The sequence below is a fragment of the Cuculus canorus genome, chromosome 2 (assembly GCF_017976375.1).
Source record: "Cuculus canorus isolate bCucCan1 chromosome 2, bCucCan1.pri, whole genome shotgun sequence".
Lineage (NCBI taxonomy): Eukaryota > Metazoa > Chordata > Aves > Cuculiformes > Cuculidae > Cuculus > Cuculus canorus.
In genome coordinates this window covers 83,720,901-83,792,989 of record NC_071402.1, presented here as the reverse complement: position 1 = coordinate 83,792,989, position 72,089 = coordinate 83,720,901, and positions in this window count along the sequence as shown.

Below are 72,089 nucleotides of genomic sequence, written 5' to 3'. Positions count from 1 at the left end.
AGTCTTTTTGCTTTGCACAGTATCTTTTGCTGTACCTTGAGTATTTGGTAATGTTATTACAACTAAAACAAATGAAAAGGATAAATAGTAACAGCAGTGTATACCTATAACAAAACCTGAAAACATCAGCTAATCTGAAACAGGACTGAAATTCCTATCTTTACCTAGTCAGGGTTAAAGGAATAGGATTCATATACATTCAGTCTCACTGGAAGACTCATGGTCATGCTGTGAACAACTGGGTCTGATTTAATTTATTTTGAATTGTTGTCTTTAACTCACTGAAGCTGTTCCTGTGAATGTAATCTCATTATTTTATGTTTTTCACTATAGACAATTTTGAGATAATTTACATGAAAGATGCTTTATGGAAATAAATTGACTTCAGTTTTGCATGTAAAAGTAGGGAAGAGCTTACCTTTCAACTGCCTCATGTTTTTTTCCAGTAAAATGCTATCACAGTGTCTTTTCAATGCTTTGATACTCCTTAGTATATGCTACGAAGAAAAAAAATAGGAAAACTATCAATTTATGCATAAGAAGTTCATGTTTCTTCTGTGATGTTTATTTTATAACATCTACTTTTTACTTTATTTCTACCCACAATTTTCCAGATGATAGTTATACACAGAATTGCGTATACAATGAACACCTGTTACAAAGGTATTGATAACTAACAGTAAGACATGTTAAGGTGGAGGGAATGTTAATCAAACTTATGTACAGTACATTAACTCCTTATAATGTTTGAAACTTAGCAGCACTATTTCAAACAATATTTTAAACTTACTAGCTTTATCTCTCATGCTTCTGCTGTTGTTTTCAGTTTTAGAGTACTGTTAAGGGGGAAGAGTATTGCCTTGTTTTGCAAAAGAACCGATGGCTGTCTGGAACTAATGATTTTCAGCCATGCCTTCTGCTTCAGTACCTTCTAGTTAATCATTAGTCCTTAAGCGCTGACCTGAAGCTTGGTCATTATTTTTTTAAGGAGTCACAAAGGATGTTAACAAAATCTAAGAAATACCTATGTTATCCATGGAAATTATGACCCCTGTAACAGATGGAGAATAATCCTTGACGGTCTACAATATTGCATATTTATGAATGAAAAAGAGCTAAGATGCCTGTTGGCATGAGACTTTACAGGCAATATCATTAAAAGCCTGTGAGAAAATATTTATTTCTGTGATACCTGCTGATGTAAATATTATGAGAGAGGGAAAAGAACAGTTATAAGAGAAATTTTTGTATCAAAAACCTTTTAGGGAAAGGTACAGATGAACAAAGGGGAAATACTAAAATCTGTGAAATTGGTGTCAGAAATAAAGGACTGCCAGTTTGTACAGACATTTAAATTCATCACCAACACCACAGCATTGACGAAATCTCCTTAGGCCAGTGATAGCCTTATTTGCTCCCTGCTGCATGACATCTGCCCTTAAATTTTCAAAGGGATACACAGAAATTTAGCTTTGTAACAGTCAAAAGAAACTTCTGCAGATCTGATGCCCATTTTTTTTAAAAATTACCTAGAAACTATTGAGTGTCTTTTGCAAGTGCTTCATATCAAAATTAAGAACATTGTTACTAAACCAATAACTTTATCTGTGAAACACATGTGGCCTATTATCATCTGTTATAATGTGCAGTTGAAGGAGTAAACATTATACCTGCTTCAGTTATGGGTCCAGGTTATAGCTCACAGGATAAAATGCTTACCTTGGACAACCATAACTGTTACCATTGAGAAATGACCTGCAGGATAGCAGTAGGGTGCATACATTGTTCCATATACCACAAAGCAGTCACCTCATATAGCTTTATTCTTTCTCCAGTAAAAAGATATTTTAGCATCAACATTATTGACTGCAGTAAGTTGAAGATAGGAAAGAATACACGTATATCCATGCATCCATACACTTCTTATATAACAGACTTAACGATACTGATTATGGGAACAGGCAATAAAAAGAGTGGCAGCAGACAAACCATTCTGGAAGAATGGGAGGATCCTGATGTTGGCATGTGCATGTCAGCCTTCTGTACAACAGAAATTAGTTCTGAGGCCAGTTCAGTAGAATTTAAGTGCCAAAGGATGAAGACGGATCTGTATCTACCTGCTTAGCTCCACATGCTTACCCAAAGTCTCCAGGTGACAAATCTTACCACTCTGGGCTCCACCACTTCTTGTTAGGAAAAGAGCTATACCCATGTCCCATGACTTGGGACAACTTGGCACCTAGGAGATGTTATTTCTTTCCATTGATGATAGATTCAGTAACTTGACTATCACAAACTCATTTGACTCAGTAAGGTGGAATTAGTTGGGTCACATCTTCAGACATCTAAACACAATTGAAAACCCAATATTCCTAACATGGTCTACAGTCACCTGTAAGTCAATTGTACGTGTTTATATCCTCAATAAAATTAATGGGCTTTGAATGTCACTGGTGGTCATTGCTATGAAAACTCTGCAGTATAAAAATCATCACAAGTATAAAACCAAAAGATAAGCTTAGCTACTCTTGATATAATCATCTTTAGGAAGCCATTCTCAGCACAGAGAGCAAGGTGTTTTGAACAAATGACAATGTATCATCCTGTATTTTCCCTCGTTCTTCTCCCCAATCTCTTTTCTCCATGGTGACTTGGTTCTTCCATGACAGTTTTTGAAATAGTATCACCACGCTTTTATTTGCCTTTGAAAAAAGAAGACAAGGAAGAGGAAAGGAAAGGTACAATGAACTTTCAAGTAATTTGATTTTCATTCCAAAAGTTCATACTACCAACTATAAGTGAATAACATAGTTTCAGATTCAATTGCATTTTTGTCACTTCACATTATGTTATTCTGGTCTGATGTAACATGATGTGATCAAAATAAACATGAATTAATCAGACATTTACATTTACTTTTTTTAATCTGACAGAGCTACCCTAACACTATATTAAAAGCAAAGCTACAGAAGCACGAAACCTAAAGCCACTTGACAGATTTTTTAAAATTCTGAATCATTATTTTAAAGTTTTATAAACTAAGTTTAAAATATTATTTTACCAAGTCAAAGCTGTTACTTGTTCATGTCTGTGCATATTTTCTCAGAAAAACTAATGAAAAAATAGATTAATTGCATTCACTGTCACATAAATTTTGAAATCAGAAGAGGATTAACAGTAACATTTTCTGCTCCTAACATTTTATGGTTGAGAGAAATAAAAGCCGAAGCTGTAGATTGAAAGAATTTGTTTTTTCTGCAATTAATACTTCAATATTATAACCACTATTTATTTTTCAAGAATTGTTCATGTTAAATCATATAACAAACCGAGGATGTATAACGGTAAGTTTAATACTATGAAAATGATGCGGTTACCATGAGAACTAAGTGTTATATTTGTCTACAAAAATGCGGATTAATCAATATTAATTATATTTGTGCCTACCTTTATATATCATTCAGTATTATGAAGGTATCCATGGAACATATTATTCTTTCATTTTTCACACCAGAAAAGAAGCTATGTGACAGAAAGAAAGGGAGACAAACCGCAGCCCAGGACCATTTTTCCTCTGAATAGAATATATTTGTCTTTAACTAGTTGGGCAAGAGATCATACTGCCTTCCCATGCACGGCACTTCTCAGGTTCAAGGCCTATTGCAACTCAAATTGACATATGTCTTCGACTGCCAATATACGAATCTTGTGGCTTTTAATTTTTTTCTCTTGAAACATTCCATGAGATATATATACACCTCCAGCCATAAATACACACATATGTATGTGTGTTTTCTCTGTGCTTTTAAACACGTGTAAGCACAGCAGTAATACATTTAACTGTGTGCTCACATAAAACAAATCAAAAGATGACATTTACACACTACTTAAATAAATCACAACAGTCCCTAATCAGCCAGCAAAAAGTCTAAGCACAACATGATTCCTGAAAGAGCCAGTTTCCTTGGAAAATAATTGGATACTCAATGATAATACAGACAGGCTGTCACTTCTATAAATTGATGAGAATCAATATGGCTGGTTTAGATGTAGGATGCATTTGTGCAACAAGAGTGTTGCCATTCAGATATCTGTGGCTTCAGTACCTGTACTCAAGTGAATATCTCCAAGCATCGAACCTAAGTTGTTGTTTTTTTTTTTTTTTACTTTTCTCTCTAAAATATTCATCTGCAATTCTGCTAAATTGAACTGTATGTAGAAACAAGTAATTACAAATTGCACTATAATTTAGTTTATATGTGGGAAATATAGACCTGAATAAAATTTTCTAATCAAAATATTACATTCTGAACAGGGAAAAATAAAGTGATTAGTTGTTGTGCAAATTATTGGCTTAAGAAGCCATCTGTAAATGAAGACAATTGGAAAAATATTGGAGAGTCTGAACAGCTGTAACACTAACTATCTTTTGCATTTCCTCACCATGTAGTCTCAACGTGACACTGAAGAATCTGCATAGTAACAGAGTAGTATGAATATGTAAATATGCCAAATATGCTTTAAGCTCCAGTCTGGCATGTTGATAAAACAGAAAGTTATTGCATGCTCTGAAACTAAGCATTAAGCTCTCCACATTTACTAACATTAATCCAAACTATTCCATGTACTGCAGCTTGAAAGATGTTCAATTAAAAATCATTCTGCCTGGTATAAATTACTATTATTATGTCGTAAAAGGAAACCTGGAGGTATCTGCTAACTGCTCACATGTGCACTGCCCTTACTCTCACCTCACCTCCCAGACAGTGAATTCAGAAAATTGCCTTTAGTTATTTAAAATTCTGTCATGAGCTGGTTTAAGAAAAACAATGAAGAACTGAGTACATGCATATTTTTTGAGAACTTCGTACTTTAGGCTCCTGAATAATAATTGCTGGCAACAGCTGTGTTTTGAACATTTGTTATAATTTCCAGGGTGGAAAAGTTTACTTACATACACACACACTTTATTACACTGATATTCATTGTTACAGTCCATTGATTTGTCTTAAACTGTACTAAGTCTCAATTCACAGAAATGCAACTCATTCCTGTATTGCTTTTGTCTCGTGTTTTAATAATACTCTTGAATTTGAACTGTGTAGATTAGCTATCCAAATAAATTCTGTGACTCTCAGGCAAGAAAGGACACATGTAAATATATAAATTATAACTTAATCACAAATGGAGTGGTTATTTAATTGCTAAAAATGTCATATTAACCGTATGGAAAGTTTAATTTTTATATTAGCACAGTTAAGGCAAATTTGAAAGCATTATTTTTGAAAAACTGTTGTAAATACAGATAAAACCAGGTAAGTGTCACTACATTTTATTTCCATAAAAAATTATTGTAACTCCCCTGCATATGCAAATTAGAAAGGTACTTAAACACATGTCTAAGGGATATACAGGCAATTCTACTAGCATCCACCTGTACTTAATAGCAAGCATATGCCAGCCAACCTTTTCTAAAGTATGACTTGACTCCTGGGAGTTCTGTGTAGCCAAAGAGAAAGAACATTAGGATGAACACAATTAAAAACTTGGCAGTATTTTCAATACCATAATTCTATTGATAGTTATAAATTCAAGCAGATTTTGCAAAAGTGTTCGAGGACAGCAGAGTCTTGTGTAGTCGATTGGATCTTTCATATTTTTGAGTGGCATCTGATAGTCTGATAGGATCTGTGAAGCCTTCAAGGATCTCCATTACCTTTCGCTGTCCCATGGCAGTTCATGTGGCTTTCCCAATACAGCTACAGAAATAACTGCTAGGGAAAGCCTGAACAAGGGTCTCTAGGCCCTAGTAACCTGGGTAACTGGCTAATACAGTGCTCATGTACATGTGGGGTTATCGAGACCTCAGGGGTGGCACTGCAGGAGAGCTGTAGCTGAGATCTCAGTGTGGTTTTGCAGAGAATCTCCTGATCATCTCTGTTTTAGTAGAAGATGCTACCTAGGAACACGGTTCCTGCACTCAGCTGGTTATGGGAGGGGTCACATTGAACCACACTGTTCATGGTAAACCCTCCCAATAAAGATAAACTGAGATTATCAACTCCTTAATGCCAACCATTGTGCCCTACAGATCCACTTTTTCTGCCACTATACTTTCTCATACAGGCATAGCCTATAAGCTTCTAAGAATCTGACAGCATTTAGAGATGCAGGCAGGCACCTTGATAGTTATTTTAATATTAATTTGTATGTGTCCTTAAATATAATAATTTTTTAAGAGATAAGTAATGCACTATATCTGTTTTGTAATCACTTTTTCAACTTGGCGTAAATTTTGTTAGAGTTTTGTAGACTGACTTCATACTAATTGAAATATGACTCACTAAAAAAATGAAGTTAACAAATTGGAAATCATGTAAGTTATCATTTTAATACAGAACTTGATATATCTGTATTATAAGTGAATGAACTTACTGAATTTATTTCCCTAACTGATTTCCTTCACCTTGATGTTTTTAGTGCTATCCATGCTAATCATAAAGCTTATTCTGTCCATAAAAGCTCACTGATACAAGTTCTTAAAAATTACGGTTCTAAAACCAAAAAGCCTCAGTTACCCAGAGGCCCTCCAGTTCTCCCCGTTAGAGATAGTAATTAACTTAATTTATATTTTAAGTCCTTCAAAGTCATTTAGCCATTTGCAAATATTATATTAAATGACTGAGAAAGAAAAGCAGAAGAAATTATTTCAAATTTTACAACATACCAAGATAGCAGACAAAACATCTAAATTTACAGGTATGGGCCTTGTTGTCAACTGGCATTATCTGGTTCACAAGATATTTGGAATGTTAAAGGACAACTGCACTGCCATTATTTTTTTTACTTCAATAAATATACATCACCTAACAGTCAGACAGAAGATCTAGGTCGTGAAAAATATTCATAGCCGGATCTTTTTTTGAGTATGATCCAATCAGAAAAGAGGAAAAGAAAATGACATAAGAAAAATCTTTCTTTATAAATACAAAAAAAGATCTCATTAGGCCATTCATCACCCAGTAGCAATATTCTTTAAATATTACCCTTCATTTCATTACTCAAACTTTACTTTTTTAATACAGGATTGTGTCCATTAATCTTAACCAATTAAAATAGTGTCAGGCAAATATGCTCAGTACACGCCAGATCACTTCTAACTTAATTACTGTGGGTAACATTTTGAAATATGACTAAGTTGCTTAGGAACCATTTGAATCGTGGCCTGTACTTTTAAGACTTTGGCAAATTTCATCCTTTTGTATGAACTCATTTTTGAGGTGAAGAACCAAAAGTCTGGATTTTTTCATACAAAAAGTGCACTAGCATCACAGAGGACCGCATTATGAGCATCTGTTACTAACTAAGGAGAATAGAATTGGAAATCAATAGACCAAGATAAATCCATAGAGAAGGAAGCCTAAACGAGAGATAAAAAAATTGACGTGATCCAAATTCTTAATCTCTTTTTGTTCCTTCAAAAAGAGATGCAAGGAACATATTGGAGATAACCAAAGTGGAAAGGAAAACTATATCTCTGTGACTACTACTCTCACCATCTCCTGCAACATCAGGATGTCATCTGGCAACACTTATCTGGCTTACAGACTCACTGAACAGACGCAGTCATAGACGGGAACACAGCTAGTATTGCCACCTCCAGCAGTGGTGCATTCATCCACCTTTCTTTTAATTTTTCTTTTTTTAATTTGTTGGCTTAATAAGTAGTCTTCACATTGTGCACAAAATTCTGTCATATATATATCCACTAAAGGAAGTGAGATTTTTTCATAAGTGTTAGTTGACTGCTAACCCCCTTGTTCTCCTTATACTTAGCTGATCGCATCTACTGCATTTTATATACCACAGATGGTAATTTTAATATCTTGATTATGACAAGATTAGACAGACTTCTGACTAGGAAAACTCTGTCTCATCTGGACCATTGGAGGCAACAGGCAGCATTAAGCTAGCATCTTGTACACAGTGGAAGACAGAGAAGTACTCACCATTATTAATAAGCACCAGGATCAGTAAAACAAACCTTATCAAATGAGTAGAAGGTAACTGACAGGAAATCTCACATAGAATCATAGAATAGTTAGGGTTGGAAGGGACCTTAAAGATCATCTTGTTCCAACCCCCCCGCCATGAACAGAGACATCCCACTAAATCAGGCTGCCCAAGGCCCCATCCAACCTGGGCTTGAACACCTCCCTGGGCAATCTGTGCCAGTGCCTCACCACTCTCACTGTGAAGAAATTCCTCCTTATGTCTAGTCTAAATCTACCCCTCTGCAGTTTATATCTGTTCCCCCTGGTCCTACAAGCCTTTACAAATAGCCCCTCTCCAGCTTTCCTGTAGGCCCCCTTCAGGTACTGGAAGGTTGCTATAAGATCTCCTCAGAGCCTTCTCTTCTCCAGGCTGAACAGGCCCAACTCTCTCAGCCTGTCCTCATAAGGAAGGTGCTCCAGCCCTCTGATCATCTTTGTAGTCCTCCTCTGGACCTGTTCCAACAGTTCCATATCTTTCTTACGTTGAGGATTCCAGAACTGGACACAGTATTCCAGATGAGGTCTCACAAAAGAGGAATAGAGGGGCAGAATCACTTCCCGTGATCTGCTGGCCAGGATACAGTTGGCCTTCTGGGCTGCGAGAGCACCAGCACCCTCAAATGTTTCTCTGCTCTCAATCACATCCCAATCACATCATCCCCCACTGTGTACTGAAAATGGGGATTGCCCTGACCCAGGTGTAGGACTTTACATTTGGCCTTGTTGAACCCCATGAGGTTCTCAGAGGCCCACTTCTCCAGTCTGTCCACGTCCCTCTGGATGACATCCCATCTTTCCAGTGTGGCAACTACACCACTCAGCTTGATGTCATCCGCAAACTTGCTGAGGGTGCATTCAGTCTTGCTGTCAATATCATTGATAAAGTTATTAAACAACACTGGTCCCAGCACAGATCCCTGAGGGGCACCCCTTGTCATGGATCTCCATCTGGACTTTAAGCCATTGACCACTATTCTTTGAAGTACATCCTTGGCTTCTTTGGAAAGGGTAACAAATACATGACAAATACACATTCATTGTTTATTTATTCACATAGCGTAACAATTTTGTATTTGAGTAATGTCTGATTGGATTTTTTGATTCAAGATATTGGAGCATGTGATACTTTTACCAAAATCTGAGAGCTTTCTGTAGCGAACTGCCATACTGAAAAATTGTCTAGTTCATGTAGTTTAAATCAAATCATTGATTTATTAGTGATATTATTAACTAATGAGTGAATTATACATCAGGATCAATATCAACATTGGAACAGTTAAAACATGATACTAGCCACTTACACAGTTAAAACAGCCTCTCACTCCTCACACACGGTGTTATGGCTACAGCTCTCCAAATAGTCACGAGTTAGCAGTTAATCCTCTGACCCATGAGTGCAGTTTCCCTGATTACATACTCCTGTGGGAGGTGTAGGTGCGGGTGCTTTGGGTTTGTGTGTACCCCTGCCAGTTCCTACAATCTACTAATCCGTCTGTTAGAAAACATCTCCCAAGTATTTTCACCACCCCTCACTCTCCCGTTAGGCTACTTGTTTTCAGACCTTTCTTACTGAGATCCATAAAGAGCCCTGCACCATCTCTCTCTCTCACCTCATCCCCCCATCCCAACACAGTTCAAAAGGACAGTTTAGCCAAGGAGCATTGAACTTCAACTCCATCTTGCATCTAAATCAAGGGATCAGGAGTCAATACTAGACTATCAGAAAAAAAAAGAATGAGAAAAGGAACAATAAAACCACCATTGACACTAACAAGGATGTTTATAAATACACATGACAAAGGGCACTGAAGGAGACTGTGTTAAATTTTTGGCATTGTAGATGAGAAGCTCTTTCCATTCAAACTGTGATATAGAAGGAAGCCCAAACCCACACTAACTAGGAGAGTGAACTTACATTGGGTATTCTTGGCTGCAGTGGGCCGGTGTACAGATAAGAACTTAAAATTAATGATGTCAAGATCAAAACAAGCAGAAGGGACAATCCTTTGTGTACTTCAAAGGGCAGAGAACTCACTGCAGGACTAAGACACCTTAGTCGCTATTTCCATTCCCTTGACTGTATTTCAGATTTTTTTTTTTAGAGAGGGCTAGAAAACTTGCTCTTTATGTCAAACTTTACTGAGAGGCAGAAAAGAGCATTCTGTCTTATTGTGTTTCCTATTGGATATAAAGTTCTTTCCTACTCTGCCTGTAGGCCTCCCCAGATGGTGATATAGTATTCTCCAGTGAAAACCTTTCTGAAAGAATGTCTTTTCTTTAGTCTATAACTTCAACATCTGAGAAGTGTGGACAGAATTTTGGAGATTCTAAAGCTTAAACTTTCTAGGAAATCTGTTCTTAACCAGGATAACAGGAAGGAGAAAGTGGACATTCATGAACATGTAATAAAGCTACAGAGAAAACTAAACTACACCTATAAAATTTGTATCTATTTATAATACACTGTATTTAATTGATCTAAGTATCTGTCTATCAATTTAATTACAATACAATAATTAATTTTGTTGGCACAATGTGTTACAGTAACTCTAGAGAAATTTAACCACAGCAGTGGACACAGGAGAACCAATGGATCTCATCTATCTGGACTTCTGTAAAGCCTTTGACATAGTCCTCCAAATGTAGATCTCTCTAAACTGGGAGAGATATAGATTTGATAGATGGACTGTTGGGTGGATAAGAAATTCGGTGGTTAGTCATATTCAGAGACTAGTGGTCGATGGCTCAAAGTCCAGATGGATATCTGTGACAAGTGTTGTCCCTCAGGGGTTCTTGCTGGGACCAGTGCTGTTTAATATCTTCATCAATGATATTGACAGTGAGATTGAGTGCACCCTCAGCAAGTCTGCAGATGACAGCAAGCTGAGTGGTGTAGTTGCCACACCAGAAGGATGTGATCCAGAGGGACGTGGACAGACTGGAGGAGTGGGCCTGTTAGAACTTCATGAGGTTCAACAAGGCCAAGTGCAAGGTCCGACACCTGGGTCAGGGCAATCCCCATTTTCAGTACAGGATGGGGGATGGTGTGGTTGAGAGTGGCCCTGCAGAGAAGGACTTGGGTATGCTGGTCAATGAGAAGCTCGACAAGAGCAGACAATGTGCACTCTCAGCCCAGAAGGCCAACTGTATCCTGGACTGCATCAAAAGAAGCGTGAACAGCAGGTCGAGGGAGGAGATTCTGCCCTTCTGTTCCTCTCTTGTGAGACCTCACCTGGAGGATTGTGTCCAGTTCTAGAATCCTCAGCATAAGAAGGATATGGAGCTGTTGGAATAGGTCCAGAGGAGGACTACAAGGGTGATCAGAGGGCTGGAGCACCTTGCATTCGAGGACAGGCTGAGAGGGTTGGGCTTGTTCAGCCTGAAGAAGCGAAGGCTCTGAGGAGACCTTGCAGCAACCTTCCAAAACCTGAAGGAGGCCATTCAAGGAAGCCAGGGAAGGACTACTCCTAAAGGCTTGTAGTGATAGGCCTAGAGGCAATGGGTATAAACCAGAGAGGGGCAGTTTTAGACTAGACATAAGGAGGAATTTCTTCACAGTGAGGGTGGTGAGGCACTGGCACAGGTTGCCCAGGGAAGTTGTGGATGCCCCATCCCTGGAAGTGTTCAGGGCCAGGTTGGATGGGGCCTTGGGCAACCTGATCCATGGCAGGGGGGTTGGAACAAGATGATCTTTAAGGTCCCTTCCAACCCAAACCATTCTATGATTCTATGAGTCTATTTTCTAGAGGAGAAAGTGACTTTCAAGTGAGAACAACCCAGTTGCAACACTTAAAATACTTCCACTTTCAAAATTTAGAAGTATGTGAAGGTGTGTACCTGCATTTGTACAGGTATTATAGCTAAGTTTTTAAAGAAACAAGTGTATTCCCTAAACAACAAGAGTTTTGCACATAAATGAAGACATATAGATCTCAATATATTTTCAAACCTTCCCAATAGTATGATTAATATTTGCAATAAAAAATTATTAGCTCGTGTGTTTTCATACTCAATGAATCATAATTATTAATAGCCAGTAAGAGAAGCAGTAAGAATGAGGTTGTTTGAATATAATTTGTGATTCTTGAGAATGATTCAAATCGATAAACAAATTAAATGTCAGTGATGAATTGAAACTGATGTCAATACATGTCTATAGGTGTTTTTTAATATTTCATTCATTTAGTACAAGATTCTATTTTTTTTCTGATTCATTATCCTAACATTTGACTTTAAAAGGTAACAGTCAGATGACACTGAATTAAAAATGAATGCTGTCAAAAAAAGGTCTTTGTGAGGTAGTTGTCTGAATAACTATGTAAAAATCTCAGATACCTTTTTGATGAGTACTGTAACTAAATAATTTAACATAGCCCTAATTCTTCAATCTACAAAGAGATATCAGTAAGAGAAAAATTAGACTGGTTGAAAAACAAGCTAACAGCAATATTGTTGCATTCCTAAAGGCATAATATGGCATTGATTAACCTTAAACATGCTAGCAAGCGGTAAAAGCCTCCATATCATTTAGAGAGCTCTTATAGGAATTCATTAATTTCTTTGAACTGAACAAGCATGTTTCTGCTATTCTGATGCTACACAGTATGTCAAGGACATTGAAGAATCATTAAGTATTATAAATAAAAATTTTGCTAATCAGAAGTTCATTCATCAACACCGAAAAATGTTGATAGTATTTTTTTTCTCTGATATATACAAAATAATTTTTAAAAGTTACCTAGGAATTGCATAATTAAAGAAACACTAAATACATACCAGGAAGAGTAATCAAATGTTTGGTATATTTATTTTCATATCTTTCATGGATGTCATTTAGATCATTCCCTTAGGACATATCTAGTTATTTGAACTCCAAGAATTACTTTGGAGGAGGAGAAAGAAGCACTTCTATTAGTGTTGCTAGCAGTAATCACAGGCAGAAATTACACTTCATATTAAAAAAAAAAATATTACTATTACATTATCCAAGAAAAAGTTACTATTGTATTATGTACCAATTTTTTTTTAACTACAGAAATTACTGATTAAATAGCATAAAAACAATAGCCTTTTTCTATATCTTAAAAACAATGATCTCTGAACACAAATACTTTTCGTGTTTAATTCTGTCCTTGGACCTGTTTAGCAGCTATAATACATACAAATGCTTTAACATATTATCTTTCTACTGGGTTTCTCCATGTTTGCAGTGCTCCCCTGCCATTTCACAGAAAGAAAACTATACCTTACAATACCTTAATATCATGCTACCATTACGTTATTGACTGCCAAATAAATTTTCACAGCCTATAATTAAATAGCCCTGCAGTGCAATTTGAATAGCTATTACAAGCTTAGTGGAGCTAGAACAAAGCTAACAACTAAAAATGCTGAATTAAACTACTTCAGTGTCCCATCTTTGGCTTTGGTTGGCCGTATATGCATGAGTATAACCGTAGCGTGGCCCTTTTCTTCTTATGAGTACAATCCAAAAGGATGAGTGCGTATTTCAGTATTCAGCCAACCTAAAACCTAGCATACACACATCAATAATGAACCAAAATTATGAGTAAAATTGACCTTGCATCTAAGTGTGTCCTCATAAGACTAACTTTTGTTTTGGAGTAAGATGCAGTAAAAAAAAATCCAAACAGTTTAACTGTTGAAATAGAACAAAATAGAATACGAAAAACCTGTTTCCATTAAAAGGGACCTATAACAATCACTTAGTCCAATTGCCTGACCAACAAAAATACAACATAATATGTAGCTCCTGCAAATTCATTTTGATTTTCTTTGAGGTTAGGACTTTACTGGACAACAGTCCTAAGTATGTGATTTTAGATATCACTCAACTAATATTTCGTGACCAAGAAATACTATTAAGTACTACTACATAATATTTACTTCTTTGCCTAAAATATTTTATACCTAAGGAATATGATCAATACATACATTATATATATTGTCTAAGCCCCAGTGCACTTACTTCTGTGCACCTGCTAGGGAGAAAAATGGTAAATGCAGTCTCATTGAAAACTGTACTGATTATACTCAGATGTTCCACATGGAATGAAATGAGTTAATAAGATGTCTTAAAATGACTCTGCATTTTGACTTTAATTTGGTATACTTTATAACACAAAAAATGCCAAATTAAAATTAAACATTAGCTGTTCAAGGTATTTTTAATTTCATTTTCATTTTCTGGAAAAATCTGAAATATTCAAGGTTAATTCCAAAACAAATTAAAAGTAAATGCCAAATATCAAGCTTCTTGTTAAATAGATTTTCCACACTAACTCTCTACAATAAATTAAAAGGAAAAATAACAGCAGACTCTAGAACTACTTACAGAAGTGCAGTGATCTGCACAAAGAGAGAATGCTTTCACCAGGAGCGTGTGTGAATAGGGGGTCTAAAATACTATAGATATAAAATTTTAATTGCACCTGAAAGTTATCAAAGGCATATTTATTTTAGCGAATAACAATTATGTTCAAATGCATAATTCACTCATCTAATTGCCTATCTTTCTCTTTAAACATGTATTTATTTAACATATTTCCACTATCTCAAGATATATATCTTTTGCTTATTGCCTTCTAGTATGATACCCTGGTTTTGGTGTAGACTCCTGAGGGGACAAGAAAGATGGCTTTGATGTCAGCTTCAGTGATTCCACAGTATCAAAGGCAAGTAAAATTAATGATAACAGTGAAAGAAATTGCAGTACACAGTCCTAGAGACCTGAATTTCACATTTTCTAAGCACATGCCTTACAGGATCGCCTCTCTGAATATCACTGCTAGTTAAAAAATAACTTCATAGTTTATTTCTTTTATGTAACGAGAAATATAACATTTTATGCTGGCTCCATTGCTAATAGGTAGCCTTTGAGGAACTGAGAACCTAATAGGAGATATTCACAGTTTGTGACTTACAATTTAACTAGATGAAATACTCATAAGAATAGAGCTTACTAAGATCTAAAGAATTTCAAAAAATTACCTAGTAAGTTAGCATCGTCATTTTAAGTTGCAAAACTCTTTCAACTTTTGCCCCAAAATTCAACTAAATGGAATCAAAGACTTTCAATGTAAGAAAACTCTGTGGATTTCCTATTTGGTATAAGCATAAAATGGTTTTACAGATGACATTACCATAAAACAAAAAACACAAAAATAAACCCCGCAAGACCACCTAAACTACACTGTAACCAAGTGAACTAAGTGAACAGGCTTTTGTGTAAAAGAATGAGTGAAGACAATTTAAAAAACTGCTAAAAGTTCTGGAAAGTGTCAATCAATACCTGTACTGATAAGAAAAAAAATAAAAACATGTTGGAAGTCATAAAGAAAACAGTAGTTAACACAAAGAAAGCTAAACTTTATGCAGTTCTGTGTTTATTGGAGTTTTCTAGTTTGAATGAGAAGTTTTGACTTGCGGCATATAGTCCAGCATGTGATACCCTGTGTAAAAGTGAGTAGCCTACATTGAATGTAGTTTAGAATTTATAACACTTATGAGCACAATTCAAAACAAAGACTTAGTTTAAAACACCACCAAAACCTGAAAATTAACAATAATGTTTATATGCCTGGACTAGTTCCTGACTTCCACAATAAAACAAATTCTTGGTACACTTTTCAGCGCACACTGACATATTATACACCTGTGATGTAGTTCTTCTCTATCCTTATTTGCTTCCAGCAAAAACTATTAGCAAGTATTCATTTCAGTTGCTACTTAAAAACAGTTGCCTGTGTTTTAATTGTGTGATGGACAGACATATGGGATAATGGCATTTCTAATTTAATGTCTTTTTCCTTGCTCTGTGAAAGAACTCTCCAAGTCTCCCTGAACACATTAGTATCAAGACAGCATGTTTGGCATTTACCTTGCTTGATAATGAACAATGAGGAAGAGCTCTCTGGGGGTTTTTTTTTGATCAAATCCTACAAAGTGAAATTTGAATAGAAAATAATGCAGTTGCAGAGCTTTCAAAGTGAAGTAAACAAAATCTGAAGAAAGGCTTGGAAATTGCCTCTGAAAGCATTTGAAGAAGAGTATTATCGTTGTCTTGAAAAGTCTAAGGAAGAAGACAGAAGCTTTTATACCTCGTTTCATTATAAATTCATCAAGACAGTGGTGTGTGTAATCTCTTAATTCATTTAACTCAAAATCCCACCCATTACAAAAGAGTAAAAAAAAAATCTAGATACGCTAACAACATTGTGACAGTAAATTCTGCAAGATATAAACTTTTAGTTCCTATAGAGATGCAGACACAGTGCTGCTGTTTCACAGCAAAAACAATTTCTCAGGTATACAGTACATAGAACAACAGAACTACAGAATAACTTATGTTGGAAAGTCTCCAGAGGTCATCCAGTCCAACCTCCTCCTGCAAATTCAAAGCGAGGTCTTTCAGAAGGCTCAGAAACAGGTCCACTTATACCTTGATCACCTCCAAGGCCAGAAATCTCACCACTTCTCTCAGTACCTGTTCCATTGATTGTCCCCATCATGGCACAGTAGAAAAGTTCTTGTATCTAATTTGAATTTCTTGTGTTCAAGCTTGTGGCCATTGTCACATGTCCATTCACTGTGCACATTCAAAAGACTTTGACTCCACCCTTTCTGTATCCTCTGATCAAGTAGTTACAGACAACAGTGATATCCTCCCTTCATCATATCTTCTTCTGTTGAACAGAGAACTTCTTTCAGCCACTCTATGTGTTCTGTGCTCCAGATTCCAGCCATCCTGAATGGTCTGTGCTACGCTCACTTCGATATGTCAATATCTTTCTTCTAGTGCAGAGTCCTAAACTGCATGCAACAGCCCATATTTATTCTCACAAGTGTCAAATAGAGGGGAAGGATTATTTCTCCGGACTCTCTGCCCGTAAGGCTTGTTAAAATAGCCTAAGATGTGACTGACCACCTTTGTTGCAAGGGCACACTGCTTTTGGCAGGTATGGAAGATGAGAAAATCTACTTACAAAATGGAAAATTTAGGGGCCTATTTTTTATGCCTTCTATACAAAAAACTCACTTGTAAGTTAATATTCCTCCTTAAAAAATCCTATGTAACAGAACCTTAAACAAGTAACAGTTAAACCAGATTAATCAAAAAAAATCAAATCACTAAGGATATATGAATGTCATTCTTTCTCCAGCTGGTGTCGAGGCAATCCTCAGAATGATGGCAACATAAATGAGGCCTAAGGATTTAAAAGAGATCACAAGGCCATGTCACGTTGAGGGTAACAGAGTCAATATTATTATTGTGCACTTGCTGAAGCTTTTCATACTGGAAATTAGTAAAGTTTTATCTGCTTTTTCAGTTCTAGTTTTCATAAATAGAAGAAGCAGCATGTCACACACTGTGCATAGGACAGAAGTCTTTGCAGTGAGGTTTCTGATGCCTAGCTACAAATATATAACGAATAAATATATTATATTTTGTTTAATCAGCCTTAAAATTTAAAAGGTAGGTGACCAAAACCAACAAATTTACAAACAATAATGGAAAAGGAGTGCTGTTGACCAGAATCCCCAAGTCAATTTGAAGACTAGATTACTTACAATGATTATGGTTTTGAATACCATTGAGTTTATACTCTGATCTAATTTTTTTGCTTCAGGTAACAAAAACACTTAAAAGTTTTACAAAGATTTTAACATCAGTTCTGCAAGAATAAGCTGTGATTTTTTTTCCTAGCATGGATGTAGTAAAAGCATTGCAGAATGATGAGAGCAGTACACCTGGACACAAAAGAATGATGTCTAAAACTTACCCACAATTGCAGAACACAATCACATTAAGTCAAGAACAGTAACAATAACAAAGTAATAATTTTATAACCAAGAGAGGAAGAGTGCACTTAACTTCTTTACAAATAATCCTGGATATTTCAATGTGAAGAGTCCTGTTCACGTGACTGGAGCTTGGATCCCCACTGAAGATGAATCCCAAAGACACAGGTCATGCTATTTCCAACACTTCATTGCATAATTTTGAAACTAACAGGTAATGATGTCCAAAAATATCAAAACATTAATCTTTTTTTATGCACTTTATGTACTGTCAGATTTACTTTAGCGCAAAAGTCATCAGCATTTCATATCAGTTGTTTTTCCAACTATAGTGATTTTTTTTTTAAACAAAGACTTTTCTAAGATTAAACCTATACGCATTCAGTGCTGTTAGAAGCCATTTCATGTTAAATGAACAGAGATTAACATTTTTCTCTAAAACTAAACTGATCCGTATAGACAAGTCTTAATGAGGTAAAGAACAATTTGTTGCAAATGTATCTGGGCTGCACTTGATCCACCATTCAATATGTAAACAAAGAAGATGAACAGTATTTCTAAAAAAAAAAACAAACCTGCTGCTCTGTGTATTTCTAGAGAGTAGTCATATGCAGTTAACTTGTTGAATGAATAGTTGGTTTGCAGGCTTTCTTGGCTAAATGGTTGTTGATTCTAAATAATGGAAAAAGAAAGCTAAACAGAACAAAATTGTCTCATTTCCAAATGTGTGGATCATCTATATTTTACCAGAATGGTTCATCTGTGTGGTCCTTCTACTAACTTAAATGAGAACTGTTTACCACTGTCTTATAGGTATCCCACTGAAAGAAGTAAATAGAAGCATTTGTCTGTAGTCTTAAATCTGCGTGCTGTTTTCTTGCTTTCTTTCATTTGTTCTTTCCTAAGGCAGAATGTAAAGTGTTTACAGAATTTTGAAAGTATCATCAGTCCCAGCCCAAATATTAAACCATGATTTACTAAAAGATAGAACAAAATTTAGGTTTATGATTGCTTTTAAGGCCTTACAACTTAAATGCAGATAAAGGGCGAAAATGAACAGGAAAAACATAACATGTACAAAAAGCTATAAATTTATTTGAATGGCTATTTTTTTTCTCTGATGCACTTTTAAAGTAAAGATACAGTTTGAATTAAAAGAAGTCAACATCCAATTGCAATATGTGAGCAGGAGTCACTTGACCAAAGAGATAGGATTGGATCCTATTTGCAGCAGGATACAAATAGTATTATGTATGGTCAAAGACAAAGATGTTTGAATGTGAGAATTTTGGAGAAATAGGTATAGGTTAGGGAGGTTTATGTTGAGCACTATCAGTTTGGTAGATATTCTGGAGATGTCACGGAACAAGCTAGTGTTTTCATGCAGAAACAGGACAAGTTAAGGTTAAGTACATTGACATGGAAGAGTGAAATGATATATGATTCTTTATTCCAACATATATCTTGTTGCACTGTTTACTGATGTTAGGCACTTGACCTTGTCACTCGAGGCAAAAAAGTCTCCCACAGTGCAAATAAGGTTTCTCTGTACAGAAATACCTTTAAAGGTCAGAGATATTCCTCTGTCTTCCATCCCCCCGCAGTCACAAGGTGGTATATATTGAAAGCATGATCCTACATGTCCTGAACATCATAACTGTGAGTGATCTTATTGGAAAGTAAATTACGTACAGTACAGGATATGACTCCCAATACAACTTTTGTGCTGTGCTTCACACCTTTCTCTCTCATCACCAATGTTTTATTCATTAAAATTTGCAGATAAATATGTGTTGTGTTACAGTGAAATTAAGAAAATAGTGTAAAGATAACACTGTTTATAGAAGTATAACAAGGTTTAAAAAAGGGACAGATATATCAATAATAATAATAATAATAATAATAATATAATCTTGATGCTTAAGATTTTTCATAAAAACTTCTACTAGCCACTTCTGTTATCAAAAGCCAAGGAATCCCCATCAGGGACTAAGATCTCGTTGTACTATGTAATTTATGACTGCAGTCCTACTCCACAAATTCATGTTTCAGTCTAAGGAAAAAAAAGCCCTTAGAGTAACTTTGAATTTATATATAATCTGACAAGAGTAATTTAATACTTTATATTAAGCATAAAGTTTATAGTAACTTAGTATTAAATCTTATGCAATATTTGCTATATAACGATGACAACACCTAATATCTTTATTATTTGAAGCCCTTATATAGGTATTTGGAGGTTTACAATGAAAAATGTTTGCACACTGTACATGCATAATATGATATTTACTCATGAAAGAATGCTACAGATAATACACTAATACAAAACAATGTCCACTCCGTGATAGCATGTTACCGTTATCTCCAACATTCTTTATTTATTAAGTGAAGGTTATTTTATTTAGCAAAGGAAGTCTACCGAGAAACAAGTGGAAAGCAAGAAACATTGCTCAAAATTCTCTACAAGGAATCTTAAGAAAGCCAGGGTGACTATGAATAAAGAGGTGCAAGTGTATATAGAAATTATAGTTTAAATTTTGTCTATTAAAGGGAGGTGACAGGACTGTGTTATGCTACCGGGTGAAATTTCAGGCTTTCACCGTATGATTTAACTTCTTAGAGATCCATATAAGAAAATGGAAGTACTTAGTGACAGAATATTGTTTTTTTACTGTCTTCTCTGCAGACACAGATCAAAGAAAGATGGATTGTTATTTATTGTATTGGACATCCTAATAAAAATTCTGAATATTTGCATTATTTAATCACCTTCTAAGTTCCACAGTTTTTTATCTATCAATTCTTATCTTCAAGTAAACAAAAATGCAAATAAACTTAAATAGAAAAATATAGATATGACATTAATAAATAAATTAATATATTAGAGAGCTATGTTGGTTAAACTACTCCAGTTTAAGTTTTGCAAGTATGCCCATATTCAGGGGCTTATATCACTGTAGTAAAATGCTGTCAGCCAGATTTTAAATCACTCAGGTTAGGAACAACTGGATTTTGCTCTTCTGGAAATTAAAAATATTGACATGTGAAAAGTTTTAATTTATCAAAATAAATATATATATAAACCATTTTTTCCCTGTACAACGGTAAAATTCAGCATTATTCTTTTTAAGAAACTGGTTAAAAAAGGGAGCATTAACAAGAAAAATAGATTTTTAAATTGTTTTGTCTCAGAATATTGGCTTTTTATATTTTCTGTTATGCTCATGTGAAGTAATAAGATATTGAGGAAAATATAGCCTGACAGAAAAGAATGAAAGAGTCACTATTAGGCTTTTTTTTATTTCCCAGAAGCCGCAACTTAGCAAGGTGTTTCAAGACAGAACAAAGTCAAAGTTCTTGATCTGGAGAAATTAAATTAATTTTTAATCTCTATATAAGGCACTGATCAAAGAAGAGAAAGACTGGAAGAAAAGGTTTTATGAAAGTGAGATGTTGAGTTAACACAGCAATGACATGGGCACATCTATTCATTATTTTGTATTCACTTGTTTTTATTGTCTCTTGTATTCCAGAGTGAGCTTTAAAGAAATTATGGGTTTTATTAAGAAAATACTCCAGTGGAAGTTTGTTTGACATTGTTCTCACCAAATATACTCTTAATCTCAAAGATTTTATCACAATTTTCAGTCTTGCAAAGTTCAGATCTCTGAAGACTATGCAAATTCTTACATTTAGTATAGACAAAAAGTGGACCTGTAAGTATTTATGCAGATCTTTGTAGTCCTTTAAGTAGACAATCAAAGTAAAATGCCATTAGGTTAGTTTGTAAATTTGATTATTTTGTGGGATGCAAAGTAATAGAAAGAAGATCTGTATTTGGAAATATTTCAATGGTATTTTAGGATAAGAGAGGATTTATTTACCAGTTATAGAATGTATAAATCCAGTAAATTATTAAGCTTAAAATGTTCTAAGTATGAACAGAGTCTTTGTCCGCTATAACACCACAATGTACTTGTATATAGTTTTCTAATGTGTTACATTATTTCTTCACGTCAGACCAATGCAATTTGGACTGTTGCCCATAGCAAAACTTCTCCTTGGGTTTGAATCTGAAAGGCTAAGGTCTCTAACCCTCAACAGAGGGTTTATCCACAACTTCTTCAAAGGTAAGAAACAACTGTCATCTTTCCCCACCTTTTATTCTGTGAGCAAAGACCACTATGTGATATCCATTAAACTTTTAGCATGGTATGTTAAATACTATATAACTCAGGTCAGTATATGCTGAAATGGTTGTCTTGCTAACAATATCGCTTTTTCTTCAGAGTAAATAAGAGGTTACAGAAATTTGACCTCATTTAAATTCAGATCTTATCTCACATTCTTTACTTTTTCAAACAAATTATGTTTTTAATAGTTGGAAAATTAGAAGGGAGGGAACAGGGAGATTTTTAATAGATTGGTCCCAATTATAGTTGGTTGCTTAAAAGGTGAGGACAAGCAAATATTATTTTCAGGCATATTAAATACTTTGTGGGTCTCAAAGTATTGAAGGGTAAAAATGCAGTAGAACAATAGTTTGGTGTAATGCTCTTATGATTTCTGACTCTACAGCTTTAGTTCAGTTATTGCTAAAATTTCATATTCATAATATAGGATTATAACAGGTGGCTGTAACAGAAGAAAAGGGCAAAAAACAACAAGAAGCAAACTTTTCACAGTAAGAAATAATCCCCTATGGACAGTTCCTTACCTATTCATTTAAAATTCATCTTTTATGACTTTTGAAACAAGAACCTTTCATACTCTTCTGTTATGACTTCTTTAATTAAATCAGTAGAGAACAACATGCTCTAGTAGCTGCTATGGCCATTAGTAAGAAAAGATGAAAAAAAGCAGGAAATGATGTGTGGAATGCTGAAAAGGAATGGAAGGCTTTATTCCAGTAGAAAACTAATTAATTAACAGAATAACATAATGATAAAAAGAGCAAAATAAAACTGTTGAGGGATACAAAGAGAATACTCTTTTTTATTCCCCCACCCCAAACATGATTGAGTTTCTGGCTGAGGAGGGTATGTAATCTCTCGTGTTTTAAATTGACAGATTGTTTCTAGAAGTGATTTGCTTTTAAACTTATTTCTTCATTTTGGTAAAATTCACATTTTTTCTGTGTCCATTTAACACTGGGAGGAATAAAATGTCATTTGCATTTTTCTCCTTTCTTAAGATCGGTGAGGATCCTCTTCAAGATTTTCAAGAAGAACATTCTCTTTCAAATCGTCTGCTGAAGTACATTGCTTATCTTCTGCAAGAAGTCAAAGTCTCTGACTGAAGTACTAAATATTTTTCCTAGGGAGGAGTATAGATTATCTTGACATTTGCCTATATTATGCTCTCCTACAGATGAACAAACTGTTATAATGTATTCCACGTTGTAAATGACAAGCTGACATATTCTTTTAGAAAGTACAAACACTTACTATCTAATAACTACTTAGGTATAGAACCATTTGTTTTAAAAATACTTATTGTTTCATGTAGTTAAAATCTTAGAAATTTCATTTAGAAAGAAATAACTTTTGAGATCCTCCTGACTTTGAAACAGTAAGAGGAAGAGATCCACTAAAACTTTTGCTTATTGAAGTCTATTGATAAAGAAGTAGGAAAGACAGCAATTAGAAATAAATTCTTTGTTTATTTGACATGTTGAGACTGACTCCTAGAACAGTGAGAAGTATTCATGCACATTCAGAGGAATTTTAACAACCTGAGTTTGCTTTTACTTTCCCCTTTAAAATATTACTCGTATTTTTTAATTTCCAGCCCAAGATTTTTGTTAAAGCTCGGTCTACGTTAAATCAGTAGGTGGCAAAGAAGCTTGCTGTGATTCCATTCTTTAATCACTCACAAAGGATAGTTCCAAATGTTGCAGAATGGGAGACAGGTACCATTACCAGTGACTGTTCATAGTTTCTGCAGTATCTGGGCACAATAGAGCTGAGCTAAACAAAGGTGAAGATGTTACACTATTTCTTTCTAGGTTAATTTGGTGACTAAAGGTCAAAACCTAAGGTCTTTTAAAAAGTGGTTACATTTCTGCAGTTACTATTACTGGGCTTCTGAAGCAGAACCTTAAAAATCCATTTCCACTAAAAAGTCACACATATACTATCATATCTTCAGGTCTCTCAGGGCTCAGCTGGATGGGATTCCATGGGAAGCCTCCATGGAGAATAAAGGAGCTAGTGAGTGCTGAGATTTTTTCAAGAACACTGTCCTGGGAGCACAAAACCAGTTAATTTTCTTTAGAAGTGGGGGAAATCAGCAGAGCAAGAGAACATCTTGTCTGAACTGTGAGCTTCTGAGTCTGCTCAAAACCAAACAACGAAGTGTATCAGAGATGGAAAAAGGCAACAAATACCCATTGAGAACTACAAGAACGTTGCCAGGATGTGTAGAGTTGCAGTTAAAAAAGCAGAAGCTCTGCTCAAATTGAAATTGGCTGAAGATGTCAAAAAATACAAAAATGAGTCCTTCAGGTATGTAAACAACAAGCTCAACTAGAAGGAAAATATTATGCCAGTGTTAAACAGGAGAGGTGAAACAGCCACCAACAACACTAAAAAGGCAGAGACTCTCAACACTTCACCTCTGTCTTTACTAGCCCTGGTGGGCCCCAGGCCTTAGGAACAAAAAGCCAGGTTGGTGAAAGCAGACCCACTGTCAGTGACAGAAGAGTTGGAATGCAAACTATTAAAGGAGTTTGACTCCTACACATCCATGGCCCCGACAACATCCACCTAAGGGTGTTAGGAGAGCTGGGTGACATTATTGCGAGGCTACTCTCCATAATCTTTAAAAAGTTGTGGGGATCGGGGACAACCGAAAAGACTGGAATAAAACTCCTATCTACATGAAGGGCTTAAAGGAGGATCGAGGACATTATTAGGGACCATTAGAGTTACTTCATTCCCTAAGTAAGTCATGGAGCAAATCCTTCCAGGGGTTATCACAAATCAAATGAAGCACAGCCAATGAAGCTGGGAAAGCCAGCATGGATTCACAAAGGGTAAATTGTTCTTGACAAACCTGATTGCATTCTATGAAAAAATAACCTGCTCGGTTTGTGTGCAGAGAGAGCCTGGCATTATCTACCTGGATTTCCCTGATGCTCTCAGTACAGTTTCCAGTAGCTTCCTTCTAGAGAAACTGATGTCTTATTGTCTAGAGCAGTGATCTGTGCAGTGGGTGGTGAACTGGTTGACAGGGCACACAAGTGGTAAATAGCTCCTTCTCAAACTGGTAATCATTCACAAATGGAGTCCCACAGAGATTAATATTGGGCCAAATGGTGTTTAATATCCACATAAATCATCTGGATGGTGGGGTCAAGAGCACCGTGATGAAGTTTACCGATGATATGAAATTGAGTGAGGAAGTGGACACTTTGGAAGGGACAGCTACCATACAGGAAGACCTGAGAGGTTGGGAGAGTGGGCTAACAGGAATATTGTGAAATTCAACAAGGATGAGTGTAAGGTCTTACACCTGAGAAAACATAATCCAGCAGCATAGCACAAACTGGAATCTGGCTGAGAAGAAGCTCTGTGGAAAGAAATCTGGAGGTCCTGTGGAACAACAATCTCAACACAAGTGAACAGTCTGCTACAGCAGCAAAGAAAGCCAACACCATGAACGGTTCCATCAACGAGGGCATCCACATCTTGAATACTGTGTTATTTTGGTCCTCACTACACAAAAAAGATGTGGACAGGCTGGACAGGGGCCAAAGAAGAGCCACAAAGACAATCAAAGGTCTCAGAAGCCTGTTATATAATGAAAAGGCTGAGAGAACTGGGTTTGTTCAGCTTTGAGAAAAGAGTATAAGAGGACACCTTATCACCATGTTCCAGTATTTAAAGGGTGGCTTCATCAGGGAAGTGGTGGATCCGCTGGCTTTGGGCATTTTTAAGATTCAGTTTGACAGAGCACTAGGCCATCCTGTCTAGACTATACTTTTGCCAAGAAACGTTGAATCAGATGATGCAAGAGGTGATTTCCAACCCAATATTCTGCTATTATTATTATACCTTAGAATCATAGAATCATAGAATAGTTACAGTTGGAAGGGACCTTAAAGACCATCTAGTTCCAACCCCCTTGTCATGCGCAGGAACATCCCACTGAATCAGGCTGCCCAAGGTCCCATCCAGCCTGGCCTTGAACACCTCCAGGGATGGGGGACACACAACTTCCCTGGGCAACCTGTGCCAGTGTCTCGCCACTCTCATGGTGAAGAAATTCTTCTTAATGTCTAGTCTAAATCTGCCCCTCTCCAGTTTACACCCTTTCCCCCTCGTCCTATCCCCACAATCCTTTATGAATAGTCACTCTCCAGCTTTCTTGGGGGCTCCTTTAAGGTACTGAAAGGTCACTATAAGATCTCCTCTGAGACTTCTCTTCTCCAGGCTGAACAAACCCAACCCTCTCAGCCTATCGTTTTAGGGAAGGTGCTCCAGCCCTCTGATCATGTTTGTAGCCCTCCTCTAGACCCATTCCAACAGCTCCATATCCTTCTTATGTTGAGGATTCCAGAACTGGACACAGTATTCCAGATGAGGAGTCACAAGAGAGGAACAGAGGGGCAGAATCACATCCCCCGACCTGCCGGACATGCTTCTTTTGATCCAGCCCATGATATGGTTGGCCTTCTGGGCTGAGAGTGCACACTGCCGGCTCATGTCGAGCTTCTCATTGACCAGCACCCCCAAGTCCTTCTCTGCAAGGCAACTCTCAATCACATCATCCCCCATCGTGTACTGAAAATGAGGATTTCCCTGACCCAGGTGTAGGACCTTGCACTCATGAGGTTCTAACAGGCCCACTTCTCCAGCCTGTCCATAACCCTTTGGATGACATCCCATCCTTCCGGCATGGTAACTACACCACTCAGCTTGATGTCATCTTCTGTTCTTCTCCGTATTGGTTTTGAGATGCCTGGTTATAAGACAAATGTAGCTAGACTGCATGTGGACACTTGAGAGCATCTCAAGAATACACTGATATCAATTGCTTATTTCAGCTCATTCTTCCATGCTTCATGGTCTACAGTGTCCTCTCACTCTTTCTTTCCCTTAGCCATTACTGTTATCTTTTTCACTCATCTTCTCATTGATCTCCAGTTCTCTCCTCTAGTTTCCATTCTGTATATATCATACCAACCATTAGTTCTTGCTTGCCAAATCACAAAATAAAAAGCAAACAAGCCAAGCTATGAGGTAGAACGCCAACCTTGTCAGAACAAGGAATAGATCAGAAAGTGAGCATTTTACAAGCCTAAGTGTAATTTATGATTCAGATCCATGCTGTTGAACCTAAAGTTGCTCTATGATTTGACTGCCTCTGCACTGAGATATAAGCATAGCCCTTGCTCCTTTGTTTCTTTACCTCATCTGTGACTTTCAATGACAGAAAATCCTAATAGATTATGGGCTGTGATAATCAAAATCTAGTTTCAGTCTGAAAAAAAAAATAGATTTTCAACCAAATATTGATGAAAGACTCCTGACAAACCCAGTTTAGTTTCCTGTAGTCTGCTATTGCATGGTCTTTTCTGCAAATCAAAGTGTAATTGTGACAAACACCGCAAGTATCATGATGTCAAAGTATTCACATAAAAAAGGAGACACTGAATACAAATTTCTCTTTGACGTTACATGACATAATGTATGATAAATGTCTTTCTTGTCTGAAATTGTTAAAGGAAACAATTGTTAGACTGAGAATTCCAATTTATAAAAAAACTATAGTATTAAAATCCCTTCTTATTTACATAAAAATTTTGTCAAAAAAAGTTAAGAAAAAACAAGAAAATGAAAATTTTTCATTTGACATATTATTGCATGTAGGAATTTACCAAAAGCAGAACTATTTCAATGATAAAAAAAAATCTTAAAGCCAAGGATGGAAATTTTATTAATTTTGCCTCTTTGGACATTATTACTATCCTTCAGTTTCTTGGCTGCAGGAAATAATACATGAAAATGGAAAAACTGCATTTTATGACACAAACAGAACACATGAAGTAAGTCATATGTCCAAAACTTTTAGACTCAGTATGTTTTCTATCTCCTAAGTATCTTTCACATTCAAACTATTGCAATTTCATTATTCATGTGGAATTGATACTGGCATTCTATGGCTTTTATTTTTTTCTTGCTTTGGTTTGTGAGTAGTGTTTTGTGTTGGTTTGGTTTTTGTTTGATTTTCCCTCCTTTATGAGTAACTTTCACATTCAAACTCTTGCAATCAAATGTAAGCCCATGGTACGTAAAAAATAAAGCTCTGTATTCCCTATATAAAATCCCTCTGGAGTACAAGATTGTGGGAGAACTGGTGTTTGATGTTTTTCTCTTTTATCTCTGATTGTAGATACGGTAATTCTGGCCATATGCTGTCTGCTTTTAATTGGGTCTTTGTATGAAATTCTGTAGTGTTTGATGCAAGTTTTCAAAGCTACAATGTAAGGTTGTGAGGTGACAAAAAAGGTCATAAGAAAACCCTAGAGTATTGTCAATGTCTTGGACAGCAATGTAAGGAAGTGCCTAATTCTTTAGCTGAGATTCTAAGATTACAGAAACATAAAACTATATCTATGACCGAGGTGACAAAATCCCCCTTGCTTATAATGAGAATAGGGATCAGATCTGTTACAAACTAGTTTTTCTGTATGTTATGTTGTAGCCTTTGCTTTTAGTGATCAAAGTGATTGACTTCATTATGTTTTTTTGGGGGGCAGGAGGGTTTGTTTGCTATTTTTTGTAATTAAGTTCTGTCTTACTGTTATTACACACTTTCTATTTCACTATACTGTAGAATTTATTTACTCTACTGGTCATGGACTGATTTTTTCTTTTAACCCAAACTTATTTTAATATTTCTTTCCTATACCTTCCATTCCTGGCTCCTAGGCAGGATGCTGCAGATAAAGCAGGTTTTGGAATTTCTTGCTATAAGGCCTGAAATATTATAATGAATGAATGAATGAATGAATGAATGAATAAATAAATAAATAAATAAATAAAATTGACATATACGACTGTAGTGTTTTGGGCATCACATCAAAATTAAAGACATAAAATGGAACTAAAATATGATAACTGAATAAAAACTGTATGTATTACATGGGAGAACTATTTTATGGTTTTATGCAGAAGCTATGAGAAGTTGTGTACTAATTCATCTGCTTTGGTAGAGCACAGCAACCATCTGTTTCCCAACACAGGAAGACTCACTGCCTGCCAGCTTGGAGCCTGGGCAAAAAAAATCTCACCTCAGCCCGTGCACTGACAGTTGTCCTGGATAATATCCAGTTTATTGTATTGCAAAGCCCTGAGTTGTTTTTCTGTGCCTAAAATTCAAATGTTTTACCTAGCCTCTTTGAAATAGTGGTGAAAGAAGTACAATCACAGACATTCACGCACAGCTTATGGAAGTGAGTTGTACAGGAGATGTAGGCATCACAGGACCTAAAAGAACAAATTTTAACTAGCTCTCTGAGTTTGTGTCTTTGTGCTGGTGTACAGGGGCCTTTAGGACTGTAATGGCTGATATGAAACTTTAGATAGGTTTGGAAGTGTTGAGGAAAACATCCCAGAATCTGCTCCTTGGTCAGAGGCAACCAAAATAAACCCTTTTTTATCCAGGACAATTGTACAGGTGTAATTCTTGTTCAGTTGGTCTGGACAGTGGGCCACCTCTTCTACAGTTAATGAGAGTGTCTGCGTAAGTGGCAGTTTGTGAAAATCCGGCTGTCAGATAAGAATTAATGGAGCCCATCTCTGTGTGCACTACGATATGTACACAAAACGATGAAACACCCTCCTTCTGGGCTTTCCAAAGGATCTGGGGAAGGCAAGCATATCTATTCTTGACCGATTTGAGGCTGAAAATAAGATTAAGGCTTAGAAATGCTGGGAAAAGGGATCAGGAGAAAACAACTATTTTGTATCTTTAAAAATATGTTCATTCTGAATGCCACTGCAGGAGTAATTTAATACATCAGTCATTTTAAATAGTTGGCAATTGATTACTTGGCTTAATGCAACTCCACTGTATGCAGTAAGAAAATGCTTACTTTATTAAATCATCTAAGTTGTCACCATGAAAGAACGTGTTAATTTCTTAGCAAATTCATTGATATTGAACGTTGCTATCCCCAGATACATTCCTCAATGCTTGAGCATCTTTTCACCCATTTGTTTTTACTGCTTTCCCTGATAATTGATTTCATATATAACACCAGAACAGATACAGGCCCTTGAACCAAAGTGCAGTGCAAGTATGACAGGATCCAAAAGCCAGAAAAAAGCTATTAGTTTATACAAACCACTGTAGAATAACATCTTTCTTTTGCTTTCCTATTTATCATGGCAGCACATGACTCAGGGAACTCCTTAAAATAACTTTATTTTTAAGAATTTACGCGGAATATCGGTGTGTCAGACCAACATACATAACACGGGTTCTAGCTCTGCTGCCTGGCCATAGCACAGACATATCAATGATGCCTCAAAACAAATAAATTCACAAATACACATATATAATACATATATATGTACATGTGGGTAAACCTATCATTCTGAGTACAATAACCCCTTCCCCAGAGAGTCACAGTTCCCCCGTGTTTCAGTAAACTGAACAGGTTCATGGTCATGACTGGTCCTGTCATGGGCATGAGTGGGCAGCGGCCAGGTGAGGTTGTGATGACTGAGTGGTTGAGGTGGCAGACTGGAGATGACAAGACGTATCCAGGCATGGTCACAGCAGCAACACAATTTAGGCAGATACTAAGAGTAAGAATTTTGGATCAAATTTAATCCAAGCATTGTCTTTTAATTTAATGATAAATCAAGACTGTGAGCCTGCGCTTTACACACTATGTTTTTCACTCTTTTATAAACCAAGAGCAGTGCAAAGAGTGTTAAGACAGACTGCTCTTGTACTCTCTACAACACAGCCAGCAAAGTCATTGACCTTGTCCTGAAATTCATGCTGGGATTTAAATATATCAACTCTTTGTAAATGCATAAAGAGCTACTGAAATGTACAATTATTGGGAACCTGGTCTTTATCACCAACATGTTGCCTATAGGATACTAACGTCTCACTATTTTTAATGCAGAAGGGACTGGAGATCTTTTTTTTTTTTTTTCTCCTTGGGACATTTGTGATAATATTTTGCCAGTAAGCTGAAAGCAAAACTTTCAGTCACTTTGGCCAGAGTGGTCTATAATCCAAATGAAAACATGGACCTATTAAGAAAAATTAATATCAGTATCCCTAGAAATGCAGTCATGTAGGAACTCAAAGAAGAATTTAGAATTTTGTTCCCTGCTACTACAAATGCTCAAGTAGGAAAGTCCTGGGATAAATCGCAGAAGATATGGATTCAGTTCCCATATATAACCCAATCTGCACCACGGATTTTATCAAAACATGACAGAAAGAAATCTATAGGATCCCCAAGTCTTTTCTTCTGTCAACAGATTGCTACAGACATAAGGCCATTTTTTAATGTATTCAACTTCTTTTAAAATTGTTTAGGTTTTTTTGGTAATGACAGGGACTACCTCTTATTAAAATCTTGTACTAGCAATCACCAAGTGGAAAACAGATTTCATTGTATCAATTTGTACTAATTCAAATAAAATCACTCTGCTTTACTGATAGAACTATTTTTTCTTTAGGAGACTGGATTATTTTCTTCTTCTTCTGAGGGCAAAGCTTTTATTTCTACCTTTAAAACAAACAAGAAAACAAGATAAAAAAACAACCAAACAAAAGCCTTCTAAATTTCTCTGTGGATTCTCATTTTACAGGCAAGAAATGTACACTTCCAGTTCCTTATTTTCAGTGGAAAACTCCTGTAAATTAAAAATCAGAACAGTAACAATCTGTGCTTGATGGCCTAAGGTCATGCCAGATCCCCACGTCATTCTTTTCCCTAAGAATTTCACAACTCTGATGTGGGTAACATCTCAAAAATCTAAGAAAAAATGTATAACAGTGTGCAAGCTGACATTTTTTGCTAATAATGTATCTATAAGACAGTTAATTTTCAAACAATGTGAGGTTATAAATGTTCACGCTTTGTATTACCATTTTACTTCTACTTCCATAAAATATATCCCCTCAATACTTTTGAGTCATAGCAGAATATGGCTAAACAAACAAATTTGTCAACATTGATCAAAGCTGACATTCAGGTTACCCTTCAGAGGCCTTCTATGCCATTTTTTCTCACCCTGCTGTTTTCAAGGCTTCTCATGTGTTTTCATGATTGGTGATAAGCCTTTTTGATGTGCATTTTAGATCCAGCTTTTGATTCATTAAGTATGGGAATTTCCAGATCTGAACCTTGTCAAATTAATTTTTCAGATTAATTTTCATCAATAGGCAATTGCCTACTCAAGTGCAATATGGATAATTCTTCCTCCGAATATTTTAACAACATTGCTTAGACACGGCTCCAACTTCAAATTTTCCTGTTAATCAATGAATATTCATGAAAACATTTTCCTTTTAGTAAACTTTGAGATAATCTTCAGTTAAATAGTAGGAATGATTTTTGAAGTACTGTAACTAGACAACAAAGCTGTGAATGACATTTGGTAAATTCTTCAGTCTTGACAAATGAGGATCTATATCTCTCAGTGTGGCGCAGAATATTTAAAGTTAGTTCAGTCACACTGTGTGCAGTTTTATATATTGCATGGAGAAAGGATGTGTAGACAGCACATTAAGAGAGCCTATCATTACAAAAAAAATTCTTGGCCATAACCTTTATATTTAAAGGATTAAACAAGAAAGACACTAACACATATTTGTGCTTTCTACGTGCAGGCATTACAGATTGGCAACTGAAGTATTTTAACAAAGAAAATTGAAAAGACAAGAAAAACATGTAGTTTAGAACTATTATGAACAACATAAAATTAGTGTTGTACAGTTAGAAATCAATCTTAAATCTAGTGCAAGTATACACAATTAGAATAACCATAGCATGTGTGTTTTTACTGGGAGAAATTTCAAAGCAAAACTTCATAACAGAATAGACTAAAAAATGTGCAAGGTAAAATATCTTAAATATTAAAAATAAATTCCTAGCCCTGAAAACTTACTTATTCCACCAGATGAATATGTTAGCATCTACTTGCCAGGCTAATTACAGTAATAAATAAATTATATCATTGCATATTACATCTTCTAGTTCCTCTCCCTCTTACTCTCCCCAACCCAAGGTGTGTGAGGAGAGTGCTCTTGCTGCAATAACACTAGCAAGTATACACAATAAATGCAACTCAAATATCAGAGGTTTTTTAAAAAAAAAACCAAGAATGCGTACACGGAAATAACTACAAAGCCGTTTATAACTAGTTGTGAATTTTGTTATTTACATTTTATAAGTAGGCAGCCTAGCAATAAGATGACTCTTTTTTTTTTTGTTTTTTTCCAAAATGCTGAACATCCACATCTCCCACTGAGTTTGTCTTGCAGGTTTGCTTGTTCAGCATTCTAAACAATAAAGCCCAAAGGTCATTTGGTAGAACATCTGGACAGCTGTTATATAGCAATTAATTTAATTGGCACGAGAAAGCAGCAATAGGAATATTCCCACCAAATGCAAAACAAATAAAAAAAAAAAACCTTAAAAAGTTGTTTAGGTGGTTTAGCACTAAGCCAAAAACAAATAAAATCCTCCTTCATGCAAGAAAGCATATATGTCTTTCAGTACAAGTGTGTGAACTGTAGGAACTGCTGCGCTGGGGATACAGAAAACCTAGAATTCACTCATGCATCCTTTAGGTTCAACACTTTGGTATTGGTACTGTAATTTCTTTCAGAAAATTTTGAAGAACCTTACTTATTTCTTAAGAGCTAGTATGAATTCAATCATGTTTGCTTTCCGAACTGATCTAAAGACTGAAAATGCCAGACCAATAGTACTAATGCAATTAGAGTCTGGGGAAGAAATGCTTCCTAGTTCTCATGAAGTTTTGCTGGATTTATGCATGTTACTGAGTGTGAAACTTGGCTCAATGAAACTTAATTTGCTTAGATTCCAGTTCTATACATGTAGAACGCATGTGTGAAAAACTAGATGGTTTATGAAAGTCAGTGTATGTATTTAAAGGAAATATGTAATGGATTTGCAGGGTAGATGAACATTTGGTAGTGAAATGTCAATAAGGTGGAAAATATGGCTTTGGGACATGGTAACATAATTACAATGCTAATCAAGGACAATGCAAGACTCTCCAGTAAAGTTGACAAGCTTGAGAATTAATCCAGGATTAAGTATTTCAAGATTAATGTTGTCCCAGTGAGGAAAAGCCTAGGAATTTAGTAATCTTTCTGGCAGCACTTCAGAAAGATGAAGTAAAATATTATTTACTACCAGAATGATACTGGACTGCTTCACCATATTAGTGTCCACCAGTTTCTTCATGGCTACTCCCAAAACTGGACCAGTTTTCACAGAACACTTTCTTAAGGAACATAACAATAAGGAAAAGAAAATCCAATTTATTTTTATTCATGCAGATACTGGTACATTTATTCCTGTTCCTGTCTTACATGATTGTAAAATACATCCTCCATTCAAATACATGTATGACTAGCCATACTAGTCATAGTTTGTAGACCCACATTCAGATCCTGGAAACTGAAAGAGCAGTTTAGGAAATAAAACTCCACTTCTCAGCTATTTAATGCTTTCATTTAGATACGTTATCAGGTTGCACAAACAAAAGCACAAGGGACTTATATGTATTGTCACCTGTGCGTAACTAACTGGGAAAGGCTAATTACACTTTTTATTCACCATTATCATTCCATTTCTAAAATCCAGCTAAATCATAGCAACGATAAATATAAACATGCTTATGATTTGAATTTTAAACCTCAGATAAAAGCCAGTTCAGCATAATTATTTTTCTCCACACTGAAAAGCATAGATTGATGGCAACATTCCCAGATGAACACAATCTTTTATTGCTTAAAAATTTTGCTGTGAAAGACAATTTTATCATTTCATCTTATTACTAGTTACAAGGAAACTGAAGTTGACAAATGGCATGAATCTTAAAAAATGAAAGACTGTTTCTAGCCTTTACTGTTAGCTTCACAATAGATAGCACCTGTATCACAGGAAGACTGAACAGATCTCCTCTGATTTTCAGCTAGGAAAAGCATGGCTAATTTATACTTCAACAACTTGTGTTGCTGAGAAATTACATGATTGCATTCTACTGGAGAGACATAAGTTGTCACTTTTTTATGCTATAAAGGCCTTAATTGGCATGGCGTGCCGGCTTTGTGTAAAGTCTATTCCTTTTGCCTAGTGAAAACAGGCAAACATCAACCACAGCAATTTTTTTAGGATTCTGAAAATACGTAGGAAGAAGGGGAATATGAACAATATAAAGTTGATATTTGATTTCTGAAATGCTGGTATAAGTCAAAATAGGAGACAGCACCTGTTCCACTAAGATTAAATTAATTTCTCTTCTATTGCATATAATGCTTTACTTAATGTCAGGAAAATGGCTTAAACTACCTTTTTGTTCACATTTAAAGGCATAACATTAGGACTTCAATAAAGATGGAATATGAGGTAAGGAGGTGTAAATAAAAAAGGTCTGTTGATAGATAGGAAGAGAGATGTGGGTAGTTATCATGCTTCAGAGTCTGGGGTCAGAATAAACCAATGTCCCTAAATTTCTTAAACTGTCCATTGAGACTGTATTTTTAATTTGCAGGAAGGAGATAAATGGCTTTAATATGTAACTCATACTCCAAGATGGAATTTCTCCATGTCAGTAACATATTTTTTTTCATAAAAGTCTATCAGAGCCTCTAGAATGACATGTCATTATTTATGAATCCAGCACCAAGAGTCCAAGAACTTCTTCTGGCACCAGATGCTTTGATGAAATCCCCAATACTTGAAATTTTCAAAACATGCTGCATTAGAATCTTAAGTATCTAAAAACAGGAAATGGAAAAATTATCCTTGACCAGTTATAATAAGAACTAGCCCTTCAGCGATCAACTACAAAGAATGAGATGTGTCAGAAAAAAACAGCATAGCTAGGTATTATAGTAGTAGATGAAGTAGAACTAGAGATATCCAAGATGGATGAAATGATGTGAGGGGTACACCTGAGTCAGAACACCGATTTCACCTCACCATAAAGCATAGAAGAGATTTAAAGGATTTTAAGAAAGATAATTCAGTTATTTTGCAGATATGGAGGGTCAGAATGAAGAGAGTATCTCATCCATTCCTGCAAAGTGGTTTAGGAAAAAGAAGGAAAATATTTATTGAAAAGCAGTTTTATGTCACCAAATGCAGGTATAAACACTGGTCACAAACCTATAGATGGATTTCAGTGTCTTGATATCACATAAAAGGTGAGAGGCTAGGCAGAGATAGGTCATAAGGACTTAAAATATGAAAGCAATTCATCTATGCTGGGTGCAGCAGGGAAGAGGAAGTCAGTGGAGAGAAATAAAGAGAGGATTAGCAATAGCTAATCCTAGCTATGAAGGTTTGTATGGATTATGCAGATTATAGTCTGTGCAGTGGTAATGGATTTGTTACAGAGTGGCACTCAAATGTGTATATTTCCTGTAGATTGTGTATTTAAAACTGTCAAGCTGTTTTTTAAGTTACAGGTCATCAAAAAATGCTTTGACATAAAGCAGCTGCATAGTGAAGGTTACATGCAAATTCCTGTTATATGCTAAAATGTTTATTCTTTCTTTATCCTGTGTATCAAAAATATTTTCAAATTGTCACCAAGCAAAAATGAAAAATTTGTATATGCTTTGAAGGCCAGTGATCATAATATTAAGTTGCACATATTTAAAATAATCATTTTCTGTTATATTATTTATAACATTTCACACCTTTCTGAGTCACTTCATCTTAAAAAAAGACAAACTTTCAACCAAAGAAATCTTGACACAAGATTTATGCTTCACTTTCAGTCATACAAAACTGAAAACTAAAAAACAAACAACATCCATGTACACATATATATATAAACACAGTGAATCATGTTTTATAAATTATACTCAGCCACAAGAAAAAAATATGTTCAGAGAGTCAGTGCAGAGCACTTGCTGGGAGCTTGCAGACATTCACATATCTGTAGGAAACAGGCGAAAGTGTGATTCCTTTTGAATAAAGGGGTTGTCCTTGCCAGCTGGGAGAGCTAGGATGCACAAAGCCGTGAGTCACTCTCTATAGGGAGCGGTTGGGATGTCTGACATTCTGGCATTTAAACTGTTAAGGTCAGAAAAATTCAGAAACTTACTTGGAAACTTATGTTTGCCCTAACATAGATGTTTGTAGGGGAGCTGGTGACCCTGGAGAGATTCTAGCAGAGTATGGCTTAGAGTTATTACACTCTATAAAAATGAACGTCTCTCTTGCTTTTAAAGGTCAAAAAAATCAGAATGGTATTATCTCCAAGTTCATCCTCTGTGAATACTGTTTCATGCACTCAGATCTTTCCTTTTACAAAAAGCAGACTAATCTTCTGAATAAAATGGCTATTTATGAGGATGTCTCAACTGTGTCTTCTAATAAACTCCAGAAAATAAATGACTGCCGATAAGATTTTTCTTTCAGTATATAACACTATTTTTCCTCAGCTTCAAGAGTAATTGTGTGAAATCTAGTCTTTCTTTTAAAAAATATCTTCTCTGCAGAAATTATGTCAATTATCTACTGAAATACTCTTGAGCTTCAAGAGTGTCTGAACTTACATGCTCAACTGGGCTTATCATTTATTGTATAGTATGTCTCAAATGTGCAATGTTTCTGGTGGAGTTTAATGTTTACTGAACACCACAGAATAGGATTCTGCACTGGGAAACTATTCAGTAAAATATTAGTTAAGTAGTTAGGGCATTCCAGGGAATATTGTCAGTATTCTAGTAGAAATTATCATCAAGGTCAAGTAATGAACAGGCTTTGAATCCTGCAGTGAAAAGTTACGGATAAATGTAAAATTAGGACTTCAAACTGAGATGTTCTTGACATTACCCTGAGATTTAACTCATCAAAGACACAAGCTTTCTATCAATGCACAAACAAAATAGTGCCAACTGAAATAAAACAGATTAATATTATTAAGAAATTTTTGCTTAAACAAATAGTTCTTGCCTTAGTATTCACTTTTAAGTGGGCATCCAAAATGATCCTGTGGTAAAACTGCTTGTATTCCTCTAATGGGATGTTCGTAAGTAGTTGTGTTGGAAATGTAACTAAAGGCATTCTAGAGGTGTTATTTGCTTGGCCGCATCTCAATTTGCTCTTTTCTAAACCATTACTTTTGTGCTTTTCTGTGTGCATACACACAGACAATGCCTATTTAATTTAAGTTTCTTCATTGTTTCTTGATAGCTGCTTAGAATAATGCAACACAATTTTCTTTATCCTTTAAAATCAGTTCTTACAGATAATTCAATACTTTTGTTGTTTATCATTCAATTTGCACAGGTTCTGACACAAAATAGAGCAATATCTGCAAATGACCTGCTTTACAGAGGTAAGACAATTTACGCTGCTGACCTGCAGTAGTAAACTATTGTCCAGTTAATTTAATTTCCCAACAGCTTGACTTTTTTTTTGCCTAGAGATAGAAGGCAGGCAGTTATCAAGTTGCTGTATAATCTTGCCTTTTTAGATGTTCCCCAGTTATAACAGATTTGTGACTCTCATCTGTAGCTTTCCTCATTCTTATAGATTTTTACCTTGACAACAGAAACATTTACAACTGTCTTTAACTATAATAATTTCTAGAAAAATAATTATTTCTTCACTGTTTGAACCACTGATCCAGTGTCTGTACAGTGTCTGTTTCCTTTTCTTCCTCTCATCTGTCCAGACTCCTAGCTTAGAAAGGAACTTCTGAAAGCTATAATCTCAACTTTTCATCTAGAGTAATAATATTGTTAAAAGCCTAAACACTTCAACAATTATATTAGTGCCATCAATTTCTTAAGAACACATTTTTTGTAGTCAAAATAATGTCTAATCAGCTGAAATCTCACTGGCTTTCAGTACATTGAGTTACCAACATTACAGAGAAACATTCCTGTCTCAATAAAATACATAGTAAACAATTTTGTAATAGATATCCAGCTTATTTACATAGTGATGCTTTCAGATTTAATAAATTTGCCAAACTTTTGCATTTGAGGAATGGAAAAAGGACAGGGTAGACATAAAGTGATGGTTTTATTTTCTATTATTACAAATTAAAATGATGGGTTTTGCAGCTAACTTTGCTTCTTTGGATTAATTTACAAATTATGGAAAATGCTGCCAATACGAAAAATTCAGTGTATGAGAGGTAATTCCACTGTGGACTTCTTTAAGTGAAAGCCTTTCACACAATCCAAATACTTCAAAAGCTTGCTTTCTGTTAAGAGTGGTGAAAAACAGTGTATCAAAATATAATTTGAAATATGCAATAACAATTACTTATTAATCATTATAGCTTTATTTTAAGTGGCAATAGAGTTGGAATACTCAAAGTGCAAAATATTTTCTGGGCTTTCTTGGCAAAGTAGATTAATGGCAAAATTAGAAAAAAAGCATGTATTTCAACTGTACTTTAAAGCCAACTCCAGACTGCTCATAGACATAGATCCTATTTCCTGTTCATTGCTTTAATTTTCTGTCATTAAAATGTAATTCTTTAAATCAGAATATTCTAGAGTGAAGTATGTAAGGAAATATCATTTTTCATGATATTTAAAATATCATGAAAATCGTGTGGGTTATGATTCTTACATATTTTTGGTATTTTTGAGAATGTTGTTTTAGCTCCCAACTTCAGGTGTTACTATGAGAGGACACAAGAAATTATAGGCTACATTTGTATGTCTTCTTCTCATGGACCTTTATACCTGTAACAGTCAGGATGTCATGACGAGATGAATCACTTCATGTCTTTGGCCCAATGTAAAAGAAAAACTATAAAATATTTTGCTTAAAAAAATACATTTTTATTTTATGCTTGCCTCTAACCTTATGAAATAGATTCTTTTTAATCAAATAGAGTGTTTTTTTCAAACGTTTTTTTAAATTCAATCTCCTATATTTAGTATATTTTTCTGCAAAATATTTTATTTGCTCTTTATGCTCAACCTTACTGCTTGCTTTAGCAGTAATTGTAACACTAAGCATCAGAAAATTAAATAGCACTCACTGCAGCCTGACATGATCCAAAGTCCTACAATGCTTTCTTGTCCAGCATGAGGAAATGACTTGGACAGCTTGGATGACATCCTGATGATCAGATAAATGCTGATTTAAACTCACTGCATTGAAAACTACACTATCATTCCTCCGTGCACACAATCACAAACATATAACACTGTAATTGTTTATTCATTTACTTAGATTAGGTTAATTGCAATTTCAGCTAATTAGTTATTTTCATCTGAATTCAAAAGATGGTAAATTAAAAGCTCTGTACTCCAGAGTTTTCACTCAATAAACCACACTACCTCCTTCAACCTGATTCCCATTTTTTTGGTGCATCAGGGAGAGACTCTGCACACTGGGAAACAATCCAAGCCAGCTTCTTCTCCTTTAGCTAGGGGACTAAATGAATCTAGCTCCATTGAGGTACTTAAAGATAAACTAGCCTGATATTTCATGAAACTGAATAGAAGAAAAAAACCCACAGCATAAAGAGAGATTTTTACCATGGCTTAGAAGAAACCATGGGATCAACCACATTACAAATTAACACAAATTATAAATTATAAATAGAAATTTATATAAATATAAATGATTAAATAATTTATAAAAATGATTTTACTAATATTATCAATGAACAATTTCATATTTAAAACTTTTGGCCTATGTCCCTGTCAGCTGCAGGCTTCTAAACAAAAATAAAAGTTATTGAATAAAAAGTTAAATGGTTCTAAGTCTTAAAATACAAAAGCAAGTGGAAGAAATTCTTGTGATGTGCAGCACCATCACTAACAATTACCACATCAGAATAATTTGTTAGGGATTTTTGCATTCTTGGGAACATAACTGGTCTCCTTCAAAGTAATAATTTATTATTATATTTACTATTTTTATGCAACTAGGTTTTTTTATGTTACTGTGTAACTAGTTGCTGTTTAGTGGTAGCATTCAGAAAAATAACATGAAAGATTCCTGTGTGGCAAGTTTAGTAGCAAGTACATCAGAACCTCAGATCCTATGTACTGGCAAATTTCTTTGGCATTGGATCTTGTACCAGAGTTATTCATGCTACTACTGTAACGCAGAGCATTAATCCTTCTTTAAGATACTACATTATATGCTTGTATCACTGTCAGGATGACTGCACTTATTTTTCACCAACAGGAGAAAAGACTGAAAATTATCTTCTTAGTTAGAATATCAGGAAAACACACACAGTAAGTAAATTTCAGTGTATCATTGCCTTATATTTGATTTTGTACCATCAAAGATTAATTAACTTATAGCTAAGGTAAAAAGCACACATTAGGTGACACAAAACAATAGAAAGTGTACAAATCTTTAATGATAGCCATGTGAGTCATCCACTTCACACATCTTGTAATTGTCTCTGTCTTTTAAAAGTAATCTCTTCATAAGAGGTGGGAAGAGTGATAATGTGATGTTCTAAAAATTCTGTGGCTTTTTTCTTCTTTATGCTTGAACACTGAGACTTAAAGAAAAATCCTTCACTAAATGTTTGCATATTGTCGCTGCAGTGTGTTTATAGTTATATTTATTTGTACTTATACATGCACACACATATATATACAAATCTGAGGGATACAGTTAGTTCCTATGGAGATTATATGTGTGTTCTAGGGTCTGAGAAGTGGAAAGTGTCTTATTCTACTACTACTACTACATACACAGTTCAAATACTAGATTATTGATGTTATTGTGCTGTCCATTTGTCTTCTTGCCAACAGTCTTTGCTGCATAACACTCTAAAGTGTTAAGCGCATTGGCCAGTATCACTGGGACTGGAAAGAAGTCTCATATTTCATGAAAATGAGCCACTAGATGAAAGAGGAAGACATAAATTACTGCTGCCAGTGAGGAAAAGGCAGGAGGAACTCAGACTTTCAATATTCTGTCAGGAAGCAACTAGACACATTTTCTTTCTTGACTACAGGGTTTCATAAGGAGAAGTAGCTTACATACTCTTTCTACTGGAATACAGTAGGCAAAGCTTCAGGGAAAGGAACACATCCGGAAAATGAGTTCATTAGTTCCAATGTCCCAAACATCTGGTCACATTTGACTTTCCTACTTTGAAGAACTTTCTGTAGCTGAACTCCTGTAACAAGTGCAGAATAGATTGTGCTCAAATCATATGACTTTATTCTAAATTACAGTGCTGTGTTCCTCAGAGCAAACTCTAAAAACCTTTGTTTTCATTGATCTTTTAGGTCACAGCACAGCATGGTTGCAGTATACATAGGGTCAAGGACAGTATAGTGGCATAGCACATAAAATTTCCTTTTATCATTGGATATAAAAGGTAAGAAAGCAGTATTTTTAAGTTTAATTCAAAGGTGATCTCTATGAACAAATAATCTATTTTGTAAAAAAAGACTGCTGTATGAACTGGCTTAGCCCTTCACGGTTTAAAAAGCCCTGGGTACAGAACATAGTAGCAAACAGCAACAGAAGTAATAGAAACCTCAACAAGTTATAAAGATTACTCCTCCTGCTATGAACTGAAGATAAGAATACCGGCCTGACAAAATGTGCTAGACAAGGCACTGATGGAGGTGTCTGAAACCTTTTAAAAAAACCACGGTAGTTTCAGGTCTGCTGCTGATTCACTTTCTTGTGTTCTCAGATGGTTATCTATCAGTTCCTGAAACAGATTACCAAAGTGATCAGCTATACAGCAAGTGTCTGCCCTTCATAGGACGTAAATTCTAAAAGAAGCAAAACCCAAGCTGCAAGTGGTTGTAGGCCCTTCTCCTACAATCTTAGTTCCAGTCTCCCTAAAATCCTTTTTTCCTAGTGCTAGTTCCCGTATCTCCTGGCTTTTCAAATCAATAAGCTGGCTCAAGCATTTAATAATGTGATTTTAAGGAATAACCATACCTTTTACTGCTCTGAGAACTTAGCTAAATAATATGTCTGATCTATAATCACAGAATCACCAAATAGTAGCATTGGAAGGGACCTCTGGCGATCATCCCCAAACCCCCTGCCAAAGCAGGTCCACCTACAACAGGTTGCACAGGAATGTGTCCAGACAGGTTTAGAATATCTCCAAAGAAGAAAATGCTACAACCTTCCTGGTCAGCCTGCTTCAGTGCTCCACCACCCTCAAAGTAAAGAAATTTTTCCTCATGGTCAAGTGGAACTTCCTATGTTCCAGTTTGTGCCCATTGCCTTTTGTCCTGCACTGAGCACCACTGAAAAGAGTCTAGGTTCATCCTCTTGACATCCACAATTTAGATATTTATAAGCATTGATGAGGTTCCCAGTGAGTCTTTTTTTCTCCAGGTTAAAAAAACCCAGGTCTCTCAGAGTTCCCTCATAAGAGAGATGACGCTGCTTCCTGATCATCTTTGTAGCCCTCTGCCCGACTCTTTCCAGTAGTTCTCTGTCTTTCGCTCCCTGATCATCTTTGTAGCCCTCTGCCAGACTCTTTCCAGTAGTTTTCTGTCTTTCTTGAGTTAGGGGGACCAGAATTGAACACAATACTCGCTAAGGCGGAAAGGGCAGGGGATAACCCCCCTCAATCTGCTGGCTGCACTCTTCTTAATGCACCCCTAGGACACCCTTGGCCTTGTTGGCTACAAGGGCACATTGCTGGCTCGTGGTTAACTTGCCCACCAGGTCCTTCTCTACAGAGCTGCTTTCTAGGAGGTCAACCCCTAAGCATGGTGCATGGGGTTATTTCTCCCTGAATGTAGAACCCTATGCTTGCCTTTGTTGAGCTTCATTAGGTTCCTCTCCATTCAAGTCTCTAGTCTGTCCACGTCTCACTGGATGGCAGCATAGCCGTCTGTTGTATTAGCCACTCCTCCCAGTTTATATTATCATCAAGCTTTTTGAGAGCACACTCTTTCTCTTCATCTAGATCACTGATGAATTTATTGAACAAGACTGGATCCAGTATTGACTTCTAGGGAACACCTCCTTCTGTATGCTCAGAGTAGTTAACCTTAAGACAACTTTATTATTCAAAAAAAAACCCAAAACTTCTTTAAGAACTCTTCTTTAAGAACTTTTCTTCTTTTGAATATATTTTCTGTTTTGATTTTAGTCTGATTTTCCTGAAATGATTTAGTGCTTTTATTATTTACAAATCAGGGGTTTTACTGAATCTGCTCCAAATGCAACTGATCTCTCTTTCTTCTGGTAGAACAAATACTTCTGTGATATTTGGCTGGATCCAAAACAGAAATTAAAAGAATGTAAAGGGCAGTGGAATTAATACTGACCTAAGGAGATAAGTATATTTTTAATTACCATGTGTATCTCATTAATGTATTGCATATTGGGCAATGCCAGTATCCTACAAGACAATCATTAAGGGAAGAATTAAGAAATTATTTTTTTCCTATTTATTAAATAAAAAATATTGATGTAAATATAAAAACTTTTCCTTATTTTAAGGAAAAGTACAATATCCTATTTATTTATTCATTCATTCAAAAAGACATTTTTAGCACTTCAAGACTGTTTTATTGATTTCCTTTCCATAGTGAGGAAAGGATATTCTACAAGAAAAGATTTGACACATGCCTACTTCTTGGACTGAAGTAAAGCAACTGCTTCTTATTGACTGTAATTTTTTATAACAGCATGAAAGAGGAGACTTAAAGGGATTGAGATTTCTAATCTGGATATCCCAGATTTTACCAGTATGTTCAGATTTTTCTAGAGATAAAGAGCAAGTCATGAGGCCCCCAGGCAAGCAATGTACTTATTTTAATACTTTATGCCTTCTTATGGGTGAAGGAACCCTAAAGCTGGGTGAAAAACATGAAACATGAAGCACATTGTCAAAAAAGTATTTATTCTGAGATTTAAATTGTTTGAATTCAGAAATATTTACAAACTGTTAACCTGTAAACTTTAATACAAGAAAACTATTCTTGTTTAAGTAGTAATGAAATTGAATTTACTATTAAGATTTGAAATGTTTCTCTGAAAGTCAAAAAGCAGGAATTGCCCTGAAAACACTTATTTATAGTAAAAAAAAAAAAAAAAAAAAAAAACAATAAGATTAAAGTTGCTGAAAACAGTTCTCAATGTTTATCATTGCTGTTTGTGTAGGGTCTGGCAGCTTTGGTGACTGGACACTTCAGAGAGAAATGCCCAGGTGCATTTATCTAGATATCTCAAATTCAACATCATGTTTCATTTTTCACCTATCTAGTCTCATTCAGTCAGTCAAAAATTGAACACATAATGATCAGGATCTTGCTGTTTGTTTGTCTGTTCCTCCTGATGCCAAGCAATCTGCATGGTGGGACAGAAGAAACTCTCATATGACAGTCCTGTGATACGTATGTGCTGTATTACTTTATGTTATTTATTTATTTTTCTGTATCAGTTCTCATCTTCAGTTCAATTAATAGGAAAAGTGTAATATCTTTGTTGTAGTCACCTTTTAAAGTTGCTTCAAGTGTGGGAACATGTATCCATAAAATAAAAATTCTCAAATTGAATTCCAAGATGATTTAAATGTAATTCTGAACTGTAGCTACATGAAAGTAAAGAAAGCTGAAAATTATCTAAGTGGTTCAAAGATAATGAGACAAAGATTTGAGTTGTTACATATGATTTGGTGGTTTTGAATCACCCAAAACTTGGGAACATTGAGGTTGAGGAATATGGTTAAGGTCTGCTTACATTTAGACTTAATTTAAAATTAGTTTATGAACAGAGATGAACAGCTGCTGATAGATTCTCCCACCAGGAAACATCACAGAGCAACTGACCGTATTGTTTTGTTTCTAAAAATTCCTTTGTCTTTCCACTCTTACAACAAGGATATCTAATTGAGCTACTGTTTGAAAACGGACTGTCACTGAAGAAGTATTCTTTGTGCAGATACGAAATTACAAAAATCACTTTTTTTTTTTTTTTTTTCTATTCAAGCTCATTTGAAATTGTGATATCAATGAGATGTATTTTCTCTGCAGCTCTGCTGTGGTCATGATCCAGGTTGTCAGATTTTAGGAAATCTCGGTCTGCAGCTAATTTCCTTTATTGACAAACTAAGTTTGAGACTCCTTACAAACATAGGAGGACTCTAACAGTGTTAATATTCTGTTCCAGGAAACAACATATGAGAGAAGATAAGAATTATCATATTGGGATGAGTCAATCACCTGCTAAAGCACAAGCCTGCATCCAAGAATGTGTATTCGCATATATTTTACATGAAAGTAGAAAAACATTATGCTTAACCAAATGGCATGAGGAAGGAAATATGTTCTTAAAGGTAAACAGACATCCTAGGAACCTTCTGTGGTTGTTTCAAATATCTGAGAAATAGTTTTTAAATGGGAATGATATTTTTGAAAGTTACAAAGTTTTGCTTAAAATAGTAAGACTCCAATTGAGGATAAAGTATATGATAATCAATCTCATAAACTGTAGACTAACACTTGTCAATTTAGTATGTTATTAACAGAAATATTTCATAATCACTATCACTTCATCCTAGGGGAAAAAAAAAAATAAAGAGTGAACTAAAGGAGAAATTATTGAAAAAAAAATGATGTTTTGAAAATATACATTTCTCCCCTACCTAAAAAACATGGGTTTTGTTGTGAATTTTGAGTAAGGTAGAATCGACTGGTTCATTTTAAATAGATTTTCTGTGATTTTTATTGACATTTTTATTACAAAAAATCTGTAAATCTGCTATTGTGTATATTTTCTAAGGTTTATGAACTTTAATGTTTTAATGTATTAATGTTTTACCCTCCTCATTCTTTATTTTTTTCAGAAGTTGGAAATATTTTCACCCAATCATTACAAAATCTTTTAGAGAAAAACCAAACCAAACCATAACCAGGAGCCAAGCAGTCAAACAAAACCAATCAAACAAAATATTTAAAGGACACTCACCCACTAATCACTACATGTAAATTAAACGCGGACATTATTCCACAGCATGTGGAAAAAAAATGAAGTTGTAAATACGTATCTTGATTAATAAGAGATAGGGCCCTTAATTGTTACACACTTTTATAAGGCCCTTTATGTCCTTTCCTTTAGTCATAAAAATCTAGCTTTCCTACATTCCTTACTCACACACATGCTATTGCAGGATTTTTATAGAGTTAACTGTCAGGTTAGTGAGAAAAAGTGGCTATATTCTTTAGAAAATCTGAGTAGCTGTATATCCAAACCTTGGTATGTACACAGAGAAAATTAATCTTATTTTATTTGACTTGGGAGTCATAGAAATACAGAACAGAAAGTGATCATGAGAGGTTGTGGTCTACATAGTCTGGTCTGATGCAGGTCCATTTATACTAGCAAATATAATTACATGTTTTTCTGACTTGTTAAAAAATTTCAGGTGATGAAGATATTATAGGTTTCCTAAGCATTCCATCAGAGTGTATAATTATCATTACCATTAGACTTCTTTTCCTACTGCCTAGACTAAATCTACATTGTTCCATTTCAAATCCATTATTCTCACCCTATTCACAGTAAGCACGGAGAATAGGTAACATCCTTTTGCTTTATAGATATCTTTTATGTATTTGAAGATTCAAGATCTTCATTCCACCTTCTCCTTTACATAGGCTACATTACTACTTATATTCCCTATGTTTTCTAGATGTCTGGATAATCTCATTGTTTTCCTCTGGACTCCTTAAAATTCATCAACGTATTTCAAATATTTACTGGCTAACCTCTTACCACAGCCCCGTGTGCGAAGGGAATGCATAAAGACATGATTTTCACCGTGGAAATGTGGTTTATTGCAAGAAGAAATCATAATTGTAAATTTTACAGTAGTACAAACTAATTAGATTGATTTATACTTCCTTAACTCTTGTTTTTCCTTTCTTTTCCTCATTTTCCAGTTTCTTATTTTTCCACATTCACAATGTGAACATCTTCTCCTTCTTAGTAGAAGACAACAGAAGGTAAGCTGAAGCCTCTGGGTGGGAGGTAGCTGCTTGTAATACTTCACAGAATAAGGAAGTAAAGTAAAATTACAGCATTAAGTAGCTGAAGGAAGGATGGGAAGAAAGAATTTTAGGGGTATGAATTGTTTCTCCCTTGATGCCAGGACCAAAACACAGTCTGAGTTAGGTCCCTCCTCATGTATCACTAGTTCCATGTTCATCCTTGCAATTGTTGCAGTTGTAAACCTATCTGTCTAACTCACTTGTCCATCAATTTCCCATCTTTATGATTTTGATGAAGTCCTCCCTTCTCAGCTCAGCTCTTTTCCTGTCTCCTGGCTTCTCCTAGGAGATACTACTGTTAACTCCTTTAAGGGAGTTGGTCCTCTGCCTACCCTAATTTGACAGGGAAATCTATCGTGGGTGTCACCATATCCAGCTTTTTCATGAGTGAAAACAGCTGAAAATACTTGTTCATTCCCTCCTCTCTACTATTACATCAAGTAAATCCCAATTTAATTGTGTTGTATTCATTTAGTTGTTTAGCTGGTTTCACTCCTGCAGAGGGCAGCATAGAGAAAGAAAGAGGTGAGGGGGTCTGGAATGTAATGGGTCTTTTTTTGCTGTGGTAACTATGTTCTGTGCGCCTCTTTGGGTAATTTATCTAGAAAAGCTTAGAAATATACAAAACTGTTTCATTTGCTAACTAGACAAAGTGAATAGCTGCTGATAAAGCTATATTGAGTGACTTATCTAATTTTAAAGCAAGCTATCTAATAGGACTTGCATATTCCTCGTCTGGTAGCTGAGATAATCTGACTTCTGAATGAGGGTGAGAAGCTTGTGCTTATGAGTTAAGAAACATTTGTTTAGTTAAAGAGTGATCGACAGAGGGTCAAGAGATAGACCTGATGTTATTTAGATCATCTGTTGTTTTCCAGCGTAAGCCAAAGAGGTCTCTTCAAGATCATCCCAAGGTCTGAGATACTAAAGCAATAAGGACTCCAGATTTGCTAGCAAATAAACATGAAATAGTAACTCTTCTTTGAGTCTGGAGAATTCTGGAAGCACTCAATAATTATAACAGCTACCTTTCATATGACTTCTCTGACAGAAGTTATTACAATATGTAGTTGTCCGTCCATGCGCAGAAAATACAAATGTACAAAACTCATACAGAAACCTTACAGTTTAATATAACCAAGAGGAAAAGACAGCGAGAGCTTTGCAGTGTCCAGCAGTTTTGATGCTTCAATATTTATTTGTTTCAGGTTACTCAGAAGGATTCCCAGCACTGGCTCAAGACCTCTTTGCAAGACTGACAAAATTAAATTTTGCAGCTCTGTGGGTGAGAAGCTGAGAAGGGCTGGAACAGGAACACAGAACCACAGGGGAGCCGCAGTGAGCTGAGCTGCTTGCTCTTGCTCTTACTGCCTGGCAGATGGGAGGTTGTGAGCAACAACTGCTCCCACACCAGCAGCCGCCACTGCTGCCTGCCTGCTTTCCAAAACTCTGGCATAGATAAATCATAAAATGGGGTCATGGACACCATTCATATATCCCCTTTGCCTGTGCCAACAGTCACTTTTTTCTGTGCTTTTTTTGTTACATATTTGTCTCCTACATAGAATTGTAACTGTAATGTGTGAATGCTCTTAAAAAGAACCATTTATGGAACATGCTGTCATGAAGAACAGTATCAGTTGTGTTCTTTTATATGGTTAATACAAAACTGCTGCTACTGCTAATAGCTTTTTATTATTCCTTTCAGTTTGTGTCAGCTCTGTATTCTGTCTTTGAAGCTGAATGAAGAAGAAATGAATAAAAATATTTAGTTCCACATGTTTCCTGGAAAAAATCTAGAATGAAGGAATATTTTGTCTTTTGTTTCAGCAAGAAGCTAAATTTAAATGCAATGCCCCCCTACAAAAGCCTATACAAGTTCATATACATTGGGCATTTTAGTGCTCTAAGGGTGTGTTCTTGAGGAAGTTCTGATTAGAAATCACATTGATTTTCATAAGACTTTCTTATATTTGTATCTTATATCCCTCTTAGTTGTCTTTTAAATTTACTATTTACTTCAATCCTTTGTAGCACCAGAGATGTTCATGAAATTTTAGAATACTATATCAGTGCCAATGATATTAAATGTCCCCAAAGACTTTTCTAATATGTAAGTGCATAGCCATGACACTGAGAGTTGGTACCTCTTCTAGCATTCCTTAGCAGAGAATAGATCTTCCTGGAGTCTGGTCTACTGCTGTTTGCTTTACCATCTTCTTCTCTAACCATGTTTAACTAAGCTGTTTGACTGATGGTCATGGTATTTTGAATATGATTTCAGTGTAGGCAATATCTGTTAAATGTGATTTTCATTAATAAGATTTCAAAACTGTCACCAGAAGGTTTTCTTCATCAGAAACCCAACTGTTTCTGCATTCTGGTTCCTAATTGCACATATTGTTAGAAAACCATTTCATATGAATAGACTGCTTTTGCTAGTTACAGGGCAAACATCTATTGTTTTCAAAGACTTTTTAAAAAATCTCATGAACTATTCTTTAATCCATCAATGACAGTTTAATATTGATTTTTTTTTTATTGCACAGCCACTTCCATTTATAAGTAAATTTGTTTCTATATATATGATGTACCTATTGGACTCATTTTTTTTTCCTAGAAATTAGACTTGGAATGGTGAAGGGTAAAAAAGCTAAAATAAAATCCTTCAGTAATGCCTATTCAAGACTGATGCACTTAGTCAAATCTTTAAAGCCAGACACAATATTCAAAGGATTATAGAGTTAGTCAAACAAGAACATGTTTCTCCCATGTTTTAGTCAGCTATAAAAAGCAACGCGTAGCAGAATGTAAAATTACTGCTTTTCAAAGTAGGACCCAGTAGAAATAACATGGGCAGTCACAATAGGAGGTTAATGTTTTGAAATGACCCAGTCTCATTCAGCAGTACTGGGCTATTTTCTGTTTGCTTCTAAATGTTCACTTTCACTGCAGATTGTATATTTAAGTAAACTGGAAAATGAATATGTGCACTGGAAACAAGAAAGTGAAAGAGTTTGAGTTAGGCAATAAAAATCTGTAAAAAAATACTTCAAAATGTATGTTTTACATATATCACAGAAACCTAGTGGAGGATACAAAATTAGTATTTGAAGATCCTATGTGTCTAAATTCAGTGTTTCTTCTATTTTTTGTTTTGTTTTGTTTTGTTTTCTAATAGATTTTGTTTGTTTCTTTGTTCCCCACTCCCCTGGCCACTCCTCCTCCCCCAAGCAACTGCATCCTGCATATATATTTGCTATTCTAGTTATTGAATAGTGAACTAGTATTCTCCATCTCAAAGAGATTTTCATTTACTGCCTTTCCTTTTATTCTGTCATTTCTTCTGTTTTCTGTGACCTCATTATAAGCCAGAACTAACAGTGACATCTTTATGCTGTGTCTAGAAGAGTGGAACAGTCCCTTTGAAACTAATTTTGATTTTGTTCTTTATTTCCTCTATGCAGTATAGATAAAATATCAATGCAGTAATCATTATTTGGAGAAATATGGTTAAATTCTAGGTGATAAAACTTTGCCCATAATTTCCTGGGAGAATAAAGCTGCCATCCTTTTGGCTTTTTTAAGTTTGTCTCCCTTGTCATATGCAGACTACCTTTTAGGGCTTACCCATGGCTTTAGATGCAAAACTCCTACCACAAAGTTCTGAAAGCCTGTGAGAAGCATGATCCAGAATTTCATAGAATTGCTAAGCTGGGAAAGACCTTTGAGATCATCAAGCCCAACCATACCTGTCCACTACTAAGTCATATCCCTAAGCACTTAATTTATCCATCTTTTAAATACTTCCAGGGATGATGACTCAACCACCTCCCTGGGCAGCCTCTGGCAGTGCCCAATAACCCTTTCAGTGAAGAAATTTTTCCTAATGTCCAATCTTAACCTCCTCTGGTATAACTTAAGGTCCTTCCCTCTCATCCTATTGCCTATCACCTGGGAGAAGAGACCAACATCCACTTCTCTACAGCCTCCTTTCAGGTAATTGTTGACTGTGATAAGGTCTCCTCTCAGCTTCCTCTTCTCCAGGCTAATTAACTTCAGCTCTCTCAGCTGCTCCTTATAAGACTTGTTCTTCAGCCCTTTCACCAGCTTTGTTGATCTTCTCTGGACATGCTTCAGGATCTCAGTATCTTTCTTGTAATAAAGGGCCCAAAACAGAACACAGTATTCAAGGTGTAGCCTCAACAAAGCCGCGTATAGGGTAAGAATGACTTTTGTGGTTCTGCTGGCCACACCGTTTCTGATACAAGCCAAGATACTGTTGTTCTTTTAGTCTACCTGGGCACACTGCTGGCTAATGTTCAGCCATCTGTCAACCACGCGTCCCCAAGTCCTTCTCTGCCAGGCAGCTTTCCAGCCACTCCTCCCCAAGCCTGTAGCACTGCACAGGGTTGTGGTGTCCCAAGTGCAGCACTTGGCATTTGGCCTTGTTAAACTTCATCCTGCTGGCCTCAGCCCACCGATCCAGCCTGCTCAAATCCCTACCTTCAAGCAGGTCAACACTTCCTCACAGCTTAGTGTCATCTGCAAGCTTACTAAGGGTTCATTCACTATCCTCATTCAGATAATTGATAAAGATATTGAACAGATCTGGGCCCAGCACTGAGCCCTGGGGAACACCACTTGTGACTGGCCTCTAACTAGATTTAACTCCGTTTACCATGACTCCTGAGGTCCGGCCAATAAAGTGACAGTCCTGAAATGATATAGGTGATCCATAGGCGATTCGTATTGCATTGCTATATGTACTGTATAACCTGTAACTTTTCGCATTGCTATTATCAGTAGAATTGTGCTGTATAGTTTTTAATACGTAAGTGTGACAAAGTATTTTATTATCAGTGTGATTTTGGTGTGCTATTCTTGGTTCAAGAAAGCATGAGAAAGAGAGGCAGTAAGCCGCTGACACCAGAGATTCTACATTTTTGATGTGATGTCAGTTGTTTGTTCAATGGTATAAAAGCTAAGCCCTTCTCAGCAATGGTGGGGTGACATCAGCCATGGGTGGGTGCATTGTGTGGGCTTTCCAATTGCCTCTCCAAATCCTTGCTGCAAGAAAAAAAGGCCTCACCCCTGCGACTGCGGATCTGGATGACCATAAGAAAAGAATTGATGATGTATCTTTCTTAATCACTATACTTATTCTCTTATGGTAATGCATTGCCTTTACAAGTTGTTGTTGTTAACTGGTTGTTGATCACTACTAATCCTTCGTTTTCTTTTTTTGCTGTAATAACCTGAGAAAAACTTGATTTCACAGAGTATTTAGAGTTTGGGCTTTTATGATAAAATTTGCTGTAAGTTCTCTTTGTGGTAAAACAGCCAGCCAGCCAGTTTTTTACGCAGCAGAGGGTATGACTGTCCAGGACAGCAGTAGCCAGTTTCTCAAGCAGGTTACTGTGAGAAATGGTGTCAAAATCTTTACTAAAGTCCAGGTACACTACATCCACAGCCTTTCCCTCATCCATTAAGCAGGTAACCTTGTCTTAGAAGGAAATCAGGTTAGTTTGGCAGGACCTGACTTTCACAAACCCATGTTGACTGGGCCTGACCATTTGTTGCTGAAAAAGAATATTACTGTATCGTTACATTTGTATATATTATTTTGTAGACAAAATTCAGAAAAAAAAAGAAGGGGATCAGTTACTGGAAATCCAGGAACATTAAAGTGAGTTGAAGAAATGTATTGCAATACAAAATGATTACTGTTAAAATGAAAACAAATTTTAGTGATTTTGTAAGACCAAAGAGGAAGAATTAACTTCCAAACTGTAATGCTTACATAAGAAATTTCAAAACAACTAAGAAAAGATCAAATGAATTATAAAAATAACTCAAAGCTGAATTTTACTTGCTGGAATATGCATTTTCTTTTCTTAATGGTCTCCTAATACATAGGTAATTTATTCTGTCTCTTACAGTATAAATAGTGGTTTATAGTGTATTACTTTCCACAAAGGATATTTCAGCAGAGAAGTTTCAGCTTTACAGATCTCACTTTGACCTATATACACTTTGGGTTTTGGTTGATAAGACCTTTAGCAGCAGCTAATACATACATTCTGCTGCTACTTATCCAAGTTACATAAGACATGAATGTAAGAGATTGACTTATTCTTATAAGTTAGGGTATCTTGACCATATGCGTGCTTTCTATTTCAGTTTTGAAAAAAAGATGGTATAACTCAATGAAGACAATGGAACTTCTTTTTTCTTGTGGAACTAGCAAAAAATTAATATGTCTGAGGATGATCTAATGTTTGGTATAGGAAATCCATTATGCTGCTGAAAAGTAAATCTATGTATTTATGTATACACATGTAAATCAATATTTTAATGTAACTTTACCTTCCAATCAGCTCTCAGAATTTGATAGCTAATGATTATTCCCATAATTATAAGCATACACTTATACTGAACTGTCAGGAAAAATCTTATATTCTCTTTTTTTTTTCAACTATAGTTTTGCCTATCATGTGAGATAAGGCAAAATTAAAAGTAGACTATTTGTTACAGAGTGATGATTTCAACAAGGCAACTGTGAAAGTCAAAGAACTTCAGAGCAATTAGAAAATGTGTCTCCTGAGACTAACGGACAGTCACTTCTGATTGATTTTAAAGGGAGTGATTGCTACCTCTTTCTGCATATCTTGGTGACAGGGAGCTAAGCAGATCAAACAGGTGGAGCAACCTTCCATCATGTTAATCTCCCTGTTCCTTGCAGCCGTCTGGGATCTGAAATTTGCCAGTTCTGTATTCTGCACTTTGTCTTCCTGATTCTGAAACTAAGCAAGCTGCTTATAAAAATCAGTTAAGATAACTCCTTTATTGTAACATCAACTTCTTTAGCAAGATCAGGTCAGAACATTTACAGTGTCTAGACTAAACTGGTAGCTCTTAAAATGTATTACTGTTTTCCTTTCTCCATCTTACTTCCTTTTTTCCCTGTATTTTAAAAAAATGAAATTATAAATTTTCATCTTGTGAAACTTAAGTATAAAATCAACTAACCAAGACAATTTCACTTACGCAATAGTCATGAGTTTGTGAAGAGAAAGACAAGCTAAAAGCAAGAACCTTGAACAGATGGAGCTTTATAAAAATTAGCGAGCAATTGGCATGCCTGTATTTTGCCAGAAGCTCGCTGCAAGTAAGAAAACATCAAAAACAGAAGCCGTAATTTCTTTAATTTTGTTTTTCTTTTTTTGTTCTCCTTTGCATAAAATGTTTTTTTTTTTTTTTTTTTTTTTTTGTGGTAAAGTGTTTATGAGACTAAAAGGAAAGGAATACAAGAAAACATGCATTGGAAGTCTTAACTAAAGTTTCAAGCGATGTAACAGCTTTCTTACATTTCTCTGTAAGCTTAATAAAAGTTTTCTTTTATATCAGGATATTATAGAATTAAACCACTACTATGCTAACAAAAAACTTAGGCCATGCTTGTAATTTTATTTGTAAGGAACAAAAAAATTATCAACAACAATTTCAAAAAATTTTGCTCTATTTCCTGCTTCACTTGTCTGAAAATTAAATATTCACACACAAGAAAGTAATTCTAATACTCAGACAATTTATCTAGGTAGGAGAGCAAAATCGGGAAAATTTTCTTCAGATGAATTTCCTCTTATTATGAAGACAATGGTTTCCTATTTCTTAGAAAAAAAGTGGAGAAAATCACTGTCTGCAGCCTTCCAAGCTTCCCAGGGTACACAGTTCTGAGATGTCAGCAGACCTTGCACTTCAACTTTGTGCCCCAGTTCTCTCTAACTGTGCAAGTTTGGCATTTGCCAAAGGTGAAGTGCTTCCGCTGACTTCCCATTGCTGTAGGGCTCTATCATTAACACATAAAATGGTAAAAATTGTGTCCCATCAAACAAAACACTTTGTAAACATTGTATGTTCAATTGACCCTGTTCACCACGTAACTTTATGAATAAACAAAATATACAAGTTTTGCCAGATTGCAACATGAACCTTGACTCTCTTTGCTAATGAAAACAATAATAAACTTCCTGTGACAAATGTGTAACTCCTGTGCCATGTTAACAACAAAGCAAATAACGGCAGTGATAGAAATCATGCAGGTGAAAACTTGCTCTCCTTTGAAAAAAAAAAAAAAAATAAAAGAGAACAGTCCCAGTGCAGTTGTAATAGGGTCATGTGTACGCTGACGAACTGTAGAAATGTAGAACACACTGTAACCAAAAAAAATCAACGTCAGTGCATTTAATTCACCGAAATAATAGGCACACAAAAACTTAAAGATACAAACAAGTGTGACTCACCAAAGAGAATGAATTGCAGATCATCATTGGTGCAAGTATGTTATCAGGGAACCATTTGCTAGGGAGAAGAGGGTGTAGGTCGTACTGTTCAGGATTTCATTTATGAACTGATTTTAACAACTTTAGAGTGTGTTAGGTGATAATAGTCTATAAATACTGTGTCCAGTGCTTTTCTTATCAAGCTATTTGTAGATAGAAAGCTATTAAATGAAGGAACCACTTCAGTCCTAGTGGATTATTCAGTTACTTTTATGTTCTTCGTTTTGACATCAGTTAGAAATAGTGAGAGTAGCATGTCACAATTCTTATGACAGTTGACAATGGCTAAAGAGTTAAGTTTCCTCTAGCTGACTCTTTAAAAATACAGACTGTCCTTGATGTTCATGTTTAGTTGTTTGCTACCACTAGAACAGCTGATGATATGTGGTAGCTGGCATTATGGTCTATTGAATTATTTTCCCTTGCTGTGGCTGACTCTCGAGTTTTACACTTTTAAAGTGCCATACTGAAGAGAAGCATTATAAATCATTAAAATTGCTTTGCATTTTAAGATACTTGTAGAGTGCAAAAACACTGGGATTGAGCAAATAATTCATACTTGACCAACTAGTAAAAAAAAAAAAAAAAAAGAGTGCAGTTTTTTTTTTCCTCTTTCTGATATGTGCATGAAAAGACTATAAATTCTTCTAATGTTTATATGATGTTTAATGTTTATCTTGGACAAATATTTGTTAAAGTCTGTCTTGCTCATAAGTAGCACTATTCCGCAAGTGTTTAGTGCACGCTATGCTAAATGAAAATTATGCTAATAACTCTGTAAATGATCACAAGCCACAGGTTCTTTTTTCTGCTCTGCATTGATATGAAGCTTGGAGATATATTTGAGATTTTGCAGTCACCATCTAATTATTTTACTTTTTCTTTTGTTATACTTGCTGCTGAGATGACTATCCGAGAAGTTCAGATAAATTTATATTTCAGCTGTTCTTGCAAAAACATCCCTAACAGTTGCTGACAGGAAATGTGAAAACAGAAATAACCTAGTTTTGAAAAAAGGAATAAACTCCCTCATAATAATCACAACAAAGATTAATCTCTTATATTCTGAAGAACCCTTCTATTTGGAAATTGGAGATTGTTACATCTGAGAAAATGTAATGAAAGAGTTAAAGATTTCTAGGAATTCTTCAGAATCATGAGGTCTTTCTTCTTTTGCACTTGATGCTGTGTGAACTTATGACAGCACTATGAAAAACTTGAACTGTTGAGAGGAAGGTTTAAATTTGCCACTTTCTCGTTACAGGAAATGAGCCACAATAGAAATATATCACCAAATCTGGTTGTGATTTGTTTTTGTTCAACAGTGTTATTAGATTTTTAACAAGATATTGCGCTTATTAGTAACAGTCACTGTTTCACTCTAAAGAGATAAGATGAGAAATGGCCTAGATGTTCAGACTTACACAATAGGTGAAATGTTCTATAGTGGTAGAGCCCAATTTGCAGTATCAGCAGAATTAAGTCCATTTTACTAGAGAATTATATCTGAAGATAAGCACCTACCTAAAAGGTACAGATGAAGCGAGGGAGTTACTCCCTTTAGAGTTGCAGCACAGAAAGCTTCCTTTTGCTTTCCTCAACAAACTGTAAAGGAAAGAAAAACAGAAGAAAAACAAAATAAAAACTTGTATTATATCACCATTAAAAAATTATTTGGTCGTATGGTTCTGCTGTAGCCATAGTGAACACCTGAACACAGTGGTAATTGAAGTTTGAATAGAATGAGTTGATAGGCTTCAGTTGCAGTTAATTCAAGAGTATGACATAATATGAAAAGCCAAATGCTAAGTATCCTAAAGACATGGGTCAATATTACATCTCAGCTTTACTTATGTAACATAGAATTCATTCTATTCACTTGATGAAATCAGAAATTGGCCTAAGTGGGCCAAACTGAAACCAGCAGCGATTCTATTAATGCTTCAGACAGGTAGTTACTAAATTAAATCAGGGAGATACATTTAGTCCAAATCCTATCTCAACAAGTGCTTGGTATATATGCTGGGCTGAAGGCATTCAGCCAAGGGATTAGTGAGACATAGTCTTGCCACTTAGTTTTAGCATCAGCTAATAGATTTTATTGAAGATTGGATCAAATGATTATCACCAGGTTGGATGAGAGACTGAGAGACTTTAAGCTTTTCATGGCAACAAGCTGAAGTCATATAACATTACTCAACAATTCCAAACTTTCAGAGTGGTCTGAAACAATACTACATCGTTACAAGTCCTCTGTGGGTAAACGTTCAGTAATCCTGAAAAGACTGAAGAAGATATCACAGAGGCACTGGTAGGGTGTATAAAACATCACCTTCACAATCTCTTTTCTGTACAAGAATTAGGAGGCATGAAACAAATCTGGTAGAAATTTGACTCAAAACAAAATTAAAGGATACTTCATTGATAAGGTAATTATTCTATGCAACTCCTTAGCAAGGATATCATGGATACTAATATTTCATGTGAGCCCAAGTATGGCAATCATCTGAAGGAAATAAAATCTGTCACGGATTATTATAGAAAAAATACTTAACTAAGGCGGCTCCTGAACAGAGAGAAGGTGAATGTCAAAAGAGTATCTAAGTATCTTATATACCTTTTCCATCTTACATTCTTCTACTATCCATTTCTGGCCACTGTTGAAGACAGAGGGCTGGACTAGACAGACCTTTAGTGTAACCAAACTAACACAAAAAAGCACAAATGAACAAAAAAACCTGCCCCTGTGGGACTTCTAGGTTCACAAACATCTCAGGTTTCTTCTTTCAAACAAAGATCTTATAAGCTTCCCATAGTCTTGCTGTACAGGAAGAGGAATAAAGAAGAATAAACAGAATGTTATGGGATATCTGTCTGCTTCTTTTAGAGTCTGATCAGATTCCAAGTGAAGCCACTAAGGATCGCTCTGTTCATTTCAGAGGATTTTGGTCTTTTCAGTGGAAAGGTAAGTTCAGACAATGGACAAAAATTTGTGTATGGAATGTAACGCTATAGAGATGCGTTTATTAACAGCAGCCTATACTCATAGTGTTCTCCAAATACAAAGAATGTCAATGTGTTAATGATTTACACTGATTATAGTAAATATAGAAGGATCTGCAAAAAAACCATCCTTTTGTGATCCTCTTCCCTGGCAATGTATGGCAGGCATGGCAGGCAACTCTCCGCATGCTACTTTCTCTAGTAATCTTGGACTTTGTTTTCAGCCTATTACTCGATTAAGTCATTAGCAGCTCTCAGTATTTGATATGTAGCTGTATCTTTGTGCACATTTGTACAGCCCTTAGGAATTATCAGTTCCTAAAAAACGTTTGTGTTTCTTATAAGGTCATATGACTGATCTTATCCTGTAAGTGCACTTAGCATTAGCAGACATAAGAGCACTAAGAAGATTACAAAAGCCAAAGCAAATCACGCACAAATTAAAAACAAGAAACAAACCCACTTATTTCAAATCAGCATTTCAGTATATTTCTATAGGTTTGTATAACCATCTAGAAGAAAATTTATGTAGTCATAACAAAAAGAGTTTGCCCAGCGTCAACAAAAAAATGGATTACTGGTTTGAAAATGTCTTTAAAAATCAACTGTTTGAACATCACATTTACAAAGTAGCAGAAAGACAAGTGGATGGCAAATATAGAAGCTTCTCTCATAGCTCAATAGATGTTGTCATATAATTATAAAGTCACAGAAGAATGAAGAATATTTTAAAATAGTTATAATGTGTGTTGCTTCAATGCAGGATTATTGCATACAGAAGTAAAGTATGCTTTTGGATGTTTTTTTTAAGATACTTGGTCAGTACTTAAGGCATGGGTTTAAAGAATAGCTGAAAGATTAGCAGTGCTTTTCCTAAGAAATACAAATTCATTTTCCTGAATCCATTTGTGCTTTTTTCTGCTACATTATTAAGCCCTGAATGTGAGCTTCTTAAGACTTTTTTAGCTTAATACTTATTCTAATGTATAGCACTCTCAGTTCCCTTATGTTATCCAGTATCAAATTAATCATAGAAAAAAAGAATCTGCAGAAGGAGGAAAGAAGTTGCTATTTATATAGCAGGCTCATTATGTACACAGGCTTGAGTATTTTCCACTGAAGGAAAAAAAAAAAACACATGCGGGCTGATGCTTCTGGGACAAGCACTAGCTGCCACCTCAATTGCTTTTGTGCATTGACTGAGCTGACAGTACTGTTGGAGAAATCTACAAGCTCAAAATAGATCTCCCACACAAGGGTTGTCTTTTTTAACTTATACATTTAGTAAGTTAAACTAATATACTTGATCTCACCACCAGTATTTACAATTGTCAACATGGTATACACCAAATGCAACTTATTTACCACAAAACAACAAAATCTCATTTGGATTTTAAAAAAATGTTCCAGTTTGTACAAAGTTCTCCAACAGAATAAAAAAAATACAAACAAAAATGAGCTAGCAGGGTTCATTGAAAGAGCTTTAAACTGGACTTGATTCGGGAGGGGATAATATCAGGCTTGCCCATGACAAGCTGTGGGCACACCAAGTTTAGAGGAATGGGAAGATAGCAAGGGCCCTCATCCTGTTGTTCTAAGAAATGCTGTGTACACTGCAGTACATTTGAAGCCTTAGAGAGATGAGCCAGGAGTTTTTGAGGTAATTGGAGCCTACAGGGAAACAGCAGTGAAATATCTCAAAGGAATTAAAGTGTGCTCCGCTATGAAGGTGACATGAATGACAGCCCAACTGAAGTGCCTCTACACCAATGCACGTAGCGTGGGCAACAAACAGGAGGTGCTGGAAGGCACTGTGTTTTTAGAAAGCTAAGACTTAGTTCCTGGTTTTGAAACTTCATGGGATGAATCTATAACTCTGACTAGGCATGAAACCCTGTTTCATGATCGTAGCTGTCGATGGACACAGGCTGTTCAGAAGGGACAGGTGAGGCACTGCCCTCTACATCAAGAAAGGGATAGAATGTGGAGAGCTGTCTCTGAAAAAACATGAACAGGCTGAGCAAGTCTATGGGTGAGAATCGGAGACTGAAGCAACAAAGAGAATCTTGTGTTTGGTGTTCACTATAGGATGCTCAATCAAGGGGAGCCTACTAACAAAGCCCTTTCACTCCAGGTACAGGAGGCATTGTGTTCACAGGTTCTTGTCCTGAGGGTAAGATTCTGGATGTGATGGTTACCAATGCAAGTCAGCTAATCCGTGACATTAAGGATGCCACCAGCCTGGGCCACAGTGATAATGTGCTGGTGGAGTTCACAGTCCTGAAGGATATGAGTCAGGCAAACATTAGAGCAGGACCCTGAATCTTAGTAAAACAGAATTCCAGTTCTTCAAGTAGTTTGTCGATAGGACCTCCGGAAAACTGTCCCCAGGGATATGGGACCAGAACAGACCTAGCAGACCTTTAAGGACACTTTCCACAGAGCACAACAGCTCTTGATTCTCAGGTATAAGAAGGCAGGAAAGGAAAGTAAGAGACTGGCATGTCTGAGTCAAGACTTGCTGGTCAACTGAAGGGGAAGGAGGAAATGCACTAGCAATGAAAGCAGGAACAGATATCCTGGGAAGAGTATGTAAATGCTGGCCAGTTATATAGGGGTAATGAGAGGGATGGACCAAGTCTCCTATAAGGAAAGGCATAGACAGTTCAGATTATTCAGCTCATAGAAGAGAAAGCTCCAGAGACCTTATTACAACTTTTTGATACTTAAAGGAGACTTATAAAAAAGCCAGGGACAAACCTTTTAGCAGAGTCTGTTGTGATAGGAGGAGGTGTAATGATTTTAAATTAAAGAAAGTAGATTTAGAGTAGAAGGAAGACATTTTTTGTGACAAGGGTGGTGAAACACTGTAACAGGTTGCCCAGAGGACTCCATCTCTGGAAAGATTCAAGGTCAGGTTGGATGGGGTTCTGAGCAACTTGATCTAGTTGAAGATGTCCCTGCAGGGTTGTTGGACTAGATGACCTTTAGAAGTTACTTCCAACCAAACTATTCTACGTTTATCCTATAATTCAATGAAAAAGACGCCTAAGAATAGAGTTAATACTGCACTGGAATATGTTTTGAGTCCATTTTATATATAAATAAAATAATTTATTGCTGGAATACCTAATTATTTTCAGTTTAATAATATCATTTTACCCAAATTACTGAGAGAGCATCATCTCTTTTATGAAGCACTATTCACCTCAGTTTTGACAATTTTAAAGATGTGCATTAACATATCTCCTAGATTTCCTTGTACAAAAATATTCATCTATTGTACTAAAAATAACATTCATATTGTAGATACTAATAATGTTTATTATTTTAATCATCACGTGTATTAGTAAAGTTATCTTTTCTGATTAGTGGTGCCTAGGTCATCATTCAATACCTTTATCAATTACCTGTATGAAGGAATTGAATATACCCTTAGTAAGTTTGTGGATAACATTAAGCTGGGACAATGTGTTGACCTGCTTGAGGGTAGGGAGGTTCTACAGAGGCATCTGAACAGGCTGGATCAATGGGCTGAGGCCAGTGAAATGTGGTCTAACAAGGCCAAGTGCAGAGTCCTGCACTTGGGACACAATAACCCCGTGCAGTTCTACAGACTTGGAGAAGTGTGGCTGGAAAGCTGCCTGGAGTAGAAGGACCTGGGGGTGTTGGTTGACAGCTGACTGAACATGAGCCATCAGTATGCCCAAGTGACCAAGAAGGCCAAAGGCATCTTGGCTTGTATCAGAAACAGTGTGGCCAGCAGGACCAGAGATGTGCCCCTGTACTCAGCACTGCTGAAGCTGCACCTCAAATACTGTGTTCTGTTTTGTGCCCCAAGAAGACGTTGAGGTCCTGGAGCACATCCAGAGAAGTTCAACAAAGCTGATGAAAGGGCTGAAGAACAAGTCTTATGAGGAGAGGCTGGGATTGTTTAGCCTGGAGAAAAGGAGGCTGAGGGAAATCTTGTCACTGTCTACAACTACCTGAAAGGAGGCTGTAGAGAGGTGGATGTTGGTCTCTTCTCCCAAGTGACAGGTAATAGAACAAGAGGGAATGGCCTCAAGATGCACAAGGGAAGGTTCAGATTGGACATTAGGAAAAATCTCTTCACTGAAAAGGGTATTGGGCACTGGCAGAGGCTGCCCAGGGAGGTGGCTGAGTCATCATCCCTGAAGGTATATAAAAGACAGATAGATAAAGTGCTTGGGGATATGATTTAGTAGTGGACAGGTATGGTTTGGTTTGATGATCTTAAAGGTCTTTTCCAACCTAGTGATTCTATGATTGTATGATTCCATGACTCTATGATCTCTTGTGACATTATCTAAACTAATCATTAACTAAATATATAAAGTGAATAAAAATTCTTAAGTTGAAATGTAGGATTTCATTGTGCAGGGAAGATTCTAAACAAAAATGCAATTACTTCCAAGCACGTAGTAATTACAATTTAATTAATTTCCATAGAAATCAGCTGTCTCAAGGACTTCTGAAAATTTGGCTTCTTTTTTTTTTTTTTTTTTTTCTTCAGGCCATTAGCATTAGATATTCAAATGTTTAAATATTAAATAAAGACATTGCTAATAATGCACAATATTCTTCCAGTCTTTCGTAACCAAAACATCTCACCTTTTTTTCTACTGACAAAATATCTATGTGTGCACATACAAATACAATAAAGGAGAAGCAGAGGAACAAACTGGTCTGTAAATCTCATTAATTCAGTGATTAGCACCAAGAGAAATTATCCACATACTGAAGTACAGCATTATTCTCCTCCAGAAGGACAGAAAGGGTGAGCTGATGTTTGATATGTGATACATTAAGTCCATTTCAGTGAGTGAAATGTGTAGCATTACTCAAAAATTCTTATATGGAAAAGATCTGTAGTATGCTGACATTCATCTTTTATCCTTTCAGCTCACAAACACCAACATGTCAACAATCTCATCTTCTGTCTCTTTGTTATATTCAAAATAATAGAAAAAATAATATTCCAGCAATACACTTAAGCCTTTTCTTGTAGAACATAACTTGAAATGGGCAAGTTAGATAAGTGTCAGTAAATGTTCTAGTTGCAAACCTTCGGATTATTTCCAGAGCATTTAGCAAAATAGAAGTGACAATGCTAGAGGTGTGAATCCTTGAAAATACAGCTTAAATGAAGATGGAGACATGCAGTCTTAATTGCTAGTATTTTGATGGCATTTTTTATTTTTTTTTTTTTATTTGCTAGTATCAGCCTTAGTTGTGGTTATTTCAACTGTTGCAATTTCAAAGCACCTTGAGCCAAACTTTTAAGGATTACATAAACTTCAGCAAAATAATGATATAGAACTAATTATCTGTGTGGACAGAGCTACTTTCAATTCTATTTTTTTCTTAACTGAGGGCGCAAATGAGAATGGATTAAGAAAACAGGAAAACCTCTGGAGAAAGAATATCAGTGCTGATTGCCAAGGTTTCCCTAGTTGCTATACTGGCAGGAGTGTTCTGCAACTTCAGCTGAAGTACTGGCGTGAAGAAGGCCCTAATTTCCTGGCAGAGGGTGTGAGACAGAGCATCCTGGCATTCACATCTTCAGATGGGAACACATCAGGGATCCCAGGAGCAGACGTCTCTGCTGGGAATAGCTGACACAGCTGTTGAAGCCAAAAGTCCCAGATGGCCGTGCAAGGGCCAGGGAAATCATGATACATCCTGAAAGTAGTATCTTGAGTGGTGATCACAATCCCCTTCTCTGAGCAGCTGTGGCTTGCAGCCATGAGGTCATCTGCTACGAGTGCCATGGAAAGATGCACGTAAGCCAAGGTAGCAGCTGCACCAACATGCACAGCAGGATCCAAAGTAAAGGTCTGACAAGGACAAACGTATTGATATATACCATGCTCAGGGAATGGTGTACTGAGGAAGAGGAAAGGATGAGTGATTCTCTTCAGTTTAGCAACCACTTCAGTGGCAGCAGAAACAACTGTAAATCTGGTGCAATTACAGAGCTTGCTCACTGTTGCATGGTTATTGGAAGAGAACTTATTAATGATTAAGGGTGTTTGTAGAGGTAGGTTAAAACGTAACAGATCTAGTTTGAATGAGCTGTGACCAATACCAAACTTAATCCTACTGAGAAAACTTACCTACCTTATCAAGCATCTCTAGATATTTAAGAATATATATAGAAGAATTTATAGAATCTTATAGAACGTGATATCGTCCTCTGCTTCGGCTTTCTCGTTTATCAGGAATGTATTTGGAGGATTTTTTGAAGTTCATCAATTTAAATACTTGCTTTTCAATAACAATTATGTGCTTTTCTGAATAAACATATATTTTATTTGTCATAGAATCACAAAATTGCTAAGACTGGAAAATGCCTCTGGTGGTAATAGAGTCCAACTCCCCCGTGTTCAAAGCAAGGCCAGCTAAACCAAGTTACCAAGAACTGTGTCCAGTCTTGGTTTGGATATCTCCAATGATGAAGACTCTGTAGACTCTCTAGTGTATGATCATCCCCATAGGAAAAAGAAAAATACTTTTTTTATGTGTAAATGTAATTTCCCATCTTCCAGTTTGTGCACATTTTATCTTCTTGCCTCTTCTCCTGTCACTGGGTAGTACTGAGAACAGTCTGCCTCCATTTTCTTTGCTTCTCCCATCTGATGTTTATACACATTGACAATATCCTCCTGGGCCTTCTATTTTGCAGGCTGACCAGTCTCAGGTCTTTTAATGTCTCCTCTTGTGACAGACAGTCCCTTTGCTGGAATAGTTCCAGTAATTATAGAATCATTAAAATTGGAAAAGACCTTTAAGATCACCAAGTCCAATTGGCAGGCCAACACCTCCTTGCCTACTAAACTATATACTGAAGTGTCACATCACACATTTTTTGAAAACCTCCAGGGACAGTGACTCCACCACTTCCCTGGGCAGCCTTTCCCAGTGATTCACAACTCTTCCAGTAAAGAATTTTTCTCTAATATCAAATATAAACCTCCTCTGATACAATTTGAGGCAGTGTCTCTCTTCTATTGGGAAGACCAGAGTCTGTACTCCAGATGTACCTCACCAGGGCTAAGCAGAGGAGAAGGATCATCTCCCTTGACCTGCTGACAACACTCTTAACACAGCCCAGGATGCGGTTGGTTTTCTTTGCCACAGGGGTTCATTGCTGGGTCATGGTCAGTTTGTTGTCTGCTAGGACTGCCAGGTCTCTCTCTGTCAAGGTGATTTCCAGCTGGCCATCCCACAGTGCTTATTGGTGCTTATTAATCCTCCCCAGGTGTAGGACTTGGCATTCCTATTTGCTGAACATGGCAAGATTCCTTGCAGCCCATATCTCCAGTCTGTCAAGGTTCCTCTGAACACCGTCAAACCCATCAATTCAATCACTCACTGCTCCCAGTTTTGTACTATTTGCATTCCTGTTGTGGGTTTGTTCTTTCCCATTGTCCAGGTCAGTAATGAAGAAGTAAAACAATATGGGCCTCAGTGTTGCTCTCTGGGGCACTACACAAGAAACTAGCCTCCAGCTGGACTTTTTTCTATGGAACACAGTCCTCTGTGACTAACAGTTCAACCAGTTTTCACTGCACCTCCTTTTCAACTTATCTAGACTATTTTTTTTTCTTTGTTTGCCTGGATGTTGAGGGAGACAATGTCAAAAGCCTTAATGTCAAGATAAAAAACATCCACTGCTAACCCCTCATCCACCATGTCAGACATTTCATTTTAGACAGCTATTAGGTTGTTCAGCTCTTGAAAGTATTAATAGACCAATATATATTATTCAGATATGCTCATGGAAAGACTAAATGCATTGACAAAATTATTGCACACTACCTGACAAAAATCCTTTTTAAGGTCAAATATGATTAGTTATACATCAGAAAATAGATTTTATCCCATAAAAATGCACATAAAGAATCCCTCAATAACTGTGATACAGAAAAAAAAAGAAAAGAAAAACAAAAAAAACCAGACCAAAATAAAGCCCACCTTCTTCTTGTTATTCATTCAATCTGAAGTTTACTTGTGAAACTGTTTTATTATGAAGCTCAAGCCAGTAATTCCCAGAATGATTGTAAACTCACTAAATACCCTGCAACTAATGGGTTGGCTTCAGTAAGTAAGATAGGATGGTAGTATTAAATCCTCTGGGAACTCAGCAATTAAACTAGAATATACAGTTTACTAGACCAAAGTACTTAATTCAAATCCATAAAAAACATTTCCCCAGTTTTTCTTTTAAGACTTCCACAAGATTTTATTGAATTCTAAGAGGATCTCAGCTGTTCCTTTCTCCCTGCAAATCTGGGTCACCTAACTCACAGCACTTTATTGAAATGTAGGATGCAGAGTGCTTTCTAGAATACAGTAACTTTTCCAGCAGTAAACTTTAACATGCCTTAAAGCATTAGCTTAACAAAATATGACAACTTTATAATAATCTTTTTGTTTAACCTTATAATAATCTTTTCTCCATGCATACTTTCTGTACTACAGCTTATAGAACTACATGCTCCCACATATTAAATTTACCTTTTTTAGTCTAATAGGATGGTTGTTTTTCTCTCTAAATTACATGTTGACATACAGCAGAGTTGAACTGGTGGGGCACAGAATTCTTTGAATATTGTATAGGTGTCAATAATTAAATACTATGATAATTGGAAATGTTCTAACCAATTTTATATTTGGATTCCTATATCATCATTAATAGATCTGGCTCATGCTCTGCATCTAGAAAAAGTCATATGGTGTCATATTTTAACCCTTAGCCAGCAGCTAAACAGTAAGCAGCTGCTCTCTCACCCCTCCTAACTCAGTGGGATGGAGAGAAGAACTGGAAAAGGAAAGGAAAATTAGAGGAATGAGATAAGAAAAGATTCAATAAAACAACAAAGTAAGAGAAAACAATGATATTACTACTACAACTAAAATGTACAAAATTATACCCAGCCTATCTCAAGTAGCAATTGCAGGATGTGAGCTCTAAGGATTGAACACCAATCAGCCAACATTGCGAACGCTGCGGTTCCAAAAGAGCACAGAGATCACAGAGATCACAGCGAACACAGAGGTCTCAGTGAGCACAGAGATCACTGAAAGGGAACACCAAATGCAACATTGTCAGCAGTAACTGCCCCCAGCAGATTGCCCACTTATAAGTAGTGTATGACTTTCATGGCATGTGAGACTTCCATTGGCCTGTTTGGGTCAGCTGTCCTGGCTCTGCTCCTTCCAGTTTTATACATCTGCCTACTCATAAAATCTGGGAAATGGAAAAAACCTTGATTTCCTAGCAACAATCAAAAACATCAGTATATTTTTCAACATTCTTGTCATACTAAAATCTAGAGAAACTGCAGCTGCTGGGAAGAAAATGAATTCGATTGCAGCTGAAAAGAGGACTGATACCAGGATAGGCTGTAACAGGAATTGGCCTAACTCATAATTATTGTATGTCTACAAGTGAAAAAAAATAGGCTTCTTAATCACAAGAATAAGAAAACAGTATCCAGCAAGGCAAAAATATCTCTATCATTAGTTGCCTTTAAAAACGGAGTGGACGGACATTTTTCAGGAATGATCTGGTTACCACTGAATGTATCTTTGACTTAGGGATCATAAACCTCTGAACACTGCTAGAAAAAGCTCGGTCATCCACAGGCTAGTCAAAACTACCACAAATATCATCCGGAAATAGTCATGAGGTATAAAGCTAAGTAAGACTAGAGCTTCTCCAAAGTGTATAAGGTTGAGATTGGAATTCCTTCATCAGATATGCTACAGGCTTAGTTAATACAAAATTCCAACTCTGTTAAAATATCAGCAAGATAAAAAGTATTGTTAATATGTGTATTTCACCTCATATATTGTTGAAATAAATTTGATTTTATTTTTCTGTTATACTATCAAAATTAATTCTATTTAGGATGTTGCATGATGTGTTAATGTCAGGAATCCAGATTGTATTTTTTAATTATTTAAAAAGCTGCAATGGATTTAGGCCAGAGATGTGCGTCTCTTGGAATCTGGCAAAACCTGGAACAAGACCAATCAGGTGGACATCACTAACATTTTAAAATGGTGACAATTCACACCACATTCAAATTGTTTCTCCTCTTTGTTTTAGTGTGTCAGATAGCGAAGGTGACTTAACAATGGCTTTTACAACAGCTTTCCTATTACTTCAGACTTCCTGTGTTTGGATAACTGTTTATTCCAAACCAGTCCAACTTCCTTTGCTTGATCCTGCAGCAAAGTCATAATAATCCTATTGGTAACACTACAGGCGGTTGCTATGGAAATTAATGTATTATCTCAGAAAAATGACAGATGGGCTGAAGAGGGAACAAGCTCGTACTTAAACAGTGATCCTTACATGGCTGGCTAATCCCTAAACGGATGTCACTTAGAGAGTAGCTAATTTCAAAGAGTAGTGAAACAGTATGAGTAACTAGAACTGCAGAGGACAGAGGATATGTTAAGGATTTTGCTTGGAGAGTGTTGAAATCTCTCTGCTTCATTTTTACTTCTAGCCCTCATCGCTCTTCTCTCTCTACATGTTCCAGACAACATCTAGTGGGTCATGAACCACCATGAGGTAGCAGGAATTCAGCAGTATCGTGTGTGCATCTTAATAATAGTTTCCCCTTATCCCTCACTCTGTGTGAATTATGTCATTAAAGACAGAATTAATTTCCAGGACAAGGCAGCAGCGATGACATAACTAACATTTGTTGAAATACTTCAGGTTAAAATCCAAAACCCAGACAAAAGCGATGTATATTACCTTGCCATCACACAAAAGGTTACTTTTCACATTTTCAGTCTTTCATTATGGAATTTTATTCTGTTTCTTAAATTTAAACAAAAACTTTATTTTTTTTTGCTCCTGGCAGTATAAATCAGACTAAATCATGGAGAATGCTGCATGTAGCAACTGGATTTTTCTCAAAAAGGCCTAAGTAGGTATGTGGGTTAGAAACTCCTCAGTGATACAAGTACCAACAAGGCAATGGATCAGGGAATTAGAATGAGAAATACAGGATGCTGGACTTTTAAAGGAGAAGAGGATCCCTGTGGTATGGAAATCTTGTTAAAGATTGACACAATTGTTGATTTCATTCAATACTGAAAATCTTATCTTTTTAAGAAAATGAAGGAAAAATACAACAGAAGGATTTTTTCCTGTTAAACAGTATTGTATTTGATCATTTTGATCATTTCATCTTCAGAATCATTTGACTCATCACATAACATCACTTCTTTGACAGTTTTTTATATTTCTTTTATATTTCTTTTCTGTTTTATTATTTTTATATTTCTTGCCTATGAATAACAATGTTGCAACAACTGTCAAGAACATATTATTGTAAATACTTAGGGAAAAAAAAAGAAAGATGATGTGATGCTGGCAAAATGCTGAGAATTGAAAGTATTTTCTCCTAATAGTGGTGTAGCAGTGAGAATTACCACATATGAGAATGCATAAAAGTGAATCTGAATCACATCAATAAATAATGTATTATTATTTCAAAATTATACTAAAACTGTCTGTCAGAAAAGGGAATTGATTTCAGTTCTCCAGAACTGAAAGCCAATGACCTAAAATATGTCATAATTTTGTTCACAAAAAATATTTCCACAAGGGTAAGCTATTTGAATTATTTTGGGGAAAAGTTGCCACTACTATGAAAGCTGGGGGTGTCTTTTGGAGGTGATAGCAGTAACACCTGCACTGACCCATTCTTTGATCTAAAATAAAATGGAAAAAAAGAGAACCTCATTTTCCATACCCCATAGAAAATCTGGGCAGTAATAACAAACAGTATTAGAAAACGTATGTTGATGGGGTCATGCAGACACCTGTTGTACAACCACACACATTGTGATCTTTGCTGCCTTGTATTTTATTTTATTTTTTAATATAAAGTTAATCAGGTGGATATAGGAGACATTAAATTCTTCAGTTTTATTTAAGCATCTGCCATGGACACAAGTGAATATAAGAGAATGAGTCCCAAAGGACCACTGTTGTTAATGTTAGGTGAAAGTCATGGATAGGTTGGAGCTATTACAAAGAAATGATAATGTTGTAATTGAGTATAAAGCAAAGCTGATGTCCGAAGAACACTGTAATGGGGAAGGCAGTATACTGTGAATCTGGCCTGTTTTTCATGCCCCCTCTATAAATAGAAAATTCCTCTGATTCACCTCTTATATAAAGGTTGAAGGGTTGTTAGACTGGTCAAGGGTTTCATTTGTAGCAATACTTTGTTCACATTCATAATTTCTCTTCCAAAAGAAACAGTAATATATGGTCCTGTCAAGGCAGTTATAATTGATTAAGTAGTTGTGATATCATTAGGAGTTGGTTATACACCCTTCCTCCAGGAAGGCAATATGCAGGCCATTTGAATATGAGATTATATTTTTGATAAGCCAGTTTCTAAGAAAAAGAGTATTGACAGATGTGGCAACAGGAGGAAACAAGGGGAGGCAGAAGGATTTTAGTGTCACAAGTATTTATTATGCAAAAGGTAGATTTGAGTCTTCTGCAAGTCATACTCTAAAGATGCCCTGTATTTCTGAACAGCATTGCCTGGATACCTTTGAAATTGTG